The 72089-nt window shown below is 39.4% G+C and overlaps 3 protein-coding genes across 6 annotated transcripts; 1 reads left to right on the top strand and 2 right to left on the bottom strand.

Moving 5' to 3' along the window:
- Positions 1-20030: 20030 nt before the first annotated feature.
- On the bottom strand, positions 20031-35606 carry tfap2c (transcription factor AP-2 gamma (activating enhancer binding protein 2 gamma)). 4 transcript variants are annotated; one of them, XM_074641743.1, is made up of 9 exons: positions 35484-35606; positions 33953-34116; positions 27703-28164; positions 26616-26667; positions 25177-25248; positions 24442-24664; positions 23225-23343; positions 21770-21911; positions 21189-21625 (listed from the first exon to the last, which is right to left on the bottom strand). In XM_074641743.1, the coding sequence occupies exons 2-9, from the start codon at positions 34043-34045 to the stop codon at positions 21331-21333; spliced, it is 1458 nt and encodes a 485-aa protein (XP_074497844.1). In that variant the 5' UTR covers positions 34046-34116; positions 35484-35606; the 3' UTR covers positions 21189-21330. The 4 variants fall into 4 exon arrangements, with proteins under 4 accessions (XP_074497854.1, XP_074497875.1, XP_074497844.1 ...); XM_074641753.1 differs by lacking the exons at positions 33953-34116; positions 35484-35606 and adding an exon at positions 29965-30456 and having other exon boundaries at positions 20031-21625; XM_074641764.1 differs by lacking the exon at positions 25177-25248.
- A 1068-nt stretch (positions 35607-36674) lies between these two features.
- Positions 36675-63318, bottom strand: rtf2 (replication termination factor 2). The gene is made up of 9 exons (XM_074641797.1): positions 63119-63318; positions 62866-62960; positions 61261-61354; positions 60952-61091; positions 60466-60544; positions 43459-43569; positions 43123-43177; positions 40190-40261; positions 36675-37938 (listed from the first exon to the last, which is right to left on the bottom strand). The coding sequence occupies exons 1-9, from the start codon at positions 63185-63187 to the stop codon at positions 37742-37744; spliced, it is 912 nt and encodes a 303-aa protein (XP_074497898.1). The 5' UTR covers positions 63188-63318; the 3' UTR covers positions 36675-37741.
- Positions 47678-56093, top strand: gcnt7 (glucosaminyl (N-acetyl) transferase family member 7). Its single transcript, XM_074641784.1, has 5 exons — positions 47678-47984; positions 49989-50241; positions 51458-52199; positions 54364-54459; positions 55647-56093. The coding sequence occupies exons 2-5, from the start codon at positions 50038-50040 to the stop codon at positions 55886-55888; spliced, it is 1284 nt and encodes a 427-aa protein (XP_074497885.1). The 5' UTR covers positions 47678-47984; positions 49989-50037; the 3' UTR covers positions 55889-56093.
- Positions 63319-72089: the final 8771 nt, after the last annotated feature.

Raw genomic sequence — 72089 nt, 5'->3', positions numbered from 1 at the left:
GTGTCTCTGGGGCGCAGCTGCAAAATCTGTTGTTCTTCCTGCATTCAGTGACGTCAAAGTGACGTTGTTCGGGTACAATGCCATTCAAAAACATCCTTGTTTCCCATGCTAGTTACGTTTCCAAGTGCAAGGCAAGGAATGGCTGAGCGAAGCGAATCAATTGCTGCGTGCAGCACAACAATGATATAAGATTGCGTCATGTTATGTTACACTTGTTGTATACTTATCTCTACTTTCTTATGAAACTAAATATTAAGCAGTAAATAGTGGCTTACAAGATTTCTTAAAACAATCACTGGGGGCTCTGCATTGGAACGAACCTCGTGTCTTTGCAATGTGTCACTAGAAGCCTGTCAGTCCAACGAGCAGGGAAGCACCCAGTGCTTCAGTGGGAACATCCTCCATGCCGTGCAGCCCGTGGAGCAGTCCGTCGCCCATACCAGGATGAGTGGAGTGCAGCAGCACGTCGGGCCATCGCACGCCACATTTGTCCCACCGTGAGTCCAGCCAGGACAGCTGATGCAGGGAGAACCGAGGCTGTACCGGCAGGGCGGAACTCTCACTCCGCTCCCCGACGACGTCCTGCCGCCACTATGTACTTGATTGCAGATGCCGTCGTTCTCTTGGACAGATAAAAATTACAAATAAAAAATGGCAAAATAGGTCGCCAAATATACTTGGGCGCAGTGTTCGAAGTGGGCCAGTACTCACCGGTACGCAGTACCGGCACTTCTACAAAGAGTAAAATCTCTTTGGCGTACCGTGACTTTTTCTGGAGTATCAGCACTTCTCACAAGCTGCTGGTACTCTTTCCTGCCCTCTCCATGTCAGGTTCTCCGGGCGATTCATAATAAATTAATGAGATTTAATAATATGACGCAACGGCAGCATTTTTACACCATGACTCATAAACTTTATGAACATAAAAACAATGTTGAAAGCATCTGGAAGAGGCGACACACGGCATGGAAGAGGGGGGTTGAGAACGAGGGTGCTGTAATTTATCAATAAAATGTTCACGTCCTTTTTGTAAAATAATTAGTGAACTGTTCGTCATAACTTTTTATTTATTTAACTTTTTATGTGTGTATAAATATTATTAATGAAACATTATTGGCAAACATTTCCAGAAGAATTAAGTGATCAGATGAAGGTTGTGATATGTGTAAATAATAAAACAATTCTTTAACTTGCAATAGTCATTTTCCGAAATTATGTGAAATTGCATAGTTTTGAGTAAAAAACCTACATTCTGAACTAGAAATTCAGAATGTAATAAATTCAGAAAGTAATAATGATTGATGATACCGGCATGTGAATAAGAGGAGTACCAGTAATTATTATTTTCCACTTCAAGCATTGCTTGGGCAACCGTTTATATCTATGGGTGACCCGCCCAAGTAAGGTCTATGTGTGAGAAACCCTGCGGCACGGCACGGCACGGCACGGCACGGCACGGCACGGCACGGCACGGCACGGCACGGCACGGCACGGCACGGCACGGCTCCGCGAGCAGGAGAAATCAGCTTTCTCTGTCAATATAGCACGCACTGGGGGATTTATTTCTTCAGTGGACCATCAGCACTTATTGGACATCCACATAAAAGGTGGCAAATGTTTCCTTTAACATTAGCCACCATGAGCTACCGGCTTCAAATGTTACATGGTCTCACTTTAAAATATGTGTAATCTGATTTACGTAATTGTTTTGTAATTAATGTAATATAATGGAAGTTTTGACTACACTGTAATATGGTGTGAAAATATACAGGTATTACCGCACCCTGCATATTTATGTATTTTTCTATTTCTGTGCGTGTTGAGCACTTTTATGGCTTGACTTTACGACCATGGTTTGGATGCCAGCGTTTGTGTAGTTATGTGCAAGTGTATGCATGCATAACAGCAGTAGCAATGCAGCGAGCAATACAGCGTGCCTCGTAACTCCTTCCCGCTCCACCGTGGTATGTTCACCAATAAAAGGGGAGTTGCTAATTAGCTTGTTGTTTTTATTTTCCCCAGCGGTTGATAACAGTGTAAGAGGTGCGAGAGCACAGAGAAGATATTGCTATTTGTTATAGTCTTACACGGCTAAATGAGAGTGATTTAGTGATGATAGCAGCTATATTTGATTTCACAATAACAGCCGGGTTTTTGTTACATGATGACATGTGTTTTCCGGTTGTATTTTGAAATGTGTAAATGCTAAAGGTTATTTAGGCTAACAAGGTTTTCCTGCAACACAATGTGAAATGTACTATTCGCTCACTATAGAGATACTACTGTATGACTTTTTAACAATATGACATTTTTACAGATGTACAATTGTTTAACTTTACAATCCCCCAAGGGTAACTGATCTGCCGTACACAAAAAATTACACAAAAGCACCTCAGAGAAACTGAATCAGAAAAAAACACAACAATGTACAGGGAAGAAAAAAAAAATTACTTTGTTTTTGTGCTTTGTATCCTAACCGCCATTGTGGATGTGCATCATCTCAAAAATGTACATTGGGGCTACGTGGACAATAGGAGACCACAACAACTCTCCTAGGGCTGCTTTGTGTTTCCTCCGGTAGTGAACACGACTCGTAGAAAGGCTCATTTTCTCCTTTTCAGTAACTCTAGACATTTCAATCTTGTGACAGCTATTTCCACCGCAATTGCTTCCCCCAATTATAAACTGAATTAGAGACTGTAAACACTTTGGACGTAAGATGAATGCACAACACTGCCTGATAACACACATCGCAGCAGTCTACCAGTTGCAGCTGTGCTACAACAGCAAATAAATTCTCTGCTAACTCAATTCTTGCAGGCCTCTATGGTGTCACCACCGAAACACCACGATACGGAAGCATAATTCATCCTTCGGTATCTTTTTCGACGTCTGTATGGGATCCCCTGTAGGGAATCGAAACCTCACAAACCAGGCTGCCCCGAGCCTCGCCCAGGGTGAACCAACGTCTTTATCATGGCATCTTCCCAGAACGATAATTACACAGAAGAGGAAGAGCCTGGCAGGACTCAATCCTGAGCCATGTGGGAGAAGCCAGGAAGTTCTTTTAACCATATTTGACTCTCGAAAGCACTGGTGGGATCTGATCGCAGGTCAGCAAGGACACGTGTGTGGCTCCGATGGCGGCAGACTTAACTGCTCCACTGTCTTTAAGCAAGAGATTGGTGCCAAAGTATAAGGAGAAGTTGAGGATGCAGACATCTCAACTTCGCCACAGTGTCTTAAAGAGGACCTATTATGCTCATTTTCGGGTGCATACTTGTATTTTGGGTTTCTACTTGAACATGTTTGCATGCTTTAATGTTCAAAAAACACTTTACTTTTCTCATACTGGCTGTGCTGCAGCACCTCTTTTCTCCCTCTGTCTGAAACACTCTGTTTGAGCTCCTCATCGTGACCTCTGACCTAACCATAGAGAGCATGTCATCATCATTGATCTAACGCCATAATATTACCTCAGATGTGACCTCTCACATTTTAAATAAAGGCATCAGAATAAACAGTTAAGGGCATACACGACTTTGTCGAGGGATACAGATTTGGTTCTTTAAGGGAAACCGCTTTCAAGGGGACACTTTAGAGGAAATTGGAGTCAGATGGAGATTAGACAGTTAAGAATATGTTCCCTTAGAGGTAAATTAAGGAGAAGGGACGGTGCGGGGGGAAAGAGGGGTGTACTGTGTTGTATAGCTCTCGGCACCGGTGACCTGTGAACAGAGGAAATGGTCTTATGTTGTAAGCTCAGCTTCTCTGGAGAGCTAATTTACCTATTTCCCTTCGGACATTTACCTTCATCTGCAATAAATCAGTGCATGCTGACTGGTTTTCCCTCTTTTTCTCTTTATTTAATGACTTTATCCAAAGTCTCCAAAGAGACCTTCAAAACAGATAAACAAAAACTTCAACAGATACTTTACAGTCTCTTTCTTTTTCTTTCTCCCTGTTGCTGGGCGGGTGTCTGGGCTGAATTCTCTGGTATTACTTTCACACATGCAGAGACTTTTGGTGTCATATTCTTCATACCGACTTGGCTTTTTTGGCATGAGAAATAAAGCTCCATTACTATCTAAATTGAATGATTTTGACTACATATAAATGGGAGTAAATATTATGTTAGGGCTGTCAAAGTTAACACAATAATAACACGTTAACGCAAATTGGTTTTAAGGCCACTAATTTCTTTAACACATTAACGCAACTTGCGATTTTTAAATATCCAACGGGCCGCCGATCTTTCAGAGGTTGTAGCAGGCTCATGTTTAAAGCTAGAGCTAAGACACTGGTATCATAAAACTAGAAAAACCTAAGAAATCTATTGGTACCAACCATGTCATACTAGCTTGTCACAAAGGAGGCTAAATAGCGCTCCAAACTTATGCTAAATTTTGGCGAAGAAAAACTGTAACAGACATTTTCAAAGGGGTCCCTTGACCTCTGACCACAAGATTTGTGAATGAAAATGGGTTCTCTGGGTACCCACGAGTCTCCTCTATTACAGACATGCCCACTTTATGATAATCACATGCAGTTTGGGGCAAGTCATAGTCAAGTCAGCACACTGACACACTGACAGCTGTTGTTGCCTGTTGGGCTGCAGTTTGCCATGTTATGATTTGAGCATATAGTTTATGCTAAATGCAGTACCTGTGAGGGTTTCTGGACAATATATGTCATTGTTTCGTGTTGTTAATTGATTTCCAATAATAAATATATCCACACATTTGCATAAAGCAGCATATTTGCCCACTCAAGTTGAGTATTAAATACTTGACAAATCTCCCTTTAAGGTACATTTTGAACAGATATTAAAAAAAAAATAACTGTGGACAATCCTGCGATTAATGGTGATTAAATATTGTATTCAATTGACAGCTCTATGTTATGTATATGATATTTTAAGAAACTTTTAGATCTTTACAGTTTTTTGAGTTTTATGAGCTGGTGGTGTGAATTCACTGCTACCGTCAGGCTGTTCAGCAGACAGCTGTGCTTTAAGTGAGGCGGTTGGCGTAGAGCAGAAAATGATGAGACGTGTCAGAACAGGACTGATATTTTCGAGCTGCACATTTTTCTCTCCGCTTGAGACTTCTGTCCGTCTGTTTGCACAAAGCACTAAATACACACACACACACACACACACACACACACACACACACACACACACACACACACACACACACACACACACACACACACATACTCACAAGCATGTGTACACCATTCAGACTTATACACTTACACACACATGTAATATACACTCAAGGTCTTATTCATACTCATTCATGCACGCACGGATGAAGCCACACACACACACACACACACAAACACAATGAGGCTATCAAGGTCTAGTTTCATTATAAGAGTTTGTCTGTATTACGTTACATTTTTACAGATTATTATTCTGCATATTGTTTTAATAGAAGGGATAGAGCAAACATGTCTGAACTGAGGTATCATAACTCTGTAAAAGAAATACAATTTACATATGGTAGCTCAGAATATTGCAAAGGACTGTTATCCAAGATGTGAGTTGTCAGATTGATATGCTATACTGTATGGAAGGCATGTTATATGTCTCACTCACACACACATGCAGAAACACATAATTCACACACACCCAAAACAGGTGCTTCCATGCCAGGATGTGCACATCGCAAGGTTTTAAGAACTCCTTGTATCTGATTTCCCAACTCCGTGACCGATCCTTGTTTAAATATGAACGATGAAATGTGTCACCGGCATCCTATTTTTCTTTCCCTAGCTTTGGCAGAGCTTCTTCCCCGTTAATAAAAACAAGACTCTCGTGTGGAAAATTATGACTGAGAGATTTTTTTTTATGGGTTTGACACCCACGGTATGAGAAAACGTGGTGTCATATCCTGGATCCAACTGTACAATGATTTCATCAGAATTTATGAAGGAATACGGATGAAGGGTGTTGAAAGAATGCCCTGTTAACCGTGTCACCTCTGTTTCTCACCAAACAATCAGATAGCGGGCCGTACAGCAGCAGTTCTCGGAGTGTAAACATGCTGAGATATGAGCTTTATCGCCCTCATATCACTGACATCTGGGATCTCTCTCTCTCTCCTTCTCTCTTGTGCTCTAAATGTTCCTTTTTGTTGCTCCTTTGACGTGCCAGTTCATCCGGCAGCGGTTGCATCAGCAGAAACGCTGTCCGTGGCAGTCACGCTAATTTAGCTTCTTCTCTTTCTTTATAGGCAGGTGCATCACTCTATCCCTCACACACACACACACACACACACACACACAAAACCCATAACTATGCAGAATTGACACCCAATGCTTTTTGAATAACTGTGTTTGGAGTGAATGGATTTACAAAGTTCTAACACTGTTCAAACATAATATAACAATCTCAGCCAGTTCAAACATTTGAGATTTTATTGAAATGTGTGTTTGCCTGAATTAACGCACACACACACACACACACACACAGTCTGCACTTTAGCCTGGAGACATTAGTTTTCATTCATGCCAGTTCCACATCCAGTCATCATCATATCCCTCTTTTCCTCCACCCATGATTTCTCACTGCAGTTTGGTAAGTCTGTTTAAAGGGGAATTACGGACATTTTCAAAATTCATACATGTTACTCTTATGGTCTGAGACAGTCCAAAAATATTAGTAAACATGAACAACTCTCTCCCAAATCCAAAAACTAGAGTGCTAAAAGTCAAACTTGTGAATGAATACGGCTTCTATGTTCTAAGGTATCCTGTTGGTACAACTGTATTTTATTAAAATGTATCTCATCTATAGGCTACAAAATCTACAGACCATCTGTCGGGGATGTGTCGGTTGTTCTGGTGCTTTGCACGGAGCTGACACCTGCCGACTCGTCCGCTCGCTCCCTCTCATCCCCGGCTCTGAAGCTCTGTATACCCCGCTGTTGCCTGGAAAAGGCGGCAGTGTCGGAGACGCGGAGGTCCCTGGAGCCGCTGGTACAATAACCTTATATTTTGATGTTAATAAAATGTACCAGAATTTAGCAATATGTAGGATATTGATACTGAAATTCCTCTAATATTACGTCACAACATCTGCTGTATTAGCCGTGTGTTTATTACGTGTTTATTTGCATATAGAGCGGGGAAATGAGTGGTCACTGGAGACGCAAGTGGAGACGCATTCTAATGCCAGGTGTGATCAGACATACTTAAAGCTGTCTACTTGAGATCCGATCGATCGGGACGCATGTTAATGCAAGGTCTGAACATGGCCACTGTCTCCCATTTGTTGTCTATGGAGCAGCTCCATACTTTATACCCCATGACATCACAAGTTTGAGACTTACTTCTCTGGTTTCTGGCTTTGAGAGAGAGTAGCTCATGTTCACAAATATTGATTGAACTTTTCTAGGCCATGGAAACAACATATTGGAATTCATAATTTAGGCGGTGTTCCCCTTTAAGTCCTCCTTTCTCCACATCAAATGAAAATGACCATCATCCCATCATCCTCAAATATCTGATTTGAGATATCTTTATTTTTTCACTTTCCATACGTGGACTAATATCAGAAGGTTAAATCCCCTCTGCATCCTTCACACCGTCTGTCTCTAAACTAAAACCACAGCACAAAATAGCTCCGCTGTTCCACTTTCTTTCCCCTCTCTCTCTTTATCTGTTGTTTAAAGAGGAGGTACGCCAATCTGACAGTGGACACACTGACACTTTTCATCACCACCTTCCCTCTTTATGCAGACACAGCCTCGTGGCCGGATGCCACGGGTAGGTACTGTAAACATCGCTCCCTTTCTCTCCCTCCCTCCAACACAATAGCGTCCAGCATAATTGAGGCATGCAAGTCTGTGGCTGCCATATGCCAAACATGAGCTGGATAGATTGCCGGGAAGGAAGGAATAAGCCGAGGGAGGAGAGGAGAAAACGGCTCTGTGTCTTTGATTAAATCATTCGTGAGAGATTCATTCAAATTTAGGAAGAAAAACGACGATCCTTTATTTATATTCTTTAATTTTGGTTTGTAAATGAAAATGGTAATTCTAAACAATAAAGCCTGGACTGAACGCTGCTTGTTGCTATATAAATATATACAGTATTTCAAACCAGTAGCCATGAGGCTGTCAAACTACTATTCCTATATAAGTGTTACTACAAGTTGCTTAAGTATGGCCTTTCCCTGTCTGAGATGAGAGCATCTCCCCTTCTGTACGCTATTCTGCACAGCACACTGCAAACAAGTCTGGACAGCTTTGTATCTCATCCCTCTTTGGATAAACACAGGCAGGAAATGAATGTGGTTTTACAATGATTCACTCCATACTGGAAGCATTTGCTTTCAAAGAAATCCATTCAAAGCAGCTTTGGCTTCACATGTTTACTATTTTCTCTTGCTTTGGCAGATATGTATCTTTTCATTTGGCTATTTCCTACCTCTAAAACGCACCTTACCATGTTTGGTTTCTCCCCTCGAACTTGGATAGTTGTGTCTGTCGTTTTTAAAGAAGTTTTCCGAGTACTGTTTTCAATCGTTTCTATTCAGTGGAAATTATTCAAAACTCAAGTCTCTCATCCTCTTCCTATGCAACTCATGCCAAAGTGTGTGATAGACACGCTTTGGTCCATCAGAGGATAGGTTTTGCCTTGCCTAGATATGAATATTACACAGGGGGCAACAAAATCACTAACTTATGTTTAGGCAACAAAACCACTTAGGTTAGGTTTAGGAAAAATATCAAGGTTGGCCTTAAATTAAGTAAACTAAGTAAATTACATACGGAAACTATGTAACATCAGTACAGAAAACACGTCACAAACATCACTAACGTTACTTACAAAACAAAACACGGTCTCCTGGTTGAAAGTCCTACGTTTGTTAGACCCATCCTTCTCCCCTCCTGCCCGCCATAATGATCTGCCTGAAGAGCTCAGGATTGCACCCAGTCTCCTTAGTTTTAAGAGACTTATTAAAACACACCTTTTTAAACAAGCTTTTAACAACACCTGTTAGAAATCTTGACGTCTGCCACTGTGACGTCCTGCAATGTTACATGCTTTTACCAACCCCATTTCACGGGAAGGCACATAAATAGCACGACATTACAAGGACATTCTGCGTGTCATGTCGACGCATTTTAGACTTTTCACTTGTCATTTGTCACTTGTCACCTAGGTTTAGGCAACGGAACCACTTGGTTATGTTTGGGAAAAACATCATGGTTGGACTTAAAATAAGTAAAATACGTATGGAAACAGCGTCACAAAACAGGTGCAAACGGTAATGTAACTTACAAAACACATCCACCTCCCCATCCCGCCCGCCATAAGTGGACTTTCTCAATTTTTATTCTACGTCACTAACTCTGAGCATAGCATATTTACGTGGATGCGTTTATGTTTCAGTCAGTACAGACTACATGGCGTACAAATGACTCCCCTTAAGCAAGAATGGCGTTTTTTTATTGCATGCTAAATGCCTTGCACATTATTGTGTCATTCATACGCCTTGTCGGGCAAAAAGGCTGGCTTTCACGCCAAATGTTTTTGTTTTTATCTGGCTCTTTGGGTCTAGAAAAGTACTTTACAAATACAATTTATTATCATTATTAATATTATCACTATTGTCACTATTATTATTATTATTATTATTATTATTATTATTATTATTATTATTATTATTATTAATAGTGATATTATTATGTCTTTAATTTAGTCCATTTCTTGTTTTATACTTCTGTTCTTTTTTCTCTGTTTTTTTTTGCTTCATCCTCTCCCCCTTTCTCTGCAGAATCCCACATTTCTACATGTTTCTCTTCTGCTCTGCTATCTTTATTAGTGGAAAGTCAAAGTGCCCGAGGCCAGAGCTTAAACCATGCAGTACAGCTGGTTAGGGACTGCCGGAGTAATGAGCTTTACCTTTAGCTGAACCATAAAGGCTGGTGCCTGCCTATGGGCATTCCTGCTCTGAAGTGAGGACAACACACAAACACATGGACGTGTACACTCGACGACGCACCGTCTCCCCGGTTGCTACGACTCCCATTCTCCAGTTTTAAGTGTTTCCCCTCAACACGTACGGCTGAAGACAACAAAACCAGAGTTTGTTTGATTGTTGAGTGACCGTGAAGAATCATAAGAGGCTTGAGAGAGGTCAGCGAGTGCAATCTCAAGGCGTTCACTCTCCAAAATATATGTTGTGTTTGAGATGTTATGTCAGTAAAAGCCACATGATGAGACCGTCCAGCCTGATGACATACAGCGGGAGATGATGCATCATGAGCTGCATGGAGGATGAAATGTTAATGGGGAATAGACGTATAGCGAGATCAGCAAGCGGAGCATGACTGAAGCGGGTAGCTGCTTTTGATGTCGTAACAGTCAACTCTTGTGATTGTTACTGTTCTCTCCCTGTAATTCCATGTAATTCGTACACAATACGCATGACACTCTTTCCAGGAAATAAAAGACAAAGGCAAAAGAGTGTAATTATATTAACTGCTTGTTTGATCCAGTTAAGTACATTTTTCTTGCACTTAATCCAGGGTTTTGTGCCTTGTTTTATAACATAACACATCATCATCATATAATTATAATATATTATAATATTTTTTTCATAGTGTTATGTTTGATTACTATTGCCCAGAAGTCAATGTAGATGTTTAAACCAATATCCCCCTCACAAACACAAATCATACACTTAAACGCACGTGCACATTTGCTTATTCACATCATGTACACTTCTTGTCTTTTTTATATATATTATATTGTTATTGTTGATATTATATATATCTTGTTCTAATTGTCTGTCATCACTATTCTGCACTATATTCACTTTTTAATAGTCGTGTATCACAACTGTTACCCTGCACTATATTCAGTTTTAACAGTTTTCTTCATCTCCTTGTATTTTTATATCTGTTATATATTTTTTTGTACTTTGCACTACTAACTTTTTTACTGTCTCTTTACTAACATGTTTTGCACTATGGAACTGTGATGCTGGAAACTTGAATTTCCCTCGGGATCAATAAAGTTACTATCTATCTATCTCTCTATCTATCTATCTATGTAGTCATATTATTTCTGTATCTTAATCGTGTCTATAGGTGGAGGCTTCAGATGCAGATAAGTGGGTTTTTTTGCCTCTTCCTGCACTGTATATTTGTGCATACATGTGCATACAACTGATCAATTGTCATATCAATTATATAAATATACAACAGCCTTCCTCAGTGTACCCTCACAAGAACTAAACAGAAAAGAGACAAAACTCAGACAATTAAACAAAAATTACGTACAATAAATAAAACGAGGCCATGGATACAACTGTGCCTGAAACTTATTTTAAAATCAGCATTACAATAGAAGCCAATGATCACCTCCACAGCCTGCAGCCACAAACACTCATAAAAGCACAGGTGAGACCGCACAGCTGTCACACGCAGCGGAGCGCGCACACACAACTGTATGTTGCTAGGCAACGTCATTGCCAGGCAACGAGGTGGTTGTTGACGTTCTCATCAGGTAAAAGAGCTCAGCAGTGTTGTTGTTGGTTACTCACCTGTCTGGACTGTAGGACTCAGCTACAGCTCACAAACCTCCTGAGTGTGTCAATTAGCGTAGCTACTAGCTGGCTGGTGCATTAAATCTGTCATTTTGTTTAACTATGCCGAGGTACAATAATGCAAACCCCATTATGTGATCCTTCATGTGATTGTGCTGGAAGAAGCCGTGAACTCGGTCCGTGAACGCAACGAACGCATCACGCATCATTTCTGGAGTGACGCCAACGTGACGTCACCACTCTGGACCATGGAGCTCCGCCCCCTAGCGGCCGCACACACACCTGCAGCTTCTTACCTGCTGCAGCTGCTGATTTATCGCCTTTCTTCTGTTCCTTTCTCACACAGTTTAAAGGGACTGTTTGTAAGAATCAGAAATGCTTGTTAACAGCGACACCTGTGGCCGTTAAGTCAACGATCGTCAGCGTCGGGCTCAGGCTTGTGCTCGCTCTACATAGACATGAACGAGCATCGCTCAAAACAGTGAGGCGACACATGTCAGCTAAAACCACAATATCACTCTATATTTCACCTTGGTGCTTCCGTGTAGTTTGTGTTGGAGTCTTGTCTGAACAGCGTAGCCACACGCGAGCGCGCATGGGACCCGGGTGATTTATACGTGTAAGAAGATACTATTAGTTCCTTTAATTGATCAGGATACAAGATGTGCTATAGAATCTAAGTGATTTACCACCTTTGCTAAACAATTTCCTGAAGGAAACTGTTGTGTTGTAGCATGTCCTCCACTGTAGAGTGATTACCACCCATACGAAAAAGCAGTAGACCTATACTTAAAGTTTATTTTATGAAGTAAACTTAAGTAAAGTTCAAGTATATTTCCCAAGTATACTTTATGTAGTAAGTATACTATTATCAATTTACTAGTAGTATAAGTGTACTTCAATACTTCTTCGGACTAAATTGGCCCAATTTTTTGTTTATAAAAGCATACTTCTAAGTATACTTTAAGTGTAAGAATTGTAAACTTTAATTGCGCACTAGTTTACATCTAGGTTGTATTTTGTACTAGAACTATACTATGAAGTGAACTATACTACAAGTGAACTTCTAGTTATATACTGTTAGTTTAATAGTTATATACGTGTAGCCCACTTTTTAGTTTGTGAAAGTACACTTTAAAGTATACTATCTGTAAACTACTAGTTTAATAGTTTTTACTGCAAGTATACTTGTCAGTTTTCTTTAACTTATTGTACTTTGCCAATGATTTATGCATTACACAAAGAGACTTCTCCTTTTGATGTTTTGTGATTAAAAAAAATATATAAAATGTGTTGTTCTCGCATGCCTCCGCAGTGAACGGAGAATGCAAAAATGTAGATTAAAGTAAATTCATATCAAAGCATACATTTACAAACTCTCACACACTTAAATAGGCTACTCTATCAAAAATTAAGCACAACAGTATCAGCGAAATATACTTAGACTTTTCTACACTAAAAAGTAAACTGAAAGCGGTCTCTCTTATTTTAAAGTTTAAAAGAAGTTTACTAATAGCACACTTGAATAATATTGAATAATATACTATGATTTAACATTCAGATCATGTGTTGTGAGAGCAGCACTATAATGACAGTTTCTGAGAAACTCTCTTTAATGCTTCACCGATGTGACGTGGCCTTTCTGTGGCATTAACCCCTGCTTTAGCCATACAGTCACTCACAGCCGCCATTCACTGGGCCTGGGAATCAACCATGTGTGGGCCAGTGATGAGAAGAACTGATGAACAGCGAGACACAGACGGATCAATAATCCCTGCTAATCCATAATCCCATTAACAGTGACAACAATGAGCAACAAATGTTACTTTTCGAGACTTATCCATTTTCTATTGATCCATGATAAATAACAGTTAAACCTTTTGAGAAACAAACACCTGAGTGAACTGTGGTACCACGTATGTAATCTTTTTGTCATTGTACCCCTTACATACTCGTGATTTCCGACTCTGGTATACGAGTAAAGAGTATACTGTGTGTAAAGCTCAGTACATTTTGTGTTTACAGGCCTGTTTGTTGACCAAACAGCTTGTTCCCATTACTGTGCTCGGGCCTAGGTGAACAAGACTTGCTTGTATGTTGGTTAGCAGGGGGAGACGCCAGATGCTTTTCATTAGATAGATCAGCGGCGGCAACCATCCTGTGTAATTTATCTGTTTTTGTGTCAGGGTAAATAAGAAAGAAGAAGAAGGGGCTCTCACTGGCGTTGGACTTTGTTTGTGTGCGAACGAGCCTGTGTGTTGGAGAGCATCTTGGCCTCCTCAACAGCTAATCTCTTTCCTGTTAGCTAAGAGTTCTGGGATGTGGCAGGTTTGGAGAGATGGGGGGTGGGGGGGAAGGATTTCTTTTTTTTTTTTTTATTATTTTGCAGCAGAGGCTGCAAGAGGCCAGCAAAGAGATGCATGTTCCCTGAGAAACCAAGACATCTGTTGTCTGTGAGAAGACAGCACACAGGGAGGAGAGCATGGGGATTGAGAGGTCCCTGCAGTCTACACTGCTGACTAATTGGTAAGAGGCCTGTGCGTGAGCGAGTGAAGGAGGGGTGTCTGGGTGGCAAGCCAAAGAGGAAGGAAGACAGGCCACCTCATTCCCACAGGATGAGGAGAAAAGAAAAGAAAAAAGCAGCGACCAAAACTCAGAAAAGGACAGGAGTAATGGCTGTTTCCCCTCGTCCTCCCCTGTCTCCCTCACCCTCCTTCACTTCCCTCTGTAGCCCTTCCAGACCCAGACTCCAGACTAGCCTCATCCTTGTAATTTAGATTAATTTCTTCCACATTTTCCTCAGGGATTAGGCTGCAACCCACCGAGCCCCCCCTCACACACACACACACTCTGCTCACCCCCTACCATAGCTGCTTAATGCTCTCATTATTGAACTACGTTCCCCACACAGCTACGCCCCACCCCACCCCACCCTACCCCCAACCTCCACACACACACAAACAGAAATACAAAGCTCTCAGCTCTCATGAGTGTTGATCTTTTAAGGTCATTAAATGATTCCTCTCATTATATGAATGAAACAGTTATGTCTTATTTAACTTCTGCTTGTGCTGTCACCAGATGTGTAATTAAGTATTGTACTGCGCTACTTTTTGAAATGGCAGCAATTATCAACTGAAGTGGCATGTTATGGAGCAATCGGGAGGAATTTTCATTTTTAGATTGAGCCTCTTTTTCCCTCATCTCTAAAACATTTTCTTATAAAATAAGGTGGTGAGAGCGTCACTGAATGGGACAGGGCAGGGTAAGGAAATGTTTGTCAGGATGTTACAACAACCGATTCACAGTTAACATGTGTATGGCTGGCAGCATCCTCCAGACAAAACCTAACTCGCCGTGTTCTCTGACTGCTGTAAAATACAGCACAGCGGGCAAATACCAGCTCAGTTCACTCACTTTAACTCCAGGTGTGTTTTAATGCCACACAGGAGCGAGTCACGCTGGGAGCAGACACGACTCAAACCTTCCTCACAACAAGTCAACACTAGAACCAGGAAGGTATAAAGCAAAGACATGGAAAGGAAAGGAATATTTATTTAGGTATTTTTCTGTTAATTGCATTTTCCTCTTTCCGCCAAATTGAAATGGCTAATTCCCCTGCATTGCATTCCTTCTTGTGCAGTTAACCCCAGCTGTTGGCCTAGAGAGGAAGTCTCAGATCACATCTTTGAAAAGCCTCTTAAAACTCATTTGTTTTCTTTATATGGTGCATTGTACACTAAATTCTGTCTTCTCTGTCTCTTTTATATCCCCCTTTCTCCATTTCATTCTTCCTGAAAAGCACTTTGTAACTGCTATAAAGTGTTGTATATTTAGTTATTTACTGTGTTATTTATTGTGTAGTACATACAAGTGACCAGCACACAAGGCCATGTAAGACACCAAATACTGTTTGAGTAGTGAAACGAGAATATAACTTATAAATTGCAAACAAAGAACTTTGTCTTGTCTCAAACTTGATGAATAAAATCTGCCACAAAAATGTTCCCTTCCTAAAACACAAGTTTTTTTTAAAATAATGATCCACCCAGAAGAACTCCTCAGAAATGAAAGACATTTTACTAAAAAGTGTAGTATTTATTATTATATAGTTATTATCCTAGAAATGTATTTTGTGTCTGTTGTAATTGTCGGACAAATTCAACAATTACAATTAAAGATAGACAGTCCTTAAATCATCATATGATGAGCAATAAAACAAGAAATGTACTTTTTTTTTAATCAATCTTGCCTAAATCATGTAACAAAGTCTTCTCTTTCCCAAGAGACCATTGGCTGTTTCTAAAGCTAATAGTAAAGCACCGGAATATAACACAGAGATCTTTGATTTTTGGTTAAATTATAACTAATATATGAATTATGTTTGCTTGCTTGCTTGCTAGATAGATAGCCAAATGTTTCCTCTAATACACACTGCATCATTTTAAGGGTGAAATGTATCTTTAAGTGTCCAATCTAAAGTTGGACACAGCTGAATGTCATTCTATGAGCCTTTCTAAATTAATTATCATGTGTCACCATCCACTTTTTTCACCTGTCAGGGTGATGAACAAGAAACCTGCATGAATGGCGACAATTTAAGCCAAATACTGCAGTTATTTTTGGTCGCAAAAGAGCCTTTTTCACTGTGAAGTTGCACTTCAGAAGAGGTAATGTGATTTCCATCATAAGTAAACATGAGTAATATTTAAGTTGCGTAAAAGTGCTTCTCCTTGGGCAGTATTTTTTTCCTCCTGAAGATGCTGAAACTTTTATTGGGTTTCACCAATACAGTTGCAAACATCTCTTCATCTTTCACTCATTTCATCCATTCTTCATCATTTAATTTTAATTCCTGAGTCACAAAAATGGCAAAATTAATTAGCTTGAAATCTATTTTTTTTTCTCCAATCAATACAGAGACACATATTTTGAATTGAAACGATCATCTGCTTCCTGTGTGTTTACTGATCTGAGAACGGCCTCACCTCCTGATTTACACATGAGAATCAACTGTCGTCTGTATGACTTGTCGCTTGTGACATGGGATGTTAAGACTACGGTTTAACTCATAAAGTGGTTTCAGTGGTTGGGAACTGCAACCAAGCGATTAGTCTGACTGCAAATGAGCCTTAATGTACAACAGATTGTAAAGGCTGTCACTGAAGGGAAGTGGTTGGACTAAACGGAGGGGGTGAAAGTAAAGTGCTCAGTATCTGGGAACATGTTGGTCAAAATGCTGTGACAGTCAGGGGTCTATTGAAGTCAATATATGTTAAGTTTGTTGTCAGAAATTGATATGTAATGTTCTCTGTCTTGATTTTTCAGTTTTTGATATGCTAAAAATAATTATTAAAACAGTCAGGTTGAAATGAGAGTTTAAAAAAGTGAATATAACATCAAGTTTTTACTTTTTGCCGCCTTTTTCCTCTTCCCTGACAGCTTTGTCACGTGACTTGACATGACCTACATTGAAAGGTTATTCAGTCAGAGCTGGCATGTAATACTACAGTTCAGTGAATCTGGAGTTGACAAGTAGCCCCGGGCGTCCTAATGAGATCAAAAGAGTATATTAGCACGTCAGATATAATCTCTGAAAATAAAAGAAGTATATGAGTTTCGGGGTTTTTTTCATTATGGAAGAAGAGGCGAAGGTAACGGGTAAGCTCAACAAGTCTGCGCTCGCCTCCTTTTCCCAGCTTTATTAGGTGTGTCAGAGGTGAATTACTCATAGTACTGTCTCACAGTTGAGAGGAAAATGTTTGACCAGTTACCTTGTTGCTGTGTTTTGGAAAACACATGAATGACACATAATAAACAGACTGTCTGGTAGGATGAAGCTGTCTAAATGTCTAAAAGTTTTTTATTATAGTTGTATACCTGGTTTACCTTGACTGATGGAAATACTCATAAAGAGACGGTTAGCTGATTCCAACTTTAGATTTCATACTTAAAGGAATACTTCTCCCTTAAAAGGACCATTTGTATATTAATTACATGAGACGTAGTGGAGGAATTGTTTTAAATAGTAAGATTTTGGTGAAAATGCATGTATGATTGGATGAATGAGACTTGGATTATACTGCATGAGTTGTGTGAGAGTTCGTAAACAGATTTTTGGTATAGTTCTGCTGTTGTTGAGCCTGGCATCCGTTTACTTCAATTCTTTAAGGATTTATTCTGTTTTCGCCCGTGTAGGCATGCCAGAAAAACAACGTTTTCTTCAAGAATTCAAGGTAACGCATGGTGAGTAATTAATATACAAATGGTCGCTGCAACACGTTCTCATCCCAACTCTTCACATACTGACGCTTTGTCAGGCCACACGGTGTCACTTTTCGGTCTCAGTAAACATGTGCTTAATGTTGTGAATTAATCAAAAAACACTTAGTTAGGTTTAGGAAAAAACGGTTGGGCTTAAAATTCCTAAGTTTTTACAGTGAAAATGTGACTGGACGTTGTGAATATGGGACACGAACAAACAGCTGATTGTAAAGTGAAAGTGAAATGTAACGCACAGGACACGAACAGTGGTCTCCTGGATGAGATCCATCTCCCCTCCCGCCCAACCTCTGTATCTCTTTTGCTTTTTAAACTATGTCACTACAGCACTTTCCCTGTGCGTGGGGCAGCTGTAGCTCAGTGGGTAGAGCGGGTTGTTGGCGGTTCCCCGGTTCCTCCTGTCCACACGTCGAAGTGTCCTTGAGTGAGACACTGAACAAGTTGCTCCCCGGCTGCTTCACAGCAGCCAACTGCTCCTATACAACGCTTTGGATGGATTAAATGTAGAGGTCGAATTTCATGTATGTACCTGCATGTACGTATATGACGATTGTAATAAAGTTTAAATTTACTGTTGCCGTGGATGGGTTTACATTGTAGTTAATGGAAAGCCCGGTGCATCTCATACCGACGCTAAAGGATGCCTTGTCATAACAAAGCGTCGCTATTTGACGCCCTGGGAATGAGAACGGGCTGGTCATTTCGTGGGTGAAGTATTCCTTTAAGATACTCATCTGACAAGCTCTAACTCGGCACACTTGCTCAGAGGGGATCTCCTCCGCTGAAAGGAAAAGGTGAGGAGAGTGTGTGTGTGTGTGTGTCTGTGTGTGTGTGTGTGTGTGTGTGTGTGTGTGTGTGTGTGTATGTGTGTGTGTGTGTGTGTGTGTGTGTGTGTGTGTTTAATATCTCACGGCTGCCAAAATAAAGCGAAGCGATGTGACTGACAGAGTGACAACATGAAAGAGAGTCGTGAGAAAAGGGACAGAGCAAATAACTTCAAATCAAAGCCTCAGACACAGGAAGGCTGTCTCAACCGCGTTCAACCGCGTTCAACCGGTCATCAAAGACACTCAAAGTCCACCGCCTCTTTCTCTCCCTCCACCAGCCTTCACCAATACCTCCTCCTCCTCCTCCTCCTACACCTCCTCCTTCTATTATCTCCTCTCTCAGGGCCAAAGACGCGTACAAGCTGCAAGTAACTGAAGGCAGTTAAAGTCAACCGCTGTGAGGGCAGCAAGCCACCAGGTTGACAGGTCTGGTTGAACAGGTTCTGAGGGGAGAGGCTGATACTTGTTTAACTGCTAGGTTCGGCACACTGCTGCTGCTGCTGCTGCTGCTGCTGAGGCCTCTCTATATAACATGCAGTCTGGCGTTTTACGAAACACTGGTTTCACCTACTGACCTCCAAAGCTGGATACATGCAGCACACATGAGGAGAAAATGTATATTGAAATTGATACTACCCATAAATCCAGCTATACAGTATGTCACAAATGTGTCTGCACTGGTTTGTTGTCACTCTCAAGCTCCTGAAACACATAAACAGACAGACCACATGAATCAGCAGGAACTGGCTAGGCGAGTGATGATTAAGCAACCTCACGCCACACATGTAAATCCCATCTGCAGTTTTGCACCATTTTCTTTTTTCTCACAGACATCAAAGGAAGTGTCATCTGCAGCTTGAAACTTGGAGCGCTGCCTTTCAATAGACAAAATACACCTTGAAACTAAAAGCAGATCGACACTTCACACCTACTCCAAAGGCAGGAAATAGGAAAGAGAAAGAGGAAGTATCGGTGAACAGGAGACAAGCATGGGAAAATAAGATATTAAGTCAGTGTGTGTCAATATTTTTCTGTGTTTGAACATAGAAAGTCACTTGTCTGCTCTCAGCTGTGCATCTTTGTTCATCACATGATGTACTCTTGAGGTCTCTGCCTTCACTGAGCCACACAGCCTATTTGTGAAGCTAACTGGGAGCAGATAATGATGACTACTGTTCCTATTAGTTTGGGGGTTTTCTTTGCTGTTTATAAATAGGAAACTCTTCCAACACATGACTTAACCATCATCTGTGAACTACTGCCGAAAAGGGGGCTACGGAACAATAGCGCACCAAAAAAATATGTGTGTTTGTGTGCAGCCTTGGCAACATCACCGACTCACTGAATCAGGCTCGAGTCTTTCATTTTATTTTTATTTTTTCCTGAAACTTTAAAACAGTTTTTTTTTGTTTTTTTTTACATATTTTCAAAAAAGTATATCATGCCCACTTCCTAACCTCTACTCGATAAAAAACTAACCCATTTATAAAAGTTAAACATCATATAAATCAAAACCGTACACCAGAATGATACCGTTATTTACACAAACCCATTAAATTACAACATAAATTAGAAAATATTTACATCCAGGACAAGACACTGGATAAAATTATTTGTTTGGAATTTAATGTCTAATTAAAAACATTTGTTTTTTAAAAGAAAGAAATATATACATTTACACATGTTCTCACAACATACATACATACATACACACACTCTGGCAGGACTGACGTGGTTGGTAGGTTGGTGGTAACTTTTTTAAATACTAAGAATGGCCTAACGCGGTCACCAAAATGACGCCGCCAGGTTTAAAAAGATGGAGTAACAATGGAAGCATTGCTATGCCTGTAATCCACATGAACACTGGAGAGGCTGTAACGTCTCTGGTTTCTGACCAAACACAGACTGACAAACCCCCCCCCCAAAAAAATCATCTTTTCTCATTCGGGCCTACATAAGATTCAAATCATCTTTTCATGAACAAAGCACAATAACACTGGAGCCATTTTGAAGTGGTTGTACAAATCGAGCACACAAAAAAAAACAGAAAGAAAGAAAATGAAGTGGATTTTCTTCTCTCTCTTTCTCATATAAAAATTGTCCTTTGCAAGTCCATTGAGACACAGGAAATCAGTGGATTTGCCTCCAGACAGAGCAGGAGGATGAGGTTGGGGGGTGGGGGGGAGCTGAGAGGAATTCACAGCCACAGCAACTCATCTTGAAATGATGTCCTTTAGGGAGAAAAAAGACAGTACGCACTTTGTTCGTTTCCTCCTCTTGTCAACAGAGAGCAGGTCCCATCGTTGTAGCATCAGCACATTGGCAACTGCATAGTGGTTAGTGTGATATGGTGCGTTCGGGCTCCCATTAGGACCAGTACACGGGCGTCCACCGTAGGTGCCGGACTTATTTGCAGCCAGCATGTGACAAAGTTCTTAGAAATCATCAACTCCTCAAAAAAATATGCTATAAATTCAACAGTGTGAGTAAACACACACGCTCACACTCACGCACAAATTCATCTCTCATAATGACAATACTTATTGATTTTTTTTTTTTTTTAAAAGTCCAAAAAAAGGGCAGACAGGGCGGCAAGATGAAGGGACTCTCAAAAGGGTTTCCGAGTTCGTAAGGATTCTCCGTTCTGAGCTCTCATTTCCTGTGCTTGTCCATTTTGTCGGCAGATTTGCTCCCACTGTCTGAGGACCCCTGGGTGTCGCTGCCGGAGCTCAGGTACATCTTGTCCACTTGTTTGAGCGCCTCGTTCAGGTAGTTCTGGAGCGAGGTCATGGCGGCGCAGATGGCCGGAGAGCCGAAGCCGTGAGTGATGAGGCTAAAGTGGGTCAGGCAGCCCTGGATCCCGGGCTCCATGATGGGGGCCGGCCGAGAGTTTCCCAGAGGCGAGCGGTCCTGAGTGAGCAGGTCGGTGAACTCCTTGCAGATTTGCCTGAAGGTAGAAAACCAGAATGATTTAGGAAGGAACACACGTACTGTATTCTCCAGTAATGAAAGCTCTAGATATGGTACATTCATCTTCGCTAGAGGTGTACTCCCATGCAAATTAAAGGCACCGTACAGACAAGACACTTACTTGGCAGCAAGGAGCATGTTCTTGCGAGAGTTAACCTCGTTGCGTTCCACGTGCGGCCTGCCCAGGTATTCAGCTATCGCCTTTGCAGGAAACTCTGTCTCACACACGTAGCCAAAGTCTCTTGCTAAATGAACAGCTTCACCTAAGAGAAGAAGAAGAAGAAAACAAACCTCGTAAGAGAAAAGGAAAAAGTCCGAGACACTTGGCTCTTGGTCTCGAACCAAATATATTTATGAAAGAATAAAGATTATTATAATTTGCACAGACATTATCACTGCATGTCCTCTGGCAACACTGGGCAAAGATCAAATAGCAAGCTGGCCGGCTTCGGCAATTTATCAATTCAGAGCGTTATACGATGCAGCGCCGTTTTGGACCCGACACACACAAGCATCAAGGCACATGAAGTGAAGCAGCTGAACTACAGAATAATCAGCTGTGCTCAGTCTCCTAGCTCAGGGGGAAGAGGAGCTAGCAAGATGAATATATTTCCGTCTTGAGGGTGGTTTGACTTGCATGGTCATAATGGGCTTATGCGGATAAATGCTAGCAGAGAGCGCCCGCGGCGCCAACAGCACCGCTTATTGATAGGCACGCACATCACTTGAGGATGCGGGCGGCTATTCAGCAGCGCAATCTTTAAGGTCAGCAGGCTCTCCTGGCGAGCCGAACACAAGATAACAAGGCTTAATTCAGCTTTGAAGGTCTCTAAATAACACACGCCTGCAGTCATTCTCCTGCACAGAATCATCAGCCCCATTTATAAAAAATTAGGCGTGTAGGGAGCAAAGAGAGGGAAAATATTCTACCTTAGACCGCGGCAGGTAGATGTGGTTAACGCGATAACGTTTGCGTGGCGAAGTGTCACTGTCTGGCTACGGTATGATGACTGATGTTTTAGTATTCAAGGCGCTGACAAGGTGGAAGTGAAGGTGGAAGTGCTGTGTCGTCATTATGACTACGTAACTTTCTGATATTATAATAACTGACGATCATGTTACATGATGCAGACATTTAAAGGAAGAATATATCAGACCATGTCAAATAATACAATCGTAACAGTGGTAGAATTGGTGCTGAAATGTTTTGTGAGTGTTGTGCAGACGCTTTCTAAACTGAGAATATCAAAGACTGAGATTGAGTATATCTTTGGTAGCTCAAGGACAACCAGCTCAAATTCAAGCAAATCTGATTTTGGCTAAATGGACAGAATCACCGTGGGAACCAAAAAGGACAGCTAACGTTTCCCCAAGAAAGAAAACTTTACTTCAAGTATTTCAACAACGAACAGTGTTTGGAGAAGAAAGAGTTAAGATATCGCACGGTACTTAAAACACACACACATGCTATGTAAATGAGATTGACGTTCTCACACTAATATGGCGACATTCCAGCCGCCGCAAACAGCAATTACACCCGAGAAGGCGCTGTGCCCTAGTGAGTGACATGTCCTACCTTCTACTAGTGAGGTAAGCAGGGTGACATTGGCGGCCTTCCTTCTTCCTGCAGGCAGGTTGAGCCCGATCTTGTCCAGCTTTTCTCTCAGAGAGCGACCTCCGTTTTTTGACTTGGCTCTGCAGAAGAAGAACACAATGTTATTTTCTACATTATTTATGTTTGTGGTAAATTGTCAATGGAGCATTTGCCAATCCCTTCACACATTTCACCTTTGATTAGTATCTGCTTAAGGGGATTTCACCCATAAATCCAGACTGCAGACATAACCTGTCAGAGGAGGTCTTGCCCTCACTCCTGCACTCTTGATAACAAATAAATCACACACACAGAGGCCCTACTGACCTAAAAAACACTAACACAATTGATGCTTCCGCTCAAAAAGCGCGGCAGAGAAATCCCTCGTTTGCAGAAACACTTAAACTCCCCACTTGCGTTGGCCGATCCAGTTTTACGCATGACTGGAGGGCGAGCTCTCCCTCTCTCCACGGCGGCGGGTGAGAGAGGGAGCATCTTTAAGGGAGGCATGTGTGTGTACGAGTGCACCCCCACCCCCCTCTTCCCCCTGTCCCTCTGCTAACGATCCCCCTCCTAGTGCTATATGACCTACTTAAAAATGTCTGTGATTGTGCATGTGTGTGTGTGTGTGTGTGTCAGCATTAACAACACAGGCACATGGGAAGTGGCAAACGTGCACTCCAAGCACAAAACGCTCCGGTCAGGGGTGTTGGGTAGCACATACTGTAACCTCACAGTCCCTCAACAGACTGCCACACTAACATATGTGCCATAAGGTCAACTGCGCTTGCCACGGATAAGCCTACCCATGACGAATACACAAATGCACACACACCCACAGATTGGTACGATTGGTACTAACTGTGTTGATGTAACCTATCCCTGGAGGAAGCAGAGAACCAAAATTGCAGACCACACAAAGAATGTCACGAACCTTACGCAAAAAAAACTGATGAGCCGGAGCAACTGAGCCGAGCTGTGCTTTTTTGAAAAAAGCCTTTCCCCATGGGCTGCTGAGCTTTAGTCTAGAGCTGCGACTCCTCAGTTTGATGAGTATTCATATCTGAGACAACCTTATCAAAAGCTTGCAGATAACAGATATTTAAAAAACATGGAAAGAATCTAGTGTATTGCTGTTATGTTGAAGACTTTTACAAACAACAACAACAGGGACATATCATTAAATCTTGAGCTCTGACCTGCGTAAAACACCTCCCAGCAGCGATGCGTTGAGGCACTCAGGGGGCGACAGACGTCTCTGGACCTCGGCCACGGTAACCTTGTATTTGGATGTCGAACTCAGCAAGGAGAGGCGGCCCGGTACGGAGCAGAACACCTCTGTGGGGTTCGACACCATGCCCAGAAGGGACTCTTTCTGGTAAGGAAGACCCAGCGCGTTGCCTTTGGGTAGAGTGACAGGCCCTGGAGGGTGAAGGAGGGAAAAACAATTTGGGTAAGCTGAAGAGTGAAGAAGAACAAAAGCAAAAAAAAAAAGATTCTGGTTGTGCAACAGAAGTGGTTTATATGTGCACTTTTCCTGTGTATGTACATAAGCTCTAAATCATCATAATCCTTTCTGTGCAACAGGGAATCTGTGTTTTCTTGTAATCACAAGCAAGAGTGTGTATGCAGCTCTGCACGACTGAGAAAACCAGTAAAGTCTTTTGAAATATTGTGTAGTTTTTTCCAAACATTGGATGCCCTCATGCCAAACACCATCCACAAACAGGTACACACATACAGCCCCTCGTCTAAGCCACAGATGCACCTCAGTACCATTTATTATTTGGTCTCAAAGGCTATTCTAGACGATGTGTGAGTGTTTTTGCTGCTTCTAAAGTCAGACGAAGTCTTTAACCCCCCCCCCCCACAAAAGCACTCGGACAAACAAAACAGCACAGCACACTACAGAACAGAGCTATCTTCATCCTCACCCGCAAGAATGCCCCCCTGATAATAAGTCCTCTGTAAGCGATCAAGGTTCCTGCCACCTCGCAGTCCTAATACTGAGACAAGAAAATCACAGAGTCACATGGCTGCTTTAAGGCTCCTCTGGGGCACATGGCTGGGGAATGACATGCCATTGTTTACAAAGTGGAAAACCTAGATTGCCCATAGCGTGCCCTTGAGCATGGGAACAATATAATGAGCCTTCACTTGTTTCCGTAACAAATAATGAATGAAGACTGGTTGGTTTGTTGTGCCGCGCAAATGGCTTCCTGCATGTAACTAGTATCGTATTATTGTCACAGTTTTTTTGCTATAATGCTTTCGAAAACAAAAACAACACAATATTCACTGTAAAATATCACATAAATAAAAATCATTGAATTAAGCACACTGCTGGGATATTGGTCAGGCATGATAGTGAGAAAATAAAGCATGAGGTTTACAGTTTAAAATGAAAGGTAAAACCTGTATTTCATCATACTTTTTATAGATTTTTGCAGCATTTAATCTATCTATCTATCTATCTATCTATCTATCGATCTATCTATCTATCTATCTAACTATCTGTCTGTCTATCTATCTATCTATTTATCTATCTGCCTGTGTATGGTTTGAATAAATGTGAAAAGAAAGATAAGCAATAGAATAACGTTGCTCTAGCTGATCTCTGGCTCAAAGTCTGTTTAATGAAGCCCTGGTGACAAAACAGCGGGAATAAGTTCTCCCTCAAAACAGTTCATGTCCCGACAAATAACTAAACTGTCCTTCACATGCAAGCCTAATGCCACACCCTGCCAAAAAGCTGGTTCTGCAGAGCCAAACACTGCTCCAAGATCATCTCATAATTTCCTGTTAACGTGCACTGAAAAGAGCTGCAATTGCACAGCTTAACCAGCCTAAAGATGATCCAAAGCTTTCCTACTCTCTCTCTCTCTCTCTCTCTCACAGTCAACACCGAGAGTTGTGAGATTGCTCAATTTTCATGTCTTGTCAGCTGAAGCCTGTCGTTTTTTTTTGTTTTTTTTAAAGGGATCAGTTCTTTCCCACTGGGCACCCATTCAAGCACCTTCACCAACAGAATAGGCCAAGGATCACATCCAGCTTAGATAAGTGCATCTCATGGTCTATGAGGATTATCAGTGTGTGCAGTGCAAGTACAAATACAAGACTGTACTCTCGAACTGAGTGCCCTGACATGCCACTATAGAAGTAATTGTTATGACAATTCCAAGTATGTAGAGAGTGAGAAAAAAAAAAAAAATGACGGTGCTTACAGTAAATTTCCAGCCCTTGCCAGTAATTACTGCATCTCAATAGGCACATGTACCCCAGGCAGCATTTTCCAAAACTTTTTCTTTTCAAATGGTGGTTCTTTTTAGGATTGAAGATTATTAGATTAGTCATAAACATGCATTAAACTCACCTTTTTTGATGACTGTCTGATCTGCCATAATAACACTGTGGTCATCTACATGCTGATAAAAAAAAAGAACAGAAACAGCAATAAGCAATCCTATGCATTATTTAAAAAAACAAACACACCAATTATAGAGACATAGCTATAGCTGGAATTAATTCATGTTACAATATTCAATGTCTGTTTTTTTTTTTTTGCCTCTTTCATGCAAAACAAAGAAAATAATATGGCTATTTCCAATATGGAAGGCTATATTAATATATTTAATGAGTTGATGGTGATTATTTTTTTAACCTCCAATGTGATCAGTATGTTTGATATACAATAACAATTAATTTTAGCTTTTATTGTATACTTGAATCAAGTCCTAAATTGTATTGTGGTATTTGGCTATACCTGTGTCAGCAAGTAAACTCTGCACACACACACACACACACACACAGACACACACACACACACACACACACACACACACACACACACACACACACACAGTGACCTCCAATATCCTCTAAAAGTGTAATTTCAAGTATCTAAATGAAACCCACTCACTTGAAAAGAAAATAATATGGCTATTTCCAATATGGAAGGCTATATTAATATGATATATTTAATGAGTTGATAGTGATTGTTTTTTTAACCTCCAATGTGATCAGTATGTTATACAAAAGGAATATATTTGAACTTTTATTGTATATTTGAATCAAGTCCTAAATTGCATTGTGGTATTTGGCTATACCTGTGTCTGCAAGTAAACTCTGCACAAACACACAGTGACCTCCATATCCTCTAAAAGTGTAACTTCAAGTATCAATATTCAATGTCTGTCTTTTTTTTTTGCCTCTTTCATGCAAAACAAAGAAAATAATATGGCTATTTCCAATATGGAAGGCTATATTAATATCTTTAATGAGTTGATGGAATTAATTTTAGCTTTATTGTATATTTGAATCAAGTCCTAAATTGCATTGTGGTATTTGGCTATTCCTGTGTCACCCAGTAAACTCTGCACACACACACACACACACACACACACACACACAGTGACCTCCATATGCTCTAAAAGTGTAATATCTCAATGAAACCCACTCACTTGAACATCCTCCAGGCCGTGCCCCATGTCGTGCATCCCCATGTTATCCCCAATAACAGACGCCTCTATGCTGTGCACATGTGGAGGCAGCAGCTCCGGCCTCCGGAAGCCTTCCCTCCTCACCCCGCCGGAGCCGCCATCCAGGCCGAGGATCTGACTCGCCAGGCCGCCGCTCCTCCCGTGAGCTCCCAGCCCGTCCTGGCCCTGCCGGCCGGGCCACTGCTGCTGGTTAGACGACGGCGACTGGTGGAGGGAGTTGATGTTGAACGGGTCGCCCAGGTGGGAGTAAGGGTCGCCGGACTGCTGGTAGGAGATGGGCTGGTAGGGAGGAGGGAAGTAGGGCGGCTGGAAGTCCGAGCTGGCCGAGTGAGAGAGGGAGGGAGACGGGCTGTAGAGGTGCTGACTGACCGCTGGAAGGTGAGGCAGCCGGGGGTTCCCATTGCTGCTGCCGTCGTGTCTCTCCTAAAGGGACAGGACGAGAAGAGAGACAGGAGACAGGTCAGCTGATGACAAGAAGGCAGGTAGTGATGACGTTTATTGTCCCTTAAGGGGATATTATACCCACTGACATGGTGTCCACTAAAGATATAGATATTGGTTTAGAGAAGAGTGTGGATATATTTAGACTATTATTTTATTATTAGAATCAGAATCAGAATCAGAATCGTGTTTATTGCCAGGTGTAAGAGGTATACACTAGGAATTTACTTTGGTTTTGTTGGTGCAAATTAAACAGTATAATAACAAAAGAATAGATACAAACGTTAGAATAAAATAAGAATATAAATATTGAATTTCTACCAATATACCATATACAAAATAAGCTATAAACAAAAATAAACATGTAGGGCATATAGGAAAGAAAGATGGCTACTTTATTATTTGAATTGTGATGACATTTGTCCCTTAAGGGGATAATATTGCCCACTGGTATGGTGTCCACTAAAGATATAGCTAATGGTTTAGAGAAGAGGGTGGATATATTTAGACTAATATTTGATCATAGATAGATAGATAGATAGATAGTTGGATAGATAGATAGTAACTTTATTGATCCCGAGGGAAATTCAAGTTTCCAGCATCACAGTTCATTAATATTTGGTTTAAAAAGAGCTGGAAAGATTTGTCTATTAATCAAAGAGCTGTTTTTCTATATTTTTGTTCAAGTCAAAGTCCTTGTGAAGTCACAAGTCATAAATAAAGCAAGTTTCTAGTCAATTTAAGGTTTCACACAGACTAGTAGAACCTATTTCAACATTTTCCTTTAAAAGCTGTTAATATTGTTTTTTTTTGCCTAATTAGAGCTGAAAAGATTTGTCCATCAATCAAATAGTAGATAGATCAACAGGAAAATGTATAGATTGTATAGAAAAAATGCCCAAACAGGTCATAGGTTCCTCTCAAATGTGAATATTTGCTGTTTTGTCTTAGTTTTTTAGTTATTATTTTGTCATATCAAGTCTCAAATCCTTGGGGGCAAGTCCAGGTAGAAGTCATAAAGCAACTTTCTAGTCAATTAAAACTACATAGATAGATAGATAGATAGAAACTTTATTGATCCTGAGGGAAATTCAAGTTTCCAGCATCACAGTTCCATAGTGCAAAACATGTTGGTAAAAAGGCAGTAAAAAAGTTAGTAGTGCAAAGTACAAAGTACAAAAAAATACACACCAGATATAAAAATACAAGGAGATAAAAGTGAATATAGTGCTATTATTAGGGCGTATAGGAAAGAAAGATGGTTACTTTATTATTTTTGAATGAAATTCAGTTGAATTATTTAATTGAATTGAATTATAGCCTATATAACATTATTCTCACTTGTTAGTAAAGATTAATTTGTTTACTTTACTTATTTATTTTTTATAAATTATGCTACCTTTGGAAAATACATGTTTTACTATTATTATAATAATAATTATTATTATTATTATTACTACCGTTGTTGTTGTCATCGAAATAATTATTGTTCATTTATTCTGAATTTAATTTATTTTAATTTAATGTATTATTTATTTACATTACCAAACTGACTTTTTAGCTGTTTTTTGTCCTCCTAGTGTCGCCTGTTATGCTGACCGTTTATGATTTCCATTTTATCTTAGCTATTATCTTATCTTATCATTATAGCATAAGAAAAAAATCAACCTATATAGTCAGTCACCCTTGTTGTTGTTGATTGATAAACTTTAGTTGGATGTCAATCATAAAAGGCACTTTTTTTTTTCTCCTTCGTTTTTGTAAACTCTTATCGAAACTCACCTCACAGTCATCCTCGTACTTCACGTTGTCGGCTAATTTCCACAACATCCTCACAGAGAATAAAGGCTCTCCGTTATAAAACAACAACAATAAACAAAAAAAAGAAAAAAGAGTAAAAGAAAAAAGAAATCTTGTCGCCTGCGAGTTAATAATCCAGGTATGAAATAAAACCCAAGAGCTTCCTGGTGATCATGAACCACCACCTTGTTCTGCAGCTGCTTGAAGAGACGGAGTTGTGTCTGAAGTGACCGACTGACTGACTGACTCTCCAACCTCAGAGAGGAGTTTCACAACAGCCGCTACGGGAGAAAATAATCAGCAATATTTCCCCCCCAGTCCGTCCGGTCAACGTGTTGTGTCGTTGTGTTGTGGAAGCGGCTGAAAACGGCGCATATAAGAAACTTGACTCCCTCTTATGGACGAAAAAGCGATGTTCAGTCTTATTGGTGCGCATATGAACACTGTACAGCCGCTCCGAGGGGGCGTCGCTCTGCGTGATGACGTCAGAGAGAAGGGAGAATGTAATTAGTGCTGATTGGCGGGACAGCGGACCAATCAGAGGTCTGTCCGTCTGTACACTGTCACACATTTATTAAACCCACTGACTTTACTTACTAGAGCACCACGTTTAGTATCTTAACACCTACTAGTTTGTTTTACTGTGTTTGTTGTTGTTATATATCCTCAAAGCTCCATCAGTATGAAAGCAGGGCTTTCTTCAAATGTGTAGGAGGAGGCCACCTGTAGGCTCTGTTTGGGATTATATTCCTTTCAGACATAGCCTATACTAAAATGATGGTTAACGGAGAGATTCAAAATGATAGTTTTCTTTTTTAAACAATATTACTCAAATTATTGAAGAAGCAACTAATTTTCACTTGTTTCTGCTTTTAAAAAAATATATTAAAAATTATTATTTACTATTAAATTATTCATTACGAGTGCCATACAATTTGTGTCAGAACCAGCACAACTCGGATTAAAATTATATATATATATATTATATATATATATATAATATATATATAATTGTAATCATATATATATATATATATATATATATATATATATATATATATATATATATATGATTAAAATATTCCTCCAATTATTAAAAAAACAACTGACTTTTACTTCTTGCTTTGTAAAAAAATATATATATAATAAAAAGCTTTAATTACGAGTGCCATATAATTATGTCAGAACACAACTCGGATTAAAATTATAGTTTTTTTCAATATTCCTCCAATTATTAAAGAAGCAACTAATTGTCACTTGTTGCTGAGTAAAAAAAATAAAAATAAAAAAAGCTTTAATTACAAGTGCCATACAATCTGTATGACAACCAACACAGCTCGGATTAAATATATATATATATATATTGTTTGTTTGTTTTTTTTTTGTTTTTTTTAAATGTCCCTCCAATTATTAAAGAAACAACAAATTTTCACTTGTTGCTGAGTAAAAATAATAATAAAAAGCTTTAATTGAAATTGCCATACAATGTATGTCAGAACCAACACAACTCTGATTAAGTAATGTTGCAGTGACGGGTTGCTAGGTTACTGAGTACCCCACGGTGAGGTTATGACGCTCAGTGGAATGCCTCTCGGCCAATCACAGTGCTTGGTTCGAGACGTTCTAGAATTGTGAAGGTGTTCTTAATTTAACAATAGAAGAGATGCGACATGTTCTGTTTATTATAATAGAAAAAAAGGCCTACATTTGTTTCAGATTTTGTAAGTAGGTTAATAAAACCTATTAATTGTATTAAAGTCAGGATATATGCCTAACAATATAAATAACTGCATTTATTGCAATTGTTATCAATTATTTTAATTGCACGTAATCAGATCAAGTTGGCCTCTTATTTTTATTTCCTGTTTTTAAATTATATTTTATAAATTATTATTATTATTATTATTATTATTATTATTATTATTATGTTATTATTGTTGTTATTATATTATGATTATTATTATTCGCAGTGGTATTCACATTAACTGTTATCACACGTATAGTAGAATAACAGCCTACTGTATATATGTTCTTTATGCATGCTACTTAACTTGGCTAAATCTTTGCACTCATCGTGTTTAACGACTCAAATAACGTTGATTGATTTTGAGTTGCAAATAAGCAAGATATTAAGATAATGCATCTCTCCTATGTGAATGCATAAATAGAATCATAGTGATTCAAATAAAGCCCAAACATTGTGATGTCGGTGTTTCACAGTGGTGGTTAAGTGGCTGTTTCAAACCGCAATAAGCCCGAGGCTTTAGCAGCATCATTCTCTCAGAAAAACCTCTAAAGCTCAAATGAGCTCAACAAACAACTCTTTCTTAACTTCATTTACATTTTTGGTGGAGACTTTGCAATGTCCAAAACAAGGCTGCTTTCTTTGAAGCTTTGATATGCATCAAAACCCAAAGTAAGGACAAAAGATATTTGTTTTTCTTCTTTTTTTTTAATTATAACGAACCAACTGTCCATTTTTATGTTTATTTTATTTTATTTTTTAACCTTTTTTTAAATTCAGCATTATAAAAGATCTCCTTCCTCAACAGAAAACAGGCCTATACTGTAAACGTCCATTATTTTGGAATCATTTCATAATTGGTTTTGTATCATTTGACGACTAAATGTCAGATTATAATTTGTGAGATTAATGGACAGAGCTTTGTGTTTTTAGGATAACAGCCTGTGGCGTCAATGCACCCAAGCTGTGATGATCTGATGGGAACAACAGGACGTGGACGACCGAGAAGGATTATCTCTGTTTTATTGCGTGTTTGGTCCTTGGCTTGTTGTGATGCGAGGCAGAAGTGAAATGCGCGCTGATTAAATGTTATTTTACGTTGAGACTGAGCAGCAGAACTAAAGGGAGTTAGTCACGCTTGGCCTGATGGTGATGATGTTTTCAACAAATCTGATGCTCAGCTTGTCATTTTAATGACAGCTCCACTGCAGTGACAACCCACTCAGCTGATGTCAGGTGTAAAGATTAAATGGATCCATGCCCAGACAAATTGAAACATGTCACCCAAATCAGTGATTTTTCAATTTGGTTTTCCTATAAACATACTGCCCATATATATAAAACAAATAATTGTGTTTTAAGGCTGCTTTTGATGTGGCTTTTCAAAATAAATCACCTTTTATTTATACTGAATAGGCTACCAACAGGGCACTATGTTGTGAAAAGAGAGAAAATATATTTTTAATATAAAACATACAAACAACAGTTTCTATTTACATAGTAAAACTAAATATTCCCACTAGACCTTTTTAAGATCACTCAGTTGATGACCATTTAATATGAATGGTCTCTTGTGGTTTTTCCAAAAATTATGAAGCTAAAACAAAATTGAATTTCCGAAACAGTTCCAGTCAGCAAGTAACTATTCAGATTATATTCACATGATTATGTTATATGACCTATATTATGGTAGGCCTATAAGATAAGATAAGATATTCCTCTATTAGTCCCACAGTGGGGGAATTTGCAATAATATACATGTATATTAGAGTATGTTTGTTTATTACTCAGTGGCATAGTGACTTTAACTGCATTTGAATCCCTTATGATATCCCTCTATTCCTGCAGGACTTTTATAATTTAACATAAAAAAATAAATATGTGGTTATTTTGTAGAAATTATGAGAGAAATGTAGAGAAGAGAAATACACCCATAACTATTATTTTTATTGAAGGTCTATTTCAGTTTTAAAAAATAGCCTCAATGGTTTGTAATCCAGTATAGCCTCAAACCAAACTACTCTGAGTTTTTGAGATAATAAAGCCTCCTTGGCCTTATTGGCATTAATCACGGTGCTATTCAGACGCGCCATTACAAACAGGTGATTATGGTGGAAAGTAATAAAACAAATGTAGGCTCAGCAGCAATAAAGCGATAAAACACGATGCAGGTTGAGTTAAACTAAGTCAGCTGTATAAGAGTGAAAAACACAGGAATGAACTCACCCTCCAGTCTATCCTCTCCAGTACAGACATCTGCGAGGCTCCGGTCGCAGCAGTAGATCCAGCAGAGAGACGCAGCAGAATGAGTGAAACCATCAGAGAGCTGCACGTTGAACCACTTCACCTGACGCTGGCGCACTGCGCATGCGCCATCCGGTGTAATACACCTGAGTGGGATAAATCAAAACAATCCATCTATATAGTTCCTCGATAAAAAACACGCATTTATGATGTTTTATATGAAGCAAGATGTATATTAAAATGGATTGAGGGGAGAAAAGAAGCGCACAAATGTATTAAAAAAACATGTATTTTTTTAAATAAAACAAACTGAATAAAGATAGAGATAAAATTATTGTTAATCTCATATAATTATCTGCTACTGTAGAGTAAAAAGAAAAATAAACAATGTCATAAAGTGTAAGAAAAGGTGAGAATAAGACGTGGGGAAATTTTCAAGATGAGGTAATTCCACCCACAAAAAGCCACATCGCCTCAGGCTGACCAAAAGAATCTGCTTTCAAAACCACTGAGGCTTTTTAAGGCCTAAAATGGCTCTGGTTATCTGATCTCCCAAATACTTTAGCTTAAACTAATGAACAGATCAAAGTGTCTTCGCTATGTGGTGGAGAATGTAGCTTACACATCTTGCTCTGAGAAAAATAACCTGCAGACACCTGCCATGAAATAAAGCCTCATCAAACAATGCAAATAATTAGGACTTATGATGGAAACAACTGTGCGTGTTTATAGCCTATTAACATTTTCACATTTTTAAAAATAAATAAACATTTTAATTACTATGTCTAATGTCTTTTAATCTATTTTGCCTTACTTGCAAAAGACCAGCTCAAAAAAAATATATATATAGCTATTAAGCCCATGATTTCCAACTATATTTGAATTAAAAATATGTATGCTATGTATATGGTCTTAATGAAAGAAAGTTTAACATCAATGCTATTTAAATGTTATTGTAGTTTGTTACAAATTTGCATTGTTGTTATAGTGAGTGCAAATGGTCAGATACATCTATTTGAAGATGCGTTCAACAACTGAAACTCAGTTATTTTTCTTTTAGGCCATCACATTCGCCCATGCAGGGTTTGGTTAATGCATCTTTAAAAACATCCATTCAAATCAAAAATGTATCTCCCGAAATTATGGGGCCACATTAAAACCAATCCTGTGCTTTGGCAAAAAATGCTATTGAAATATATAAAAAGCAACGAAAGGGCATTTAGAAAATGCATCTGTCTTTGCTCCTGCTGCAAAGACAAAGAGTTTCTTTGATTACTAAGAGATCAATTAAAAAAAAAAAAAACTTCCATGAGCTTATGTGGTTCTTATTATTGATGCATTATTTCTCTGTAAACCACCTATTCGATGATCTAACGTGCTCAGCAAGATATAGATATATCAACAACAAACAGAAAAACAACATGCCATAGACTGCTGCTGGATGAAGACAAGAGTACACAGTGTTTATTTAAACTTGAGCCACAATGATTGGATTATTTATGGTGTAATTTACATTTAATGAGAAGCAGGCAGACTCCCCTTTGTATGTTTTCTCTTTCTACCCTTCGACCAGCTCCAGTCTGTAAAACCAGAGTGATAAAGATGACTCTGCTGCTGCCTGCTGGCTGCATCCTCACATTACCACAGTTCAGTATCAGTGGATCTAGTTTATCTTAACTCATATAGACAGTAAAATATTCATATATTTTACCAAGTACATTTACTCAAGTGCTGTACTTTAGTACATATTCAAGGCAGGTGTACATTATTTGAGTATTTCCACTGTATACTTCTACTGCACTACATTTCAGAAGGAAATATAATGTACTTTTTACTCCCCTACATGTATTGGACAGTGAATAAAAGTGAAAATTAGCTCCAGTTTACAACTGTTAAATGCTACATATTAATGCAAGATATAGGTGTAATTTTAAGAATACATATCTGTTGTTAAAAAATCCTGAATGTATAATTATATAAATATTAATTAAAAAAACTTTAACCTGACACAAGATGTCACCAAAAAGTCCATTCTCAGTGTTTGTGCCAGAGGTTTCAAGTTTTCAAGTTTATGCAAGTGGCATATTGGACCATGATTGGATTGTAAACTTGTCCTAATGTAACAAACTCCTGCTCATATACACGTACATGTTTTAAACTGAGATTTACAGTGAGTGTGTAACATTTTCAATGCATTACTTTTACTTGTAATTGAGTATTTTTACAGTTTTGCCATTTTTACTGAAGTAAAAGATCTGACTAGGCTACTTCCTGCACCACTGGGCTATCTGATTGTTTTGATCTCCTATATTGTAAGAAGACATTAGTGGACATCTGCCCAAGACCATATGTGTGGCAGCAACCTAGCAACTGTTTTAGTAATATTAATTGATAGTTAGATGCTGCCAGCTGGGCGTCTTGATCAACACCCTGAACACTAAACCTCATAACAGTCGCCGCTTTCACACCTCGTACATGTAAACACGTCAGCTGCCGCACATGAGCTTTATATAGTTTGTTTTTGGTGTGAATTTTCCCTTGAAGGGCACAACAGGGAGTTGTTGCTGCTGTCATCACAGGTAATTATTGCCCTTCCTTGCACATAGAGCTTTGTGTAACCAAGCTTTACATTACTGGCAAACTTGCTGTGTATTTTACTTGTAATACAGGCTGCACAAATACACAGTGAGGGAACAAAATTTAATTGAGTAGGACTGAATAGAAATTTATTTTGGTATTTGCTTGTTACATATGAAAAAAAGAAAAGAAATGGAGGAACACATTTTGTATCTTCTTTTAAAAAAAAAAAAAAACTGTCTGAAGAAGAACATGTAGAAAATATGATAATTCAATGTCACTGCATTTTGCTAATAAACTGGGAGCTAACAGAACATATTTTGTTATTTTTCATTTCAAATATCTTCCAAAAAGGAGAAAAACAGTGAAGACAGCCGGAAGCACCTTGATTTAGAAAAAAATATTGAAGCTTGTGGTGCTCAAGAATGAGAAACATCAAAACAATGTTCCTATTGTCCTGTTACACTACAGCTACTATGTTGTCTGCTTTTGTTCATTAATGAGTATCAAAAGCTTCAATAAATAAGCAAGACGTTTCAATCTGTCTTTACGTTGTTAATCTAATTTTTTAACAAACTTTTCAAGGAATCAAATAACTAATATGATGAATACAAATTACTTGAATGTCCTCTCCTCAACGTGTTAAATATGTTATATAAAGAAGAGATGTGGGAGATTGCTGGAGCTTATAAGGGGAAAAAATAATGTGTTCATAGAAAATAATTACTGAAGACTAGGGAGCTGCTTTAAAGATGTAGAGCTGTTTTGCCTTAACTGAAGAGTGAAATCAAGCCTATATACAGTATGATCCGAAACCATGTAGAGATCCCTTTAAATGCCTGCTCTCTGTCCACTAGGAGACAGCAGAGTGACAGAGATGATAAAGTCACCCTAGCATCAATTCTCAGAGCTCTTGTGACTAAGAACATGCTGAGGGAATACATGGGGGAGTCTGAACAGCTTGGGGAGCTATTAACAAAATGTTCACAACATGTAAACACTGAGGACTGGGGACTGAGGAGACAAGTTGGTAATGAGTCCGAACGTTGGTGACTGTATTAGAGGTCATGTGGGGGTAATGTGTGTGTGTTGGAGCTGGGTATGTAGAATTAGGTTTATCAGTAATGGGTCTTTAATGGGTCACAACTTCTGGAGCAATCTAAAAATGGTGATCTTGGCTCTGAGTGGTAGATACTAGAAGTGATACGGGGTGTGGGTGACCCAGTTGGATGTCTGAGCTTTAGTGCGCTTGGCAGAGCTGTGGGTGGTGAACAGGGATTTGAAGACCTCTGACTTCTCCGTCATTTCCTGGACGGACCTTTTGGTGGCGGCGGATGTCAAAGACTTGGCGCCTTTAGAGGAGCTGGAGGATCCGGAGGGTCCGGCCACATCTAGGTGGTGAAATGGAAAATGACAAGGGTGAACAAAAACAGCAGGATGAAAATAAGAACAAAGAAAAACAAGGCAAAGAATGAGACAAATTTAAGGAGAATAGGATTTTTACTTATATTCAAACCAGCATTTTTTTTTTCGCTTTTGTTCTAATACAGTTTTATAATTCTATGTTCATTTTGTTTGATAATAAACAAATGATCTCACTTAGTGATATTTATTCACTGAATATATGACTGGAAAACTGATGTGTTAAGAACAACAGGCCAGCTGGGCACTTGAGCAATTCTGTAGTATTTAAGCTCTCATTAAAGACAGAACCTGATGGACAGCTGATTATATGCACTACAAGGTTATCCTTTTTTTAATTATCTGGCAACAATTCAGAGAGAAAACCTGTCCATTTGAACCCCCTGAGACCTGCAGGATCCCGACAGACTTTACTGTATTTTAGCAGGTTCCGTTTTAGAGCTGGATTGAAGCTACAGATATCATATGAAACTAGAAAACTTAAGGGATTTGATTAAAATTTTAATTAACCTTTTAAAAATCCGACGGAGCCGGCTGCTATTCGATTTCCAGAGGTTGTAGTGGGTTCATTGGCATGCCCACTTTATGATAATCACATGCAGTTTGGGTTAAAAAACATGCTGTTTTTTGAATGCAGTATAAATGTGTTATTTTTGCCTATTCTCAAAATGGTGTATTTGATTATTTCTGCATACTGGGGTCCCTAAACAGTCTTGGAATTACATAAATTGGGTATGACTGTAAAGCTGAGACTCTTGTTGATCCAATGAGCCCAACTGTATTCATGTGTGATGATGTCAATCCCCATAGTAGCCATTTCATTGTAGTGAAACCATTTTTTTAAAAGATTGACCTCACTGTATAAAATGACCTGTGGTGACCTCTAGGATAATCACAGCCTCATGAAACTTTACAGCCACAAACTAGAGACCTAAGGCATTCAGAGGATGGATGGCTTTTGAAGATCGATTGACAATAAGAGGGTTTCTGAGCAGTTTCGAGAACAGAAGTGCTCGCTATCCAATCGCCTAAAAATGAAATTCTTGCAGAAATCTGCAAATATCAAAATGTTTTCATACCAAATCACAGCATGGCTTTTTCTATGGTGTTCCGGTAGGTCTAGGTGTCTTAATGTGGTATTTTGGAGGGATCGTTGATCATTTTATCAATTCTCAATTGGTAAAAAAAAGTTAAATTTAGCACCAAATCTGTGTAACAAATGGTATCAACTCAAACATTGCTGCAACAACTTATGAGACATAAGAGCATGAGAATGGCCATCATATTCTTCTATCATAATGTTCTAAACCCTTACACACTTTTACAGTTAATTTTAATTAAATATTTGTTTTTATTTATTTATGATTAATGACTAGAACAACTTGACACAGTGCTGAGCTGCATCTCAAATTAATCTTCAGGTTCCCAGCTTTCAGATGATGTACACCACTTCTATGTGACATCTACTGTTGAGCTGCTATCTCCCCCTAAAGACCCCCTATACCCCCCCCTAAAAAATACAAAAATGGGTCTATGAAAAAGAGAGGTGAAGTGGAAAAGGTTAAAGAGAAATCATAGTTTGCCTAGATTTTGTGTTTTATATGACAACAAGCATAAGCTTTGTGAAATGCTCCTTGGTGTTTACGGTCCCCATTGAAGACGCAACCTAATGGCCAGCTGATTATATGCACAACTAAGTTATCCTTTTTTATTATCTGGCAACGGTTCTCTTTGAGAATGACTGCCATGCTGTTTGAAGGTGGGGAAGACTTCTTACAGTAATTCTGGCAGACATTTTATGCTCAGCATTATACAATTTAGAGGTTAAAGATGCTAAATTTCAAATTGAGAGCATTAATATAGAGGAGTAATGTCTACCTGAGCAGAGAATGAAGTCACTCTCCCTCTGTGTGTGTTATAATCTGAGCTTCTCTGTGCTTTGTGTGTACCCCACTGGCTAGCTCATGGCCGGCACTCTGCACTACGTACATACGGCGGTTACCGGTGATGACGCCATCCGGACCCACACCGTCATCACGGAAGCGTAGCACACACCCACCGGTTCCCTCCCAGGTTAACACCGTTAGCTCCGTCAGAGCCGTGTGGTGGCAATCCCTCAATCATACATACCGTATGCTCGGAATTTTGAATTTAGCACATTTAAGTCAACATTAAAGCTTTGTTTGTCTGTATTTATCAAATAAAAGTGTGGTTAGCTACCTGACTGGCTGCTTTCATCACCATTTTGTAGTGAGCTCCCCGTTACATCCACTTGTGGAGAATGTGTGTCATCTGTGGGAAGAAACAACGAGTCAGACAGTTTGATTAAGACAGGAAACTTCATTCAATGCTTTGTGCAAGTATGAAATAGTTCTGATGTCAGAAAATGTTTATAATTAGATAAAAAATCATATATAATAAATCAAAACTTGATAATGCATTTTAAATGGTTACATAAAAGGTTTCTCATTCAAGTTTAATTCATTCTTTTTTTTGTTGTGAACATCTTAAAGAACACATTTATTTTTTTAATTCAACTAGAAGCCGTGTATCTACATGGAGAGTTTGTAATAATTATCAGTTTTCCGATGGTTTATCTGATAATAAACCTTTACAACCTAAAATAAGCTTTTCCCCAGCCGGAAGAGAAAAGCTGCACTTCGAGCTTTTTTTTTTTTTACTGTTTCATGGAAATGTTTTGATATCAGTAGCAAACATCAAGTGTTTCTCAGCAAGCATCCTGCTAACCTTTGACGTTAGAACTCAGTGCTGTTAGCAGCACTAAACAGGAAACCACACCATCTCCTAGAAACGGAGCACTAGAAGTCTCTGATCTAGGTAATAAACACGGGGCCAGACTAAAACTACTGAACCTGTTCCAATATAACTATTTATAAGATTGGCATTTCTTTGCTTATTCACCAGACTCAGGAAAGAAAATCAAAATTAGGATAGTAATAATACACATTACAGCTACAAAAGAGACCAAACTCTATGATTAATCCAAAACTATTCCCCTAAGGGTGCTTTCACACCTAACCTGTTAAAACAAACTCAGGTCTTTGTGCTCGGTTAATACGGTTTGTTTGGGGCTGGTGTGAAAGCTGTAAATTGATACCTGGTGCGGACCAAACAACTGAACCGAGATCACTTGAAAAGGTGGCGATTGTGAAACCTGTTCATGAAGCAATCTTATAATGCATGTGTATTATGCAAATGTGAGTATGCATGTCAGTGCAGGGTTTTTCCTTCAACAAAAGCTGTTAAAACTGCTGTGCTTGTATCGGACTCTGTGTACTTTTTCCAGTTCATTAAATCCATTAAAAAGCATGTAACAGCGATCCCACAGTAATACGCCCCGAATCAGTACTGTACAGGACGGCTCCTTTTCGTCCTGTCTCTACCTGTTAGTCATTATTCATGACATGCGGTCGATTTGCAGTCTAATAATACTAATAATGCTTATAATCAATTATTAATCAAATAACATAAATACACACATCAGAAGTGCTGCATAAACGTCTGTCAGTCACCAGAATTAGATTTTCCCACGTGGGTCCTGATGACGCAGGTTGACAATCGGCAAAATAGTCCAATCAACGAGTTACCTGTCGGTCTGTATAACGTCGTGGTTTACTCCTCTTGGATGGTTTGTAAAAACTCAGTGTGAACAGGAACGGTACCAGAACCAAAATTCAACAATGTACCATTTGTTTTCCCCTTGGTCCGGACCAAATGAACCAAACTACAGTTGTGAAAGCACCCAAAGTCTTCTGTCACTACATGACAGAATGGAGCCAATATGATTAAAAAAAGTTATTTTTATAAAACAGTCACTATATCCTGATAGTAGTGCATGAGACAGGTAAGCTGAAAAAAATCATGTGTCCTCCGGTGCTCCTAACGGCATCTGCAAGATTTCACAGACCGGAGGAAAACAACCAATCAGAGCCGAGCTGGAGTCCGCCGTCTCTGAGCAGCTGTCAATCACTCGCAAACTCTGATTAAACAGTCAAACTAGGCAGCGCTGATCAAATATGAATCAATATTCTGTTACTGTTATGCCTATTTCTTGCCTCAAATGTTTTCAGAAACGTCTTGTAGTGTACTGTTTAGCTGTAAAATGTTTCTGACCCGGCAGCCATGTTGAGATCAGTTGAGGAAATACCAAGCACCGCCCACCAGCCAGAGCACACTTTCTCATTTTACAGCTAAACAGTACACTACAAGATGATTCTGAAAGCATTTGAGGTGGGAAATAGGCATAACAGTAACAGAATATTGATTCATATTTGATCAGCGCTGCTTAGTTTGATTGGAGTTCGCGATTGATTGATAGCTGCCTCCGTTGAATGAACAGCCAATAGGAACGCTCTCTCAGAGCCATGAGGAGGTGCAGAGGTCTAGTTATCTCTCAGAACACTTGAATTACAATATGCTGAAAAGTTATTATGGGATTTTTGTCCAATGATGCCAAAAACATTCTGCCTACTGCAGCTTTAACAAGAGAGATGATGACTAATTAGCCTGAAAATGTCAGGTTCCCACAACAAGTATGAAGGAATAAATAGATGCAGTGAGCCTATGGAATATGACCAAACTAGTTTAGAAAACCACGTCTGACACAACACTGCAAAATCACAATAAACTGAAGGAATGATTAAATGGGGACACTGGTCATGGGAGTACAGAAAGTCGGTTTCCCGTTAGTGACACCAGTGCCTGAAACAAAGAGCGCCTCTGCTAACATCATGAAAAAATAAATACGCTTTTATGAAAAAAAAATTACCGTCAGGGAAAAAGAACAGATGAGACATTTCACAAAGCAAAACCCACATATTTAGTGTGACTATTACACTCCTATCTCCTGGCTAAAGGCAAGTTACATCATCCACCTCTCAGAGCAACATCTAAAGATAGCTGCAATATCTACAGACTCAAGTAGTTACAAGTTTTTATAGTAGACAATGGTGTCACATTCAGCAGTGTTATTCTAACACAGTATAGTATTTTTCCATCTAAATATTTAATACATATGCAAATTAAATGTTTGAATAACCCTGCTAACTCCACTACAGCACATTCAGAACATCATCCAGATGAACTAGTAAAGGTTATGTTACTTGTTTGGTTTTGGTAGGCTTTACACCTACCTTTTGATTCTGATGGTGTGGACACAACTTCAGCTGCTTTGCTCTTCTTTGATTTCTAAAAACAGGAGGGGAAATGTATTGATTACAAAACTTTCAAAACAGTTTTTTTTTTTTTTTACTTGAAAAATTATTCCAAAACAAATATTTATGATTGGGTTTATCAGTTTACAGTAATAACACATTTTGTCCCCGTGAAGACAAATACTATTCAAAGATAACAAGTCACTCTCAAGAACCCAATAAAATATTGTATAGTATTATTCAACGCCAACAACAACCCACTCTATCACATCATCATTGTGGATTAGTTGTAATTCTGTTCAGATTAAAACCCACCTTGGTTTTGGCTTTGGTGCGCCTCTCTCCCATCTTCTCCCTTAGCTTCTCCACCTCCTCCTTAGTGCCGTTGAGCACAATAAGATCCTCATATTTAAACGCGTCCCCACACTAAAACACAAACATGACAGCCCAGATAAGAGAAACTGACTGACACAGTAGAAAAAAAAATCCAACAACTGTAGAAACAGATCATAGAACCTAAAAACTTTGTGTTATATATGTGTTGAGAACTTTGTCTGAAGTAATGAGCATCAACTTGACCCTTTTACATATGTTTATGCGTGTATTTGTTATAGTGTATGGTATACATATCGATACTGAATATTTCAAACGGTTTTCGATACTCTTTTCAGTATCGATACACGAGTACCAGCTGCACTCTCTGCTCTCTCTTCTCTCTGAGAGCGAGTTCACAAACACACATTGCTATTTATCTGTTAATAACAATCTAAAATTGTAGTGCCCTCAATGTTGTGTACATTTTTTCCCATGGTATCGAAAATCAATATTTGTAGGTTAGGTTATATTTGTTGTCTCACGAGGGAGAATCTGTTTTGCAGCCAGGGTACACATGAAAACAAAATACAAAAAGACAACAATGACACATCAACACAATAAAACACAGAGCCAGATCAGGGAACGGACATTTGCACAGAAGTACACATATACAACCGTGCAAATACAATATGCAAATACAAGCAAACCTCAAAGAAAAAAAGTAAGTGAGATTAAGGATAAGAATATGAAAGTGTTGTGTTGTTCAAAAAAAAAAAAACATTCAGTATGAGCCACAGAAAAAAAAAACACATCTAGTGTGCAATAGTGCAAGGGAAGTGCAAGAAGTGTTCTCTGAACAGCTGTCAATCACTCACGAACTCCGATCAAATACTAGGCAGCGCTTCAAATATGAATCAATATTCTGTTACTGTTACATGTTGATAAGAGTATTAAATACTTGATAAATCTCCCTTTAAAGTACATTTTGAACAGAAAAAAGGGTGATTAATTTGCGATTAATCTGAGCCGCGGTCTGCCCGCTGCAGATGACATGCTGGAATCAGTCTGCAGAGCCCTTAAGCCCCGCCCCTGCTGCTGCACAAAGCGCTGTGTGCTTGTTTATTCAAAGTTTACTGATATTGAATGTGTCACATTTACAAATTGCACCAAATTCGACAAAGCACTCCCTTGGGTCCCCAGCAATACATCCGCCAAGTGTGAAGTTGATTGGATGAGCAGTTCTTGTGATATGCTTATTTACAGTTTGTGACTGAGAAGGACATGTAATGTGTTGACAGGATTCTCCCCGTCTCCTACTTTGACAAAAACATTTCACAAATATAGATTTGGGTGTTAGGCTAGTTTAACGATGTATTTCTCTGAAGAAGTTAACCCAATTTCTAAAAGGCATGATCCGGATACATCTACACCACATACAAATGTGTTAAGCCTCTAAAGTTCATGACATGATTAGGTGAAAAGTCCACAAAGCCCGCTTTAACAAGGTTCAGGTGCACAACAGATGAGGAGATGTTGCTTTGACTTGCAAAGCAATGTTTTGTATATCCAGCTTAATGAAACTCCTTAAAATTGTTTGTACCTTTGGTTGAGGTACCTGTGGCAGGAATACATAGACTGAAATGGCAATTAGTAAAATAAGTCAAGCTATTTTCCATACCTTATGAATACATTTATGAAGGATCAACATCCAGACTATCTCCCTGCCACTTCACTTCCATTTTCACTTTATTTGCATGCAGGCTGCTGCATTGGTTTACTCTGAGAGCGAAACCAAACTCAAAACACAGCGAAGCAGATGGAAACAGGCAAATTCAACTTCAGATTCAGTCAGACAGACACACGTCAATTCATGGTGTTTAGGGATGCAGTGACTATTTTCAAACATTTTAACCTGCCAAACATCCAGTCAGGATCGTCGATTCTACTGATTCTACTGTTAAATCCACTTTATTGGACCAGACTTTTAGGCATTTCCCTTTAAAAGGGGAACTATGACATTAGTAGACATGAACAAATCTCTCCCAAATCCAAAACCTAGAGTGCTAAAACTCAAACTTGTGATGTCATAGGGTATAAAGTGTGGAGCTGCTTCATAGATAATGAATGAGGAGAGTGGTTCTAGTTGATACTGAGAGCACCCAGGGGGATGTTCTGAGTATATGAGTGCACTTTCTGTTTCACAACTGAGATCACTAAAATAAAATAAAGCTCATTTGTGTATAAAAAAAGAAAAACATTCTGTGAGTCCACAAAATCAGCCTCCCGTTCATTGGCTTCGTCCGAAATCACATAATATGTACTACATCCCCAATATACAGTATGTACTAACGTTCAACATACTTTTGTGCTAATAAACAGTAGTATGTATCTTTTCCGACGCACTGAGCAGTAATTTACGCCGTCACTTCCTGAGGGCCTCCTTTGCCGGTTGGTGACATGTAACCATGGTAACCCGTGGCAACCTCATGTGACCAAAACGACGGTGCGTGAGAATCGAAGTCTGAATTAATTTTAAATATATATAACGCCTAGCAAAGTGAAATTTTATACTCACACTTATACTTACTTATGGATGTTACAAAGCTTTCCGTCAACATCTGTTATGAACGTTGTCGTCATATTGCATTGTGGGATATTTATGCTGCCATAGTGTCCAGCGTTGCATACTGTAATATTTCACCTGAAATAGTTTGCAATTTGCCTACTATTGGTTTCATTCAAACACAAGGTTCTGGACAAACTAAAAAATCTCACATGCTGTTTTAGCATATAAATAGCATGTTAGTGTGGAATTTTGGACGCAACTTTCTCCAGGGAGCAGCTCCAGACTTTTTTGCATCATTGTGCATGCGTAAGTGTGGGAAAGCATCAATACAGAGGAATTAATAGTCCCAGAAGCATGAGATGCCAAGCAACTGGACAACTAAGAACCCGTTATTAATGGGAACCGGTCCTCTAATCCCATCCCTGGTGTTTTCCCTGTCAAAGTGAGACTTTGAGACTTCCTTCTCTGGTTTCTGGCTTTGATAAAGAGGAACTCATGTTCACAAATATTGACTGAATTTATAGGCCGTGGAAATAGCATATTGGAATTCTTAATTATGGTGCTATTACCCTTCAAACATAAACTGATAACGCAACTATAGAGTACTTTGTTTCACTAAATCCAAACATGTGTTTGTTGAAGACCTAACTGAATTATGGTGGTTCATTTATCATTTTTTCACAGCCTGTTAATTCAGCACTAAAAATGGTAGATATGTTACGTATTTGATTTTCCCGAAACAGTTTGTAAATTGTTAACAGAAATGGAATATAGCAGAGGGCCAATGCATCACTGGGAAACGCTCACTCTCTGAAAAAAACAATCATTAAACACTGCTGTATTCCTCTAGGACAAGCTAAGTGGATTGCAAACATCTCTATTTCATCATTCACTCAAACGTACTACAATAAGCAGCATGACTGCATCAAAAAAAAGAAGGAAAAACACACCCATATGCAAACACAAATATTAAACCCCCCTGAGCAACCAGCAGGGGGGATCCATTGTGTTGCCGTAATGCAGGCTCAGTGGGTGTGAACTCCGGCCATGTGCTCTGTTCAACACAAGAGGGATAATCTCAGAAGCTGACCAAGCAGCAAACAAACTCTGTGTGTGCTGCTCTGAAGTCAGTCACTCTGCTGCTGCTATTACCGCAAATGACACAGACCACGGACGAGCTGAGAACCGTGTCATCAAGTCAGTGAACAACAAGTCAGAACGAATCCTGCTTCAGCACTAAACCAGCTAGGTGAAGAAGAAGAAGAGTGGTGAACGGGACAGAGAGAGACGGCACTCAGTGGGGAGACACTATGAATAATTCAACGCGTGTGTTTCTCTAATTGGGCAGATGAACTGGAATTAAAAAATCAATTTGAGAGAAACCTCAAAAATAATGGAAAGCGAGCAAGAGGACAAAAAAGAAAGATACAACACACGAGTGAGTAGGAAAGTGTATGGGGGAGGAGTGAAAAAACCTTAGGGAAAGAGAGAGCGTGTGTGTGTGTGTGTGTGTGTGTGAGGTGAGTCAGGTGCGTGCGTGCGTGGGTGCTACTGCTGGTAACCAGGCAGGGACGGCCCTCGTCTCGTGGGGATGCAGGGGGAGCGCCTTAATCAGCAATGCATACAACAAGAGGAAAAAAAAAAACTCGTATGCAAAGCACTCTGTCTCACTCTGTCAGGGTCTCGAGCTCAGAGAGCACAGTCTCCTACTCTCTGTACAAAACCATCCTGTGTCAACCAAGATTAGGTCATAAATATATGACAGAAACAACCACTACTACTACTCCTGCTGTTGTTGACAATGGCGCCAATGGACCTGACTTGTGTTCTTCTCTGGACTCTGGATGGATTGTAGTAACAAGCTCGGAGTAGCTGTTTGGGTAACAATGATCAGAACAGGCGCTGATGTCTAATGTTTTACTTCTTGGCCATACGGACTACAGACTGAACTGCCTCGAAGGTAAATAGCTCACCTTGCCCTGTCTTTGGCATTCTTTCTTTACATACTATATCTGCCTGTGTGTGTGTGTGTGTGTGTGTGTGTGTGTGTGTGTGTGTGTGTGTGTGTGTGTGTGTGTGTGTGTGTGTGTGTTGGAATGGAAACAAGATTTAGATGTTTTATCTAGTGAGCAAACATTAAAAAAAAAGATATAAACCCAAAATGAATGTTAGAAATATGAAATGATTATTATCTAAAACCACAGACAAACGAGAAAATACCACTAAAAGCAATCAAGCAACAAGCTATCCCTTATTCACATGCTGGGTTGTAGTTGAAGGAAGTGTCAGTGAAGGAAGGTGTGTGTGTGTGTGTGTGTGTGTGTGTGTGTTGGCAACATCTCGACAGAAGATTAGAAACGTACATATTTCCATGGCAGCCCCCCCCTATGGATATCTGTATCTTTGGTGTTGTTTTCGAGAAGAGCAGACTTGAACAGCTTCACTGACATGGGATTAAGAACAGTCCTCAGAGACTCGGATGTTCCTCTAACACTTCTGTAGTCTCTAGTCTGCTTCATAAAGAATAATCTGCTCACTGGTTCAGCTGATAACAACTTTTGAGTTGTTGTATCCTGCATTATGTTTCATTTAACTATTATTATACTACTATAAAAGTGAGTAACTTTCAGTAAAATGAGAACTTTATTACAATAAAAACACTTGAAAGAGCAACTTGTGATTCACTTTTATAAAGAAAGCGAGATTGATGTCAAGTATTAGGAAGGTTTCGGGAGTTAAGCATAAACATGTTAACCTTGGACAGCTGCCATCACCCAAACTAGTTTGTTTTAATAACTATTCTGTCAGAAACAATTGAGAATGCCTTATATTAAGAAGATAGTAAAAAAAATAGGCCTTTTTGACATACACTATAGTAGTCCATAATAATAGTAATTAATTCTCCTTCCAAAATGGTAGGCTATTTGTGCCTCTATATCAAATACTACTAAGCAGTTTGGGAGGTTCAGTGTCCTTATGAATATTGTGTTTTATATGACAAACCGAGACTGCAAGGCATCAAACCTATTACTCGGGTACTGCCCTTCTCTCAACTATTGTTTAGTCTGTCTGAAATCTATTCTCAAATCTCTCAAAACATGTTGTTTGTTTACTTATTGCAATCTGTTGAACCTTGCACATGTGGCTCCTGAAGAATTTCTGAGTTTTCAGACGATCCACCAAAGCTTGTTCAGAGAGTCTATATAGCATGTTTCAATTAAAGCCGCATTTGCTTTCATTATTTTACTGTTTTTCAGTGAATGACATATTAATATAAATTATTTGTTTAAATCTATGAAAAAAAATAGACATTTTTTTTGTCTGCAAAATGAATCAGCTAATTTCATAACAATATGAAACAAAGGAAAGCAAACTATAACCATACACTGTCTGTTATTTGTACATGATAACTGTCTCAAAATTATAAGTAATACATTTTCTATTGATCAACTAGAACACTGCAAATTTCCCCACTGCGGAACTAATAAAAGGAATATCTTATCTTATCTCTGTTATCAACTAGCTAATCATTTCATAAATAGTTAATGCATGTTCCTGAAATGAAAAAAATATAGTAATAAATAACTAATAACTAAATAATTAAAAAAAATCCATGACTGAATTTAAAAAGATTTAAGTATTCTACACTTTGTCAACTGGTGGAATTTGTTACTCTGCACCATTATAAAAAGACTAAATGAAGATCCTATATAATTTACTTCAGGAATGCTACTTTTAAATGTTGTGTTTCAGAAAGATGAACCAGAGACAGTGTGTTGCCAGTTATGCGTCACATCTCAAATAACAGTTATTAATAGACTAAATTCGGTACACTAAACTACATTTCTTGATCTAAAAACTGGCTTCATCAATTAGTGCTAACCTACATATTTAACCCTATTTAATATCCCTCAGGGGTTCAACACCCGACTGCAAATAACCAATGTGGATGTCTTTATTGCAGGAGTTTTATCTGTGGTGGTGCTGTTTGGATACGGTGAAGTGGGGCTATTATGCGCCAGCTTGAGGGGACGAAATGCAGCTTCTTGGTGTGCCTGGGGATGAGTATTATTATCTGTTCAGTCATTTACATGAGGACTAGGATACCAACAGAGCCCAAGCCAGAGCCCGCGAGTTGCAGGCCCTTCTCCGCTGAATGTAAAGCTTTGCTGCCCGGTATGGAGGAAGGAGAGGAGTGGTACCGCCGTGACTGCCAGGTATGTTTATTATTATTATCGATTAGAATATTTAATCGCAAATTAATCTGACATTTTTAATCTGTTCAAAATGTACCTTGAAGGGAGATATGTCAAGTATTAGATACTCTTATCAACATTGGAGTGGGCAAATATGCTGCTTTATGCAAATGTCTGTATATATTTATTATTAGAAATCAGTCAACAACACAAAACAATGACAAATATTGTCCAGAAACCCTCACAGGTACTCATTTAGCATAAACATATGCTCAAATCATAACATGGCAAACTGCAGCCCAACAGGCAACAACAGCTGTCAGTGTGTCAGTGTGCTGACTTGACTATGACTTGCCCCAAACTGCATGTGATGAAAGGGGAGACTAGGGATGCACCGATACCGATACCGGATCAGATATCGGCTGATATTGACTCAAATAGCTGGATCGGGTATCGGTGTGAATGGGGCTGTAATATTTCATTAAATTCTATATTTATATACTATATACACAGTATATATTGGAATTTTAATTCCTGTTTTAGTTTTGACCAATTTCTTGCTGCATTAAAAAGGTTTACACTTGAATTGTAATCCCTGTTAATTTCTAGGATTTTTTTACCAAGTTGCCGGTGTACAATTTATTACTTTAATAATAAATTACAATTCAGTTCATTTATATCTATGTATTTATATCTATCTATACATTTTGTTTTACAAAGTTAGGAAAGCAATGTTTAAGTCAAGCCTGATGTTGCCTTACACATAAAAGAATGATCCCAGTCACTTCCACACAGTGACGCATACAGCTTATTTATTAAAGACTGGTATTGGATCGGTACTCGGTATTGGCCGATACCCAAAGCGCAGGTATCACTGTCGGTATTGGGACTGAAAAAGTCGGATCCTTGCATCCCTAGGGGAGACTCGTGGGTCCCCATAGAACCCATTTTCATTCATATATCTTAAGGTCAGAGGTCAAGGGACTCCTTTGAAAATGGCTTTGCTAGTTTTTCTCGCCAAAATTGAGCGTAAGTTTGGATATGGTTATTTAGCCTCTTTCGGACAAGCTAGTGTGACATGGTTTAAATTACTTTTGTTTTTGTAATGATATTCGTAACCGACCCTGTAATACTTGCTTTGCTACCTCAAACTTTGTCTCGTTGCTCCGTGTCTTTTGATTGCTTTGTTAAAAAATGACAGGCATAGTGTTAATATATCTTTTTTTTCTGTCTATAGGTGGAAAGCTTTATTCTGAATAGTCGCATGCAGTGTTCCAATTTGACCAGAGACCTACACTTCATCACAAGACCTCTAAGTCGCGAGGAGGAGGACTACCCTTTAGCATTCATTGTGACTGTTCACAAGGAGCTGGAGCTATTTGTGCGTCTGTTGCGGGCCATTTACATGCCACACAATGTCTACTGCATTCATGTGGATGATAAGGCCTCGCTGGAGTACCAGGCGGCTGTATTGAAGCTGGTCAGCTGCTTTAAAAATACCTTCCTCTCCAGCCGCAGCGAGACGGTGACGTACGCTGGGTTTTCCCGCCTGCAAGCGGATTTGAACTGCATGAAGGATCTAGCAAAGTCCGAGATAGGCTGGAGGAAGGTGGTGAATCTCTGTGGACAGGATTTCCCTGTCAAGAGCAACCTGGAACTGGTGCGGTACATGCAGAGCAAAGAGTGGAGGGACAGAAATATGACGCCCGGGGTCAAGCAGCCAGTGTCTATGAGGCACAGGACACAGTTCCAGCACAGCGAGATAAAGGGCTCACATGTAGCTCGGAAAGGGTTCAGAGCGAAGAAAGGTCCTCCTCCACACAATCTGCAAGTTTATTTTGGAACAGCCTACTATGCTCTCACAAGGGATTTTGTAGACTTTGTTCTGAAAAGCCCAATAGCCCAGGACCTCTTGGAGTGGTCCAAAGACACGTTCAGTCCAGACGAGCACTACTGGGTGACACTCAACCACATCAAAGGTAAACTGCCTGTTTCAAAGCATGTACACTACATGTGGTGGGAAGTTCTGCAGCACAAATCCTAGAATACATCTATTAATTATTAACTGGTGTGATTATAATGTTTAAACAAAAGGAGATGTGAGATACAGAAACACAATCAATGCAACAAGGTCAAACAGCATATTTGGCCTTAAACACAGGCTCATTGACTGGGCTTTTATGGCAGCATTTCAACTGCGCATGAGCTGTGTGATCCAAAGCAGCAGGATGGTAAGGAAGAAGACCTGTGTTCAATTCCTTTTTTTTGAAGGGCAACATTTTCTGCTGATGTCAGACGTGAGAAAAGTTACTGGTAGCAGCGTCACCAACGTAAAAACTGTGGAGTTTGGAGTCTTAGATTGGCCTTAACGTGAGCCACAGTGTTACTGAAGCCATCACACATTGTAGCACAGGCACATTAGGAAAAATATTACAGCTGTCAATCAATTAAAATATTTAATCGCGATTAATCACATGATTGTCCATAATTAATTTGGAATAATCGCAAATTAATCGCACATTTTTCATTTGTTCAAAATGTGCCTTAAAGGGGGATTTGTCAAGTATTTGATACTCTTCTCAACATGGGAGAGAGAAAATATGCCTGTTTTATGCACATGTTCTGTATGTATAATATAATATATGTATTATTGGAAATCAATTAACAACACAACACAAACTAATGACAAATATTGTCCAGAAACCCGCACAGGTACTGCATGTAGCATAAAAAATATGCTCAAATCATAACATGGCAAACCAAAGCCCAACAGGCAACTACAGCTGTCAGTGTTATGACTTATGACCAAAAACTGCATGTGATTATCATAAAGTGGGCATGTGTGTAAAGGGGAGACTCGTGGGTACCCATAGAACCCATTTTCATTCACATATCTTGAGGTCAGAGGTCAAGGGACCCCTTTGAAAATGGCCAAAATTTAGTGCAAGTTTAAAGCGTTATTTAGCCTCCTTCGTGACAAGCTAGAATGACATGTTATCAATGGACTCCTTGGGTTTTCTAGTTTCATATTATACCAGTATCTTCACTCTAGCTCTAAAACTGAACCCTCCACCCGGTTTTCCTCCTACACTAAAAAGACAAGCATGTTAGTAAGTTATTAGGAAATACTGGCATTGGTCTTTCCCAACTAACTGCAGACAGGAAATTAGTCAACATGGTGGTTGAAATGCATTGGGCTTATTTCCCTTTAGGTAAATCAGTAGTGTACCAAACGGTATTCTTTTGGTAACATATCTGTCATGAGGTGGCAATAAGACAACATGTTGTTGCAACCAATGTAAAATGAAATTATTTTTAAGAAATACTACAACTTGAAAAGATGGCACTATTGTTTGCTTGAAGTATTTCCTTCATTTTTATCCCACACATAAGACACAAAGGAAAGCTACAGCTTAAGAACTTATTGATCACATATTGTTTAAAATGAACATGATTATATTAACTTTAATACTCATGATAAACATCTATAGTGATCGTCAACAATATTGTATCAGGAGGTAAATCAATGAAGTGTAACAAACGGTATTCTTTTTGTAACATATCTGTCATGAGGTGGCAATAAGACAGACTTTATCTTAGGAAAGAGGGCCAAAGGGTGGAAGAGAGAGAGAGAAGCCTATTCTTAATGTCTAATCTACAGCTTTTACATTGAACTCTCACAGACTTTAACTGATATTTATATTCATATTGATCATTTTGTCGTAAGCAATTCCTTAAAAATCGTTGTAATTTTTCCAGTATTTAGGATCGCTAGTGTGAAAATAAGGCTAAGATAAATGTGCACTGCTCTTAATAAGAGGTAGGAAGGTTAACAAGACATGTGAATGAGGCGGAGAAGACGCCACACTCGAAAACAAAGATGCCATTTATGCTTTAGGAAGTGTTTTCAAGCAGTTCTTTTGGATTTGGATTTTAGATTCTGGCTGGCAGATTCTTTCCCCCACCTCCGATAAAGAGCAGCACACAGCCGCTTCCCTAAGCTTTTCTATGGGAAGCATCAGCCCGGGACTATCTCCCACACAGTGGATGTGACAGTTCCAAACAGGGTTAAGTAATAATAATACTTATAATGCAGTTAGATCACATCATTATAATGTTTTTTTTCTGGCTATGTGTTTGAAGAAGCTCCAGGCAGCCACATAGAAGGAGGTTGGTCAGGAGAAATCCGGGCACTCAAGTGGAGGGATCAAGAGGGAAGGTCACACAATGGCTGCAAAGGTACAGTACAGAAGTGCATGTATAATAATGAGGTGTTTGATTAATCACTGTACCACAGAGCTTATCTGTGATCTAGCTTGAATTCTGTTCTGTCTTATTCAACTGTGTATAAAGAGTGGTGCAGGGATGACGTATTTTTGTAGGCCAACCCGGAAGTCAGCATCGCCCTGGTTCCCTCCACAAAAAGCCAATGGGACTTTTCCATTGGGTTTTGGATTATTGCAGAAAATAAGCTCTGTGGCAAACACACGTTTATGATACTTACACGTTTTGTTCAGCAAGTTATTATCATCAGTCATTATCTTCACAAATGAAAAACACTTTTATAGTTTTTGAAGCGTAAATGCAATCGCCAGAAGTAATAAGGCTATAAATGAACTACACCACAGTCACATGACTTCACGTCACCACTAAGCTTAAGGTGGACTGGTGTTTGGCGTGATGATGTTTAGTAGTCTCATTTAGCCACTTGTTAGCAACCACCTTTTTTTTTTTAAGACACATAAAAGCTTCAAAATTCACAAGTGAGGTATTTACTGGCGAATTTTATATCGTAGAACAAATCGTAAAAATCTCTTCGGCTTGTGTTAACCACAGACCTTATTTCAGGCATCTAACTAAAAAGTCCTTCCAAAAGCCCATCGACTTCGAGACGAGGGAACCGGAAGTGCTAAAATGTTAACTAATTTCCGAGTTTTAGCACTCTATTGTGAATTATTGATACCATGCACTGTAAATGTCATTGGAACAGAATATGTTATGTAATTAAAAACAAATTATCAAATCAGTACGTTTGTGGGCAAACTCAATAACACATACAGTACAAGTACTAATAACTATTTCTTAACATTAACCTACCTTATACTCTATCTCTGTCCTATGACATAAACATTGTCTGCTCTTCACTCTGTCTTATGTTTGGCTCTCTGGCTCCAGACAGGATTACAGGACTAATTACTGCCAACGGCAACACAAGATTCACTCAACAAAAGATTATAAGAGGACAGATATGAGGCTTTATCTGATATGACGTACTCTTCAGTGGGTTTAGTCTGTGTTTTATATGATCTTTTATTGGTTAAAGATTCAAAATAGGATTTTAATGAAGCAATAAAATGTTTGGCAAAAACAGACTCAAGACCTGAAATCTAATATACAAGGCCTAAATTGTTGTTGTCGTTTTCCAGGGCATTACGTACGAGACATCTGTATCTATGGAGTGGAAGATCTGCCATGGATCGTCAAGACGAACAGCATGTTCGCCAATAAGTTTGAGAGCAACACCTTTCCCGAGGCCCTGGATTGCCTGGAGCAGTGGCACAGGAACAAGGTGTTGAACCAGGCAACTGTTCCCATAGAGCCGTCATGGCTGCTGGCCACACAGGGCAACTCAAGCAGCAGCTACTTCAACAGCATTGCTGGAGCATGAAATCGCCGTTGGTATACACCAACAAAAGTCGGGCTACATGTAGTTTGCAGATTACTTGCACTCTTGAGAACTGAGAACTGAGAACTGAGAACGGCAGGAGGAACCACGGTCCACTTCCTCTGCAGCCCGGCTACGGTTCACACACACGTGTTTATCTATGAAACTGTAATGGCTGCTCTTTTTCGATAATCATAAAACAGACAGTGTGGAACAAAATAACTTTACAGTAAAGTACAATGAATTCTATTTAAAAATATACAAGAATATAACAGATACTATTTACGACAACTGCACTACACAAGGTATTGAATAAACAACCGAACATGCATTTCCATCCATCCATCTGCAACCGCTAATCCCGTTAGGGGTCGCGGGGGGGCTGGAGCCGATCCCAGCCGACATTGGGCGAAGGCAGGGTACACCCTGGACAGGTCGCCAGTCCATCGCAGGGCTGACACATAGAGACAGACAACCATTCACGCTCACACTCACACCTACGGGCAATTTAGAGTCCACAATTAACCTAACCTGCATGTCTTTGGACTGTGGGAGGAAACCGGAGTACCCGGAGAAAACCCACGCTAACACGGGGAGAACATGCAAACTCCACACAGAAGGGTTCCAAGCCGGATTCGAACCTGCAACCCTCTAGCTGTGAGGCGCCAGTGCTAACCACTGCACCACCGTGCACATGCATTTCATAGTTTAATTTAATGAAATATTTAATATTTTTTAATTTAATACTGTTCAGTGTGTGGTCCAGTTAAAAAGAAAAACACTTGTAAAGCTATTGTCTGTTTTTATTTTTAATTTAATTAATTAAAGAGTAGCAGGTGTAAACAAACAAATAAAGATGACGATGAAAAAAAGTCTCCCTTTTTCCCTTTTTAAAAACAAGACCCGAGTCAATAGCCATGAAAGCTCACAGCGGCTCTGTGAGGCTGCTCTTTGAGCAAAAAGTTAACATCGGCATGCTAACATACTCACAAGGACAATGCTAACATGCTAATATTGAGCAGGTATTTTGTTCACCACCTTAGTTCAGCGTATTAGCACACTAACGTTTGCTAAATAGCCCAAAACATAAGGTACAGCAGGGGCTCAGTAAAGAGAAAAGGCCTTTGCTCCTTTGTTCCTAAAATACATTTACAATCATTTTAAGTTCTCGGTGGGTCGCAGGAGACTTTATTAGGGTGGCCAAATACATTTATAGAATTTCTTCCATAGTCTTTTATTTGAGATTTATATCTGCAGTACACCTTTAAGCCACATGAGAGAGCCTGAATGTTCGTATTGTTCTGATAATTGTAGCCTACTTATAACAATAAATCTAACAGTAAAGGCTAGCGTACATTGTGTTTGTTTTACTGATGAGGAAATAAAATGACATTGCCTGTTAACTCCTCCTAAATGCATTTATAAAGTATATAACGTGTATATGTTTTCAACACCACATGTAAAATATTAAGTTGTGATTTATCAAACATATATGTCTTCAAAATGGTTGTTTTACCTATTCAAGATAATAAGGTGATGTGAATATGGCAGTAAAAAATGGTCAGGAATGTTCATTTACGCACAGATTCGCTGTACTCGCGATTTATAGATAAGTCTATTGTGAATTGGGTCACGATGGTTTGTCCTTTTCAAAAAGTGGGTCCCCAGAAAAAAGTTTGGGAAACACTGACCTATAAAGTCAAGGTCAACCGAACTTGCTCAAGGTTCGTCTTGCCTTAGACAGGCTGCCTTGTGGCTTTTAATTAGCTTAGCTAAGGTTAGTGTTAACAGGGGTTATTCAACATTTGGATATTAATCCCTACACTTTCATTGGCAGATCAGTTTTACAAAGGTGACCTGCTTAGACAAAGAACTGCAGGTTCTGATCAGTTTAGGTGAACTTCAAACCTCTAACACACATAAAGAAGGTAAAACACACTGCCCTAGTGTATTCAGACCACTAAAAACACAAGGGGCTGATTAAGTGTGGACGTGCTGCTTCAAGGTACAGGTAGAAGATGAAATACGAACCAGGAAGTCTACCATGAAGAGTTATCAAATGCATGGAAATAAAGCAGACTTCATATTCAAAAAGAGGAACAGGGAGAAAGAGAGGCCTGATCTCCATAGCCCCGTTTCGACCACAGATCCAACTGAAAACCTTGGTCGGGGGGTAGTACTTTCTGAAAGTACCAGACCTTTCGGGGTGGAGTTTGCAGTGATGATCATCACCGATTGGTCAAACACACACAGCACTGCTGCTTCAACTCGTGTACCGCATCATTGATAAAACAAGGAAGTACTCTAGTATCGATTAGGGACCATTTCAGGACGAGGGGGGGAGCATTCTTCTTTGTTTGATTAACATTAAAAGTAAAGTTAGACTCTGCTGTCAGCTTCTCGACTCATTTAAAGAAAGACAGCGATAAAAAGAGAGAGATATCGTGTGAGCGAGCTGAGAGGGTGAGCGTTAGAGCAGAGAGAGATGTAGCGTGGCGGTGCTTTGAATGAGAGAAAGAAAAGATCTTTTCTGATTGTTTCACAGCGTTAATGTTCTAAAGCACAAATAAATAACCCTCAAACACTCACGTGATGATTTACTGTGGAGACAGACACTCTTAGTTTCACTTTCCTCTACTGCATTTCATTCATTACATCCTACAGGCATCAGTAAATATCGTCGCAGTGAGACAAAAACGTTTTTTTTCCAGCATGTTTTTTAGATGAAACAGGCGGACACACTGAACTGCAGGCTGCAGAGTGTGTTGACTGCTGCAACCAGCAGCCATTGTCCCATGTCATGTTGCTTTTTCATACGTCAGCGGACTAATTTGCCTATTATTCACAGGTCTTTAGACCGTGGTGGAAACGCAGACAACATTGGGCTGAAGAAACCTTTTAGGTCCTTGAAAAGAAGTTCCAGGGACTAAAAGTCACAGGACCTTTTGGTGGAAACTCAGCTTATGACATATATGCTCTGGACCCTCACAGACTATTCAGGCCTAGGCTTGTCCAGTAGTTTACATTAAATGTGTCATTTCATGTTACAGATCACTATAGATGCAAAAGTGGCCCTCTAAATGCAAGGAAAGATAAAAACATTTTTTAAAAAACACAATGGATATTACTTTTACAGCACTGGTCCAAAATGTAACAAACTGTTCATTGTGTGAGCTAAACATAACCATGTTTTTTTTTGCTTGGAAATGTGAAGTCCTATAACTATATTCTCACATATTCAACAAATTTGCCAACAACTTTCTACACTATGTCAACCAAATGAGAGATTAAATAAGAAGCAGGCAAAGCCCGCCTAAATGTCAGTGGCTATAAATACTAATAAACTGTGTGTTTCCTAATAAGTCTATCTAAGGAGAAATCTCTGTAGACATAGTAAGTTTCCCACAAGAGGCACTGGAACTTCTATTATGGTTTCAGACCCTATTTCTGTCAAAGTCAAACAACTGATCCGTGCCAAGATGCTTTCACCTCCACAGAAACAACAACAACAGACTGGATATGATCTGCTGTCTTCTACCTCATAACAGCATGTGCATGAGAAATTACGACCATTGCTTTAAGGTTACTTAAACCATGTCAGGACCACAAATTGTTTATAGGCTTGCTTTTGATTCTCATGTGGCTCCATTTGGGTCATTGTCAGAAACGGCTCAAAAAGAGGATAAATAACCCTATCATGCCATTCCTCGAAGAGTGGTTGAATATTTCCCAGAATATATATTTTGACTGGAAATTCCCATCCCTAGTCGCTACGTGTTTTTTTATTACTTTCTTTTACGGTCATTTTGGATTACATATAAACACTATTAACACAAAACTGATACGATATTCTATTCATCTATTTGTATCATAAACCTGTAAACCGTTTGCAAAATTATAAAACAAAATATGAAACATTAGACTTTAAAATGACAGGTGAACCACCCCTCAATTACCCCCAAGCTAACAGTAAGATTCTTAAGATAATAGTCTGCCGTAGTGGTCAGACTGTCTTCACAAGTATGTTTACTGATTTGTACAGATCATAATTTAAAAAATTATATTAAACACGATTAGAAGTATTTCTAGTCTACTTAAGACCTTATATAGTATAGATAAAACTGTTTGGGGGGCTGTGTAAATGGTGCAAATGTTAAGTTTTTATTTTAAGCTACACAGATTTTCTGGATGGCTGACAAACAACTAGTGTAGACTGTACACTGTGAGATTTCCCAAACCTCCCAAGGGAGCTTTAAAACATTACGCTTCAGATTTTGAACACACATTCTTATCTATCTGAGCAACAGATTGTGCATCTGGAACCAAGCCGATGCCAGACTGCTAGTGTGTTATCTACATTGATAACAATGCTGCGTATTTACCCAGCATTAGCAGTGAGAGATCAATGAAGCAGAATCACTGCCAAACATTGAGAGATCAGCGATGGAGAGGTTTAGTGGGAGGAAAGATTCTAAATCTCTAAGATAAATGAATAAAGAAATCATAGTTTGCTGACCATTGGTCCATCAAAGAAAGTGGGAATACAGTGATTGAGGAAAAAAAGATGAAATATTGCTCACCTTGTGGCAGATTTCTGTCTTGACCTCCTTCAGGGCCCTGTCAGAAAAGACGCAGCCACAGGTCTGCAGGTAACAGAACCTGAAAATGGAAACGTTGGGGTATATTACATACATTTTTAAACTATTTGGGCCAGCTCCTACACAAAGTGAACTGTCAATACCTGTATGTGAGTATTGTTCTAACTTTGTTTGATCTAAACATTCGGATGAAATTTAATACCGATGATTTAAAATGTCTTCGCAACACATATTGAACATATATTGAATGTAATAATATAATGAGATCAACAAACTTGCCAAAAATCGAATAAGTCTGATGTGTATATACTGTACATATTAGACTACAGCAAACTGGATGCACAAAGTTTATCTTTAAAACAAATGGAGAACTTTTTTGATTATACTTGATGCATTATACGTGACGCAGTAAAGCAACAGCCTCTTTTTTTTTTTATCGATGTGGACCTTTTACTTATTGCTTGTTACCTGTGCTTGCCATTCATCTCCAACCCAACAACAGGGCAGATGAACATGCCACAGTGGATGTCCTCATATCGGTCTCCTTTAGTAGTCCTTCTCTCTCCCTCCCACTCAGGGTTATCAGTCAAGTTCAGTTCCTTTATGTCCTGCAGAGGGAGTAGATGGATAAACATGCAAAAAACTCAATATGAAATCAAGTGCACACGAGTCTCAACACCTCCGTCACATACACACACAAATAAAACGTAAACACCTGCATGTGCTCCGTTTGCACAGTTCTGACTTTGAATGTAGAAAACTTCAGTGTCAACATACCTTGATCCCACGGATGTGAGTTACAGCCTCAGTATTGGGTCTCTCAGCAGTCTTATCCAGAAGGTATTCAATGATAGCATCTTTGTTATAGAGCCTGAAACATAACATGGATCAGACTTTTAAGACATAGTGGGCTGGAATAAGCGGATATTTAAAAAATGGATAGATGGATGAACAGGGTTAACTGGTCATGAAGCTTATTAGTTTGTGAGACGTACTGCAAGTACTTAACACTAGCTTTGACACAAACACAATATCTCATGTGTTTTAACCAAAAAACTGTGAAAAGCAATAAAAATATGAAGGAAGAAAGGCAGCAAATGAAAGCCAGCTCACAGAAGCTGTTTTCTATTTCACCTTGCTTTTCCACTCCTTTTATTTATCTTCATTTCATTTAAAAATGTATTTCGAACATGTAGAATACAAAAAAAATAAAATAAAAAAAATAAAGCAAAAGAATGATCATACCAACAAGTGGACAGTCAGAAACAAGTAGTATTTACATACAATGAAAAGCATTGGAAAAATAAATTGTCAAACACTTGATGCCTTGATTTACCTATTTGAACAGGAGTGAGAAGAAGTATAAACTTATTTAATCCCACCCCTTCTCCATAAGTCAAATATTAATTATTAATTGACTTATAAATTATAATTATACTGTAGGTTTATGGACCAAAAGTCTATGTTTGACTTGGAAACCGAAAAGGCTATTCTATACATTCTTCACTACAGATTGCCATTCCTTGATTATTGCAAATGTTTTTATTTGTGTCATTATAGTAATAGAGTGATCAGGAAGGCCAGCTCTGTCCTGAGATGCCCCCTCGACACAGTGGAGGTGGTGGGAGAGAGGAGGATGATGGCTAAGCTGTCATCCATGATGGAGAATGACTCCCACCCCATGCAGGACACCATCTCAGCACTGGAGAGCTCCTTCAGCGACAGGCTGCCCCACCCAAAGAGTGTGAAGGAGAGCTATAGCAGGTCCTTCCTTCTTGCAGCTGTCAGACTCCACAATCAGCTCTGCTCCCAGTAGACCACAATCAGCTCTGCTCCCAGTAGACCACAACCAGCACTGCTCCCAGTAGACCACATACACTTACACACCAAAAAACTGACAAGAACTGCACTTTACTGTACACCAACTGTCTATCAGTACTACTCACACTGTGCAATATAATTTTCCCCTTGTGCAATTTTGTTAATAGTCTGTTTATTGTCATACTGTATATACTGCTCTTATTTTTATACTTCCTTCTATTTAAATGGTTCATATTTTGTTACACTTTGTTTAGCTCTTTTTTTTACTGTGTTAGCTGATGCATCTTGTTTTTTGCAATATCCCCTTTGCTGCTGTACACTGCACATTTCCCCACTGCTGGACTAATAAAGGAATATCTTATCTTATCTTATTATTCCCCAAAATACCCTACATTGTCTTTATTTTTTGTTTTATACACTATTATATTTAGTGTGAATTCTCAGTTAGCAGCTTTCACATGTAAATGCATTTTCTGCTCACACAGTGCCACACATCATCAAGTCATCCTGTCTCCTCTTTGCAGCTGATTGATATAAAACAAACAGAGAGCAGACTCTTACCTCCCCATATCACAGGACACGATGGGCCGTCTGAGTTTCTCCTGGCTCAAGGCACAGTATTTCCATTTGGCAGCCAACTCTGCATTTTTATCAACCTGTGACGCATAAACATGAATGTAAGAGCAGAGCCATACACAGGTAATAGTAGTACAATAGATATAAACTAGTAAAACTCTGTCAGCCTGTTAGCTGGCTAGTTAGCATCATACAGCTAACATATGAGGAAGGAAGAATAAATAAGAGAATAACAAACCTTCTCCACTTTTTTGGGACCTTTCACCAACTCGTGTCTTTTAGGAATCGTGCCTCCATCACATCCCATGTTGAAAGCAGACTTTGTGAAGTTTAATCACCCAGTTATGTTAATATTAAAGATGAACAAAGCTACTAGCTAGCATGCAGGAAGTTCACAGGTTGTAAACAAACAACGACAGCGCCGCAACTCTCGCGAGATGATGCGAGTGATGTGATTTCGCCCTCTAGTGGCTGAATGAACAAAAACTTCAAACTCTTCAGGTGTATTTAGGAGCTTCAGCCACAGTGTGGCAGCATCACCCCAAATATTTAACTTTAAACATGCACTATCTGCAACCATCTTGGACTCTATTCACTTTACACTTACTTTACACTATACATCCTATATACCACTTTATTGACTGCACATATGTACATACTATATTTATTTATTGACGGACTGCACACACTACGTTCACCCATTCACTCTGTATCTTTTATATCTCTATTTATTGTTTTTATAATTTTTGTATACCTTTACCTCTCCTGTGTTTCACTCTGTTTGCTGATGTTGCTGCTTTGACACCTGAATTTCCCTCCGGGGATTAATAAAGGTTCATCTTATCTTATCTTATCTTATCTTATATCTGTTTACTAGTTTCTGTTCAGCAAGCAACTCCAAATGTGAGCTACCAGAGGAATGAGAAGCAAGTAGAAATGTACCTTTTGCCATAAAAACAAAAATAATAATATGAAAACTGTTTAGTTTAACAGAAAAAATGTGGAAAGATGGACACAATAGGCTACTTACTAAGCAACAAATTACCAATAGGACTTTTGATAATGCTTTATCAACATTGTTGTTGTTTTAACAGTGCTTTTATTAAGTTTTCTAAAGCACCATATAGCCATACATGTAAACATGAAAAAAAACAACTTCACAGATGACTTCACTCGTTTGCTGCTCATCCATCTATTAGACGTTTTTCAGTCAGCCATTAAACCCAGGACTAGTAAGTGACATTAGTCTGGCTTTCAGGCCTGTTGTCAGAGTGGTCTAAAGATGAAAGTTTCCTTGGAAGATAGTTCAATGAGTGCTAATTAGATCTGTTTCCTGTGCCTTGCAGGCTGCAGATTAGTTTACTATCGATGGCGCTCCAAGAGCGACCATTAGTTTGGGGAATACCTCAGTGGAGACATCTCTGGCGGCATGACTGATACTCTGTGTGGAAAAGAAGACTGAATAAAAACACAGCATCGGACTTCATTTTGGCTGAGAAAAATAGATTTCAGCCTCTTTAGGCTCACCGCACGCAGGCAGCTGCCACTGTGGTTCCCAAAATGTAGCAAAATTAACAAATCTAAACACAAAAACATTTCTCCACTTTGCCTGTTGGTTCGATTGGTTCTTCCTGTAATTTATAAATTGTGTTATGTGTCTTATTGAATTTCCCCCCTTTCTCACACAGAGCTAAATGTTTAGTATGGATTTTCATTAGAGGCAATGGAGTAAAAGCTCTGTTAGCAAACTATCTTTGAGAGAGTGGAGCGCCCCCGGGCTGATAGTGCAAACCAACACCTCAGGAACATACAATGCACAATAGCCACTGGACAAAAGGAGACTAGAACAATGGTTTCCTATCCCTGTCTAGCATGTTCTGCTGGCAGAGCCAGATAGAGTTGTTTTCCGTAATTTATTATAGTTTTGTAGATTCATGCTGGCTTGTACCTGATGCATGCTAATCATAAAACATACTGCAGAGATCTCTATAGAGAAAAGTGACACACAGGTGTATTTTGCTCCTGTGCTTTAGTACATTTTCAAGTTCTAAATCAGTTATGAATACAAATTTAAGTCTAGTTTTAATTACTATACATCAGGTAAAATGCAAATATCTACAACCACATAGCTCTAGAATCATCCTAGAGTTTTTGGTATGCCAAACGTAATCTAAAAATGCTTGTGTTGAAGCTTTGAGTCACTTGAGTGGATGGATAAAAGCGTGTTATTTACACTAGTCATATAGTCCATATCACAGCTTCCATGTATAAGAGAGATGTGTGTTGTCACAGCTCAAATACCACAGAAGCAACCTGAAATGACAACAAAATGAGAATGAGGTGACGGTTTTGTTTACTTTATTGTTTGTAAAAAAAAAAAATAGAGGTGATTTCACATTGCAAACTGCATTTTAATTTCAAAATGAATGTGATCCTGATGTGTTCAAATACTAAACAAAAGTTTGCAGTTCATTCATTTTTTATCAGATGAGATTTAAACCACCAAAAAATTGCAGTAGGCAAATAGCAAATAAATAACCTGTGTCATTTCCGATCTAAAGTGACTGCAATCCAAAGCCAGAATGTGTCACTGCCAGTACCTATTAGATCTCCACTGTGTTGATCTCCATCCTCTCCTGTTTTACAGTTAAATCTGAAGAGTTTGCACAGCTGAAATGCAGCTTCCTCTTCCCCCAAATCTCCCCCTCCGACTGACCTCCCTACCACACATATCTTCCTGGCCTGCTGTGGTGCTACCCGGCACGGCTGACCCAAAGAAAACCCCAACCACCAAGCGCCCCATCCAACCTCATGTTTATACTTGCATGATGAGTCCAACCTGCCCAATCAGACTTCCACTGACTGGCCTTGAACTGAAACCGTATACATCTTAACCATCTCAGCCATCCGAAGCAGCCAGTGGAGACCGAGGCCGCATTAATTGCACGGACCGGCCCTGGTAGTGCACCGAGTCCAATGCATTTAGCGTTTCTAATTGGGAAGGAATTGCTGTGTTTACATTGGCGCTAGTTGATAGAGCTGGACCCTTAGCCCTGCAGCCGACCGAGCTAAAGCCCTATGAAGGAGGAAAACCAAACTGCGTAGTCCCTGAAATCTCTCTGGACAGATCTGGAGGGAAATTATTTGGAACAGAGTAGAGGGATATTTACTCAATTAAGGGGGATGGTGAGGAGGTGAATCTTTTTCTTTTAACATAAACAGTGTAATTGGGCGCCTTTGTATTTCTTGTTCCCATGGTTGTTAATGCAGTAGCTGAGAGGAAGTAAAGTTGGACCAAAGCTGTTGCCCCAGCAACAGAATGGCAATAAAAAGGTCTATAGGGCACTAATTTGATCAGTGCTGTTAACTAGAGTAATGCCATGCTGTGAGACTTGTTTTTAGTGTGTACTAGATAAAAACTATAATCTTGAGCATTGTTGCAGCTAATAAACATTTTCAGCAATTAATCTGTTGATCTTTATTTTGAAAAGTTATTAATCATTTACTCCATAAAACGTCATGTCAATAAAAATCAATAAATATAGCCCCATGTGACATCTTAAATTACTTGTTTGTTTTTTTTCCAGCTAGCAGTCCAAAACCCAAAGAGATTGAATTTATAATTATATTAAACAGGAAAAAGCAGCAAATCCTGACATATGAGAAGCTGAAGCAAGCACTTTTGCTGGATTGATTTGTCAAAATTACTGATAATCAATTATATTCTTAATTATCTATATGGACAAATTGATTAATTGACTTTTTCAACCCTAATCCTGATCTCCACATGTCATGTGCAACCCTTTTAATTTACTAGTATCATGAATTAATCCAAGTATTACACTAATAGAAAGCCCTGGAGCACAGAGATCCTATGATCCAAAAAGGGATAATATAATAAAAAAGGCTGTCGGGAAGACCTGTCGTAATTTCCTGTAACAACTACAGTGGATGAAGTGACACCATACCACTCATAAGTATTAGAATTTAGCTGCAAATTTGACCCTCGCCACAACATTTCCCCTCAATAAAATGCCTTCTATACGAACGAATATTTTATTTGTGATTTTAAGTCGAATAGGGAACACCGCCGCCGCTGCACTCAGTCAGCTCTAACACCATGTATCGAGCCATGTGCAAGTTCATACCTAACATATAATGAGAAATCCAAAACCCTGGAAAAAGCACGCCACATCCAACATGAAGACTGCAACGGGCTACCACACACACCAGTCGACCACAATTATTTTCTCATTCCTTTTTCTGTTTATGTTGAAACTCGCATAGCTGAAATTATGTCAGTTGGAAACATTGCCCGTAACTAATTTTTCTATCCTCTTTGTCTGAGTAGTATACGAGTGTGATTAACCCACCAGAGCTTTTGTCACTTGCTGATACAGGTTTTTGATAGCTCGTACTGTAGTGCACCCCATGTAGTCTGGCATTAAGCATTAAAGAGGGAATTTAATTTTTATTGTCACTGTTTATATCATGATCAGGATAAAAATTCCAAAGAGGATTATGATTTATTATTTTAGGTGATGCCAATTGGATTTGGAAACGCTTTAGATGAGTCAGCAGCAAGGAAATCAGGTTGTGTCTGTATCTCCACCAGCTTCCAGGGTCTGACTGTTGAACAAAAACATGCCCAGTGTTGCCATGATTCCTCCAGCAGATGATTGCGGGCTCGTTGCACCAGCCTGCTGTGTGACAGTTTTAATCCACTGGCTGCTACTGAAGTGTACAGCTCAACATTTTATTTACCACAAACTTCGCGAAGCACTGGGACCTTTTATGATCCCAGCCAAGCCGAGGCACAGACCCATACACCAGCACACACACACACACACACATAAAATCCACCTGGATGCATTTTTACCATCAGCCAGTTTATGATTATCTTTTCCACTGTGGCAAACCAGTTCTGAACACCCACAGGCACAAACCCACTAACAGATAAATGGATACATACACGCACAGATGCATACTGTATGTATACATTCAGAGTCTGTGTACGCAGGCAACCATATGACACACACACACGTGTCCCTCGTTGATGGCTGTGACATGGGGAAGGAAAGTCTCCATACATCAGTGGAGGCTATATGAATGGAACAATTGCATCTGCGCTGGCAGCACAGACTCAGTCACATCTCATTAGCTTGACGGGATACCCGAAAGGTTCTGACAGGCTGCTGGCTGTGATTGGTGTGGCCCGGGGTGATGGGGACATACCTGTGGCTGCCTTGTGTACTCTGTGGGCACGTGGTGAAGACTGAGCACACGTAGCAGCTGAGGCCTGGCAGCGGCGGTATAGCTAAGGTTCTGGGTGTCCACGCCAGCCGCCGCCTCACCGTACACGTCTTCAGCTATAATAAAACTCACTCTCACTTTTTTTTGTGCTGTTTCTCTCACTTTCACCGTCTCACGCCCTCTCTCACTCTCTTTCCTGCCCACACACACTCACATTACACAGACATGAGGGGAAACAGTGGGTGATTCTGTGCACCGCCGTGCCACGATGAGCTCAGTGCTAACTTTGAATGCTAACCAAGAATCAATTTGGAGCGGAGTTATTATTTTTTAGTCTGTTAACCTGACTTCATGGTTTAAATTCAGAGAGTATTTAGTCTTTAAAAGTAGAGTTGGTAGTGCTGATCGAATACATTTGATCTTGTATTTGTTGAAATTCTCATCACATGGTAAATGGACTGGGGATCGAACCACAGACCTTCCGATTGGTGGACAACCTGCTCTACCCTCTGAGCCACAGCCGGCCATCTCGACAGCAATCAATAAATCAAATCATTGGACGGCCTTCCTGTGTTCCTACCAGCTATGAGTGCCTACAATAGCAATGTTAGTTGTTTACATTCATAATGCTAATTTTGGGGAAGTGGCTTTGGAGGGAGGCCTGAAGCGACGGGCTGTCTATGTTGCCAACTTGGTGACTTTTTTGCTAGATTTAGGGACTTTTGGAGCTAGTGCTGCTAGCTACTTTCATTCGCAAAGAGCTGGCAACACTGGGCTCGGTTTTTCGGTTGGATCATTTAAAAATTGAGTGTACTCTTGCTAGTTTCTCACCGTTAACGACCCGACCTTTAAAGGAATAGTTTGACATTTTTGGAAAGTAACCTTAATCGCTTTCTTTCCGAGAGCTAGATGAGAGGCTCTGTCTCAAGATAAAAAAAATCCACCTACCAACACCTCTAAAGTTCACTAAATGGCCCGTTTTATGTGGTTTATTAAACAAAAACTGTAGTGTAAAAATGACACGTTGTGGTTTTACTGGGGGTTATGTGCATGAGCTTTTCTTGGCCGGGAGCAATAACTTCCTGAAATCTTGCTGGTTGCCTGGCAACTTCATGGTGATGACAAGATTTGAGGAAGGTATTGCTCCCGTCCAAGAAATAGTCCGGCACATTAACCCTCGTAAAACTTGACGTTTTCTACTCTTTTGTTTTTGTACGGATTAAACAAACGAGATATAACGTGTTCATTAGTGAGCTTTATGTGAGCTTGTAGGCAGGTTTTTGTTTCCAATTTTTGTTTCCTAAGCTAAGCTAATCAGCTGCTGGCACCAGCTTCGTATTGAACGGACTAGGGCTACAACTAACGATTATTTTCATTGTCAAGTAACCTGACGATTATTTTCTTGATTAATCGATTAGTTGTTTGGTCTTTAAAATCTAAAAAAATGTTGATCAATGTTTCCCAAAGCCCAAGATGCCTTGTTTTGTCCACAGCTCAAATATATTCTGTTTACTGTCATAGAGGAGTAAAGAAATCTGAAAATCACATTTAAGAAGCTGAAATGTTGACTTTTTTTTATTTAAAAAAATACTCAAACCAATTAATTATTGAAATATTATTAATTATTATAAATAATTATTATCAAAATAGTTGCCGATTAATTTATTAGTTGACAACTTATCGATTAAGTTGTTAATGTTGCAGCTCTTGAATGGACAGATATGAGCAGATATAACTCTTGGCAAGAAAGGGAATAAGCGTAATTCCTAAAATGTCAAACTATTCCTTTAGTATTAGAGGATTTTTATGAGCTACTTCTTTTCTCTGTCACAATGTCTGAACACTAATGTTCTTATGCTCTAAAAAATTTAGGATGTGCCATTTTTGGCACAACTATGAGTCTAGTTTAGGATAACACACATTTCTTCAATGATGTGCTGAGAATGAGCCTTCAGGCTGCAGCGTTTTTACTCAGTCCCCTCTATAGATGTCTCCCTGAGGGGTCTTTGGTAGAACACATGTTTTTAATAAGGGTCTTTACGTCTGGCCTTGCATAAATGTTTAGCAGCGTTCCTTCTGGGAACTGGGGCCTGTCTTTACAGTGGATGCTAATCAGCTGTAAATTCTGTTTTAAAAAGGAAAAGGAAGGCATGGAAGGAGTTAATCTCCAAGGCCCATTGAACCCTCTGTCTCACCCTTTATTCACTCTCTCTCTCACACACACACACACACACATATGCACATACAGTACAGTGCACACACTCCCCCCCTACAGAAAGTGAAAGGAGGGGATGATGACAAAAAGAAAAGAGAGAGAAGAAAAGCTCGAGGCTTTGACAAATGATCCAATAAACGGGTCGGGAGATTACAGACTGGGTGCCCGCTGGGAGAGGAAGTGGGGCAGTAAATATTTTTTAAAAGCTGTCAATAAATTTCTAGCGTTGAGTTGAGAGAAGTATCCACAGCCAGAGACTGGGCTCCTGTGCTGGGTGGGTGCTTGTCGTGGGAGCTATTGGTTAATAGTCCATAGGCTGAGAGTAATTTAAGTGCCAAAGTATTGTTTGAAAGAAACTGCTGGTGCATGAGACAGAAGTGTGCAAGATTTATACCATAATCAAAATCACCCTGTTTGACAACTGAGCTACAATACATCCATCCATCCTTCCTTTCATCCCCTGGAGCCGATCCCAGCTGACATTTAGAGGTCAATTAAATAAAAATCCATCTTCATGCTGTCATGCTGTCAACATGCTGACAGACAACATCTCAAAAAAGTAATTTATATGTCAATAAGATTAATATGATATGCTGTCTTACTGTGTGTCTTTTGGAGAAAATTATACTTACACTTATCAAATGTCAAATCTTATGTAACACTGCACAAGGGCAAGGATCAAAAATATACTGATACTGTATATAATTCTGATAATAAAGTCTGAGGAACTTCTTTAGGAAAACACTTTGTTTGGGATGCGAGTTCCAGATTAATAACGTCCTCCGATGTTAAAGCCATTATTTAGTTTCTTTCTTTAGGCAGGTTAAAGGTGCAATGTATACGATCTAGCCAGATTTTTTGTTTAAACATTCAAAAATTGAACTAACATTATCAACAGAATGTGAAGAGGTTACAGTTGAGATGTTATGTCAAAGACGTCCATGTATTGTGTTGCAGAGATATCTACTGAATGAGCATGTTAACCAGCTAGTCCCGGCCCGTCCTGTCTTGTAATACCACTTGTACCTCGAGAAGCGATATAGTGAGTCACTGTAGCGTCCAGTCTGCCCTCAGTCCAAGATGAGAGGACGAAGAAGTAGAGCTGCACCGAGGACTGTCACGTTGAAAGTACAGGGTCTGTGTACATTGTGATAGTTTGCTTATTGGATTAAATCCAAAGTGGCAGAAACAAGAAAACCACTCGTATTTTTGTTTTGTCCTCACCACCACAAGGAGACCAATTCGCCGGGTGGAGAGCAGAGTTTCCATTTGGTTGAATGTTGCGTATTCTTGCTGTTAGTTAATAGTTGGCTTTTTTCTTATAACCGAAGACTGTAAATTTAAATTTGTATGGACCCAGTAGTAGAGGTGAAATGCTGCCCCCTATTTGTTTGGAGCATGTGACCAGATCTTACACATTGCACCTTTAACGAGTGATGATAGACAGACTATTATCACTAGTATAGCTCTGCCTCCACAGTTGACGGGGGGAGTCTGTCAGAGCCCCGTAAAGTTCACCGACACCAGTCTCACTTTCCCACACCTTTCAACCACGCTTGTTACTCAGCAGCCCAATTAAAGCTGATTTAAGGGTTCACCTGTGTGCCTATTGGCGAATGCTCCCCTCAGGGCGGTGCATCCGCGTGATTGATGGGTTAATGAGATAATGACGGACAGCCACAGGTCTCACCTGCAGTCGCCTGTTTCAGTGCTCCAACACTGATTGGTTAATTTTCTGGAT

This window comes from Sebastes fasciatus, chromosome 1 (assembly GCF_043250625.1).
Source record: "Sebastes fasciatus isolate fSebFas1 chromosome 1, fSebFas1.pri, whole genome shotgun sequence".
NCBI classification, from domain to species: Eukaryota; Metazoa; Chordata; class Actinopteri; order Perciformes; family Sebastidae; genus Sebastes; species Sebastes fasciatus.
The sequence above is the reverse complement of the archived record's forward strand: the minus strand, read 5'-3'. Positions and strand labels throughout refer to the sequence as shown.

Coding starts and splice junctions, on each gene's coding strand:
- gcnt7 (XM_074641784.1), top strand. CDS start 50,038: ATGCGCCAGCTTGAGGGGACGAAATGCAGCTTCTTGGTGTGCCTGGGG. Junction 50,242..51,457: donor GGTACCGCCGTGACTGCCAG/GTATGTTTATTA, acceptor TTCTGTCTATAG/GTGGAAAGCTTTATTCTGAA. Junction 54,460..55,646: donor GTCACACAATGGCTGCAAAG/GTACAGTACAGA, acceptor GTCGTTTTCCAG/GGCATTACGTACGAGACATC.
- tfap2c (XM_074641743.1), bottom strand. CDS start 34,045: ATGGTTTCACTCATTCTGCTGCGTCTCTCTGCTGGATCTACTGCTGCG. Junction 25,249..26,615: donor TCAGACAGTCATCAAAAAAG/GTGAGTTTAATG, acceptor TTCTTGTCTCAG/TATTAGGACTGCGAGGTGGC. Junction 21,626..21,769: donor AACATGCTCCTTGCTGCCAA/GTAAGTGTCTTG, acceptor TTCTACCTTCAG/GCAAATCTGCAAGGAGTTCA.
- rtf2 (XM_074641797.1), bottom strand. CDS start 63,187: ATGGGATGTGATGGAGGCACGATTCCTAAAAGACACGAGTTGGTGAAA. Junction 43,178..43,458: donor GCACCAAAGCCAAAACCAAG/GTGGGTTTTAAT, acceptor TCCTGTTTTTAG/AAATCAAAGAAGAGCAAAGC. Junction 40,262..43,122: donor CACACCATCAGAATCAAAAG/GTAGGTGTAAAG, acceptor TTCTTCCCACAG/ATGACACACATTCTCCACAA.